General features: G+C 51.1%; 1 protein-coding gene across 1 annotated transcript; it reads right to left on the bottom strand.

The window, feature by feature from the left end:
- Window positions 1-30,206: 30,206 nt before the first annotated feature.
- Window positions 30,207-50,010, bottom strand: LOC141235842 (uncharacterized). The gene is made up of 6 exons (XM_073668193.1): window positions 49,927-50,010; window positions 36,391-36,540; window positions 35,875-36,261; window positions 35,695-35,792; window positions 35,405-35,495; window positions 30,207-32,994 (listed from the first exon to the last, which is right to left on the bottom strand). The coding sequence occupies exons 3-6, from the start codon at window positions 36,005-36,007 to the stop codon at window positions 31,118-31,120; spliced, it is 2,199 nt and encodes a 732-aa protein (XP_073524294.1). The 5' UTR covers window positions 36,008-36,261; window positions 36,391-36,540; window positions 49,927-50,010; the 3' UTR covers window positions 30,207-31,117.
- Between the last annotated feature and the right edge of the window lie 22,079 nt (window positions 50,011-72,089).

Below are 72,089 nucleotides of genomic sequence, written 5' to 3'. Positions count from 1 at the left end.
TTACCAGGTCTCTGGGTCCCTGAAAGTGATCCAGATTTAGTGGATCCGTGCGTGAGGGACCCAGACACCCCAGCACACGCCGCCGGAGATGCGGCCCCGGCTGTCGGTGCGCCGCCAGCAGAGCAGGAGGCAGCGGCAGATGTACAAGCCGCCCCCTGCACGCCAGCAGGCGCACCAGGTGCCAGGCCAGACCTCCCTTTTACAGGGGATCCAGCCTGAGCACCACCACAGATCACACCCACCGTCGGGCCGCCCTCCGCGCCATGCTCCATATCAGACACCTCCGCCCCACTGCCTCCATTACCACAAACAGAGACAGCGCTCCGCATGCCATGGCCTATGTTCTCCCCGCTCCCTCGCTGTGGACCCACAACAGAGTCCAAGCCGGGATGGGTAGCGGGTGCCGCACAACGGGACAGGGGGGCCCCAGAGAGGGGGACATACACAAATTTGTGCGCAACAGTTGTTTTTCTCTTTTTTTTTGCTTTTCTCTTCATCCCCCTCACGGGTGCCTCATCCTCGCAGATCTCATCCCCGAACGTAAGCTGACCAAAACGTACCGGGGACTCGATCTGCTGGATCTGCTGCATGATAAGGCAGCCCCCCTCACTGCTACTGCTCCCATCCTCCTCATCCTCCCCCTCGCTCCCGCTGCCCTCTGAAGGGCTAGAATCAGACGGGAGAGCCATCTGCTCAGGGGCTATCCCGCTATGCGATGCCTGGAGATCACTTACCAGGCCACCAGGCAGTGGGTAGGGTGCAGCCTCCTCCACGCATACCTCTTCCTCCTCCACCACCACCTGGCTGGGGCCCTGCGACCCCTCCAGAGCCCCACCAGTCATGGCTCTGAACCGGCTATCATTCTGCAACTTTTCCTTAAAGGGTCCGCTGCCCGCCATGATGGTGCTCCTGCGGTCCTCCAGGTCTTGTATGGCCCGCTTGATCTTCCGGACCGCGGCGGATAGCTCAGGCTTCTTACTGCCAGAGGCCCTCACGGACCTCTCCTGAGCCACCCTCAACTCCCCCCAGAGGGAACTTAGCTTTTTTGTAGCGTCCTCATATTCACAGAGGTGCGCATGTATACGGGAGGCATAGGTGACGGTTGCCTCCCTCGCCGCCTTGGTACCCCAATCAGGGGGCACCGCTGCAGCACCTCCGCTGGTACTCGACCTACCTCCGGAGGGAGGAGCCGCCGCGGTCGCAGCCTCGGGGGTCCTCCGGGTCCTCATGCTGGAACCCCTGCTGTCTTGGCCAGATCTTGTCGCCTTAGCCGGCTTGGTGTTCCTCCCACCCCCCGCCAGCTTGGACCGGGAGGTGGGAGCCGGGGGCCCAGCCCCGGAGGCCAGTCCCACTATGAGCCTTGTTTCCTGGGAAGGGGGCAGACAAAAAGTCCCAGATGGAAAAAAAAAAAAAACCTCCCTTCCCAGGAGCTCTCTCCACAGCAGCACACAGTCCAGGAAGCACACTCAGCACAGCTCGCTGCAGGCTCCACCTCCACCACTTCCTGAAAGAAGCTGCAAAAGGCTGAACTGGAGCTCTTTTATTATAAAAATATAAAACAAACCATAAAAACACACTACACAAAGAACCAAGACACAAACCCCAACGAAACACAAACAAATCCAAAATTATAATGTCCAGTATAAATTATAAAGCAAAGCAAAAATGTCCTACAATGTTCATAACATAAAGTCCATTTCCCAAAATCCCCCCAGCAAGGGAAGACCTTAAACCTTTTTTTCCAAAAATATCCCCTTCCAACATTCACTCCACATTCATACCTAAACCCCCAAAACAAAACAACAAACTGGCCCACTGCCAAAAACAAAGAAATAGGCCACCTGGCCGAAACAAAACTTAATACACAGCAAACCTTTTTTTTGTAGTTTTTTATATTATTATTTTTTTTTTTTTTTTCCCCACCACCATTTTTTAAAACACCCAAGGTCCCACGAAAGTCTGTGGCCTTATCACAGCATCTCTTTTTAGGTCCCACGAAAGTTTGTGGCCCACAAATAACGGGTCCTTTTTCCCGCATCCCGTAGGACGTCCATTCTCCCAAAAACCCCTCCCCCTCCCCCCCTGAAACCCCCCACCCAACCTACACTAAACCCCCCCGTGCGCAAATTACACATACATACAATACACAAAACTATACATGTATATACAGTACTCAACATAACCAAAGCAAACACAACATAACAATAGCACAATATAAACAAATGACCATAACCATGAACAAAAGTCAGACCCAAGTTCAGTACTTGCAAGCCCTATATTCGGGTTTCCAATACCGTAAAACAAAAAACTATAATGTGAGGGGAGCAGCCCACCACCAGGAAACTGGAGACTACCGAGGTTCTCACCCTAATCTAGCACACAAACACCCTGTCCCTCCCTATTAAAGAAAAAGAAAAACCTGTCCCTACCGCCCTACCAATCTATCCCTACCTGTCCCTACCTGTCCCTCTCTGACCGTCACTACCAACCTAATGCTAACTACCTATCCCTAAAGACTGTCCCTACCTGTCCCTCCCTGACCCTACACATCCACCTGACCCTACAAATAAATATAAAATATAGAAAGGACTAAACTAACCCTATCACTGACACACATACCCTAACTCTCCCTAGGGCACATTAAATGAGAACCCCCTCCATAGAAGGGAAGCCCTCCCTGCACCCAGCCTCTCATACTCCAGCGAGCGCACTTTTGCCAGGTCACCCAGGATGTTCCTAATCACCTCTTCCCGGGGGAGGACTTTATGCTGGGTGGACACTAAACACCGTGCATTCCACGTGTAAAACCTAGTCACTAAACTAACTAAGAAGACAGTGCCCCGATCTCGGCCACCAAGGGACCTGAATGCCCCATAGGCCCACTCCGCATAGGAAAGGCCTGCCAGCCTAGGCCAGCCAATGGAAGCACCCACCCTACTGTAGACCTCTGTATTAAAGGGACATTGAAGCAGGAAGTGCTCCATGCTTTCAAGCATGCCGCCACACTCCTCGCGGGGACAATCCCGGTCATCAGAGTTCCTGTACTTCAGGTTGCCCCTCACATACAGTCTCCCATGGAAGCAGCGCCAAGTCAAGTCCCAAAACTTCAAGGGGATCCGCTTAGAGTTTAATAACCCGAGCCCCACCTCCAGATCCCGGCTTGGGCAATCCTTGAGGGCCAGGGGCTTCTGGAAGTGGGTCAACAGAACCCTATTGTCAAGTAACCTCCTTGACAAGGTCCTGATCTCCCACACTCCCAGACCCCACCGGCGGATCGCCTTCACAACCAGGGTAGCATAAGCCGGAAGATGCCCATGAGGCGTGCGAAGGTCCTTCACCCGCCCTCCTGTCTCCCATTCCTGGAAGAAAGGCCGAAACCACCCCCTACAGGAGAATACCCACGGAGGAGCCCTCTCTAACCAGAGGTTGGCGATGTTTGCCTTAAGAAAGGTGTTTACTAGAAACACCACCGGGTTGACCATACCCAACCCTCCTAGTCTCCTCGTGCGGTACGTGACCTCCCTCTTGATCAGGTTCAGCCTATTCCCCCATAATAGTTGGAAGAACAGGCTGTAGACCCGTGTCCAAAGAGGTTCTGGCAAGATGCAGACGCTGCCCAGGTATATTAATAAAGGGAGCAAATACCCCTTGGCCAGGTTAACCCTTTCCCTCAGGGTCAAGGACCAACCCTTCCACTGATCCACCTTCTGGGCGGCAATCTTAAGTCTGCCCTCCCAGTTTTGCTGGGGATAGTCCCCCGGGCCGAAACTGATGCCTAAAATTTTTGCTGTGGCCTGAGGCCCTGGGAGGGTGTCCGGGAGATCGAAACTTGGATCTCCCCCTCCCAGCCAGAGACTCTCACACTTATCCCGGTTGATCATGGACCCAGAAGCCACCGAGTAGCGCTCAACTTCAGACATGACCCAGTCCGCCTCCTCTCTCGAGGATACAAAGAGGGAAACGTCGTCGGCGTACGCCACTACCCTCAAGGTGGCCTCTGGCTCCGCCCGGTCCATCCCGACTCCCACCAACGGTCCGCGTTCCACTCTCCTTAAAAAGGGGTCGATCGCGAACACGTATAACAGTGGGCTCAGAGGACAGCCCTGGCGGACACCAGACCTCACCTCAAAAAGGGGTCCGACCCAACCGTTCACAAGCGGAAAAGTCTCTGCCCCATTGTATAATACTCTCAACCAATCAACAAACCTCCCGGGCAGACCGTACCTCAGAAGGACGGACCAGAGGTACTCATGGTTAACCCGGTCAAAGGCCTTCGCCTGGTCTAAGGACAGCAAGTACCCCTTCCAGAGACCTGCCCTGCCCTGCTCCACTGCCTCTCGGACACCGAGCACAGCACTAAAAGTACTGCGGCCTGGAACAGAGCAGTGCTGGGCCCCCGAAAGGAGCCGGGGTGCAAACTTCACCAACCGATTGAAAAGCACCTTTGCCAGAACCTTTCAGTCCGTATTGAGAAGCGCTATGGGACGCCAATTCTCAATACGGGACGAGTCTTTACCCTTTGACAGGATAATCAGGGCGGACTTCCTCATTGAACCGGGAAGAATGTCCGAGGAGAGACATTCATTAAAAACCTCAGTCATGAGGGGGACCAAAGAGTCCCTAAAAGTCCTGTAAAACTCGGATGTTAAGCCATCCGGACCGGGCGATTTTTTGGGCCGGAGCCCATCAATGGCCCGTCTCACTTCCTCTTCCCTGATTGCTTCTGCCAAACCATGAAGAGAGGGGTCATCCCCTGGTTCAGGGATGGTTTCAGCCAGGAAAGCCGACATCTCATCCCGATCTGGATCCCTCCTTCCCAAGAGATGCGAGTAGAAGGATCTGACCACCTCCAGGATCCCTGATTTGGATCTGTTCAGGGAACCCGTACTGTCGATCAGTCCTGCTACCATCTTGCAACTCACTGACATCCTGCAGTTCCTGTAGGGGTCGGGCGAGCGGTACCTCCCGAAATCCCTCTCAAAAACTAAGGATGTGTGCCTATCATACTGGCACCCCTTGAGCAAGGCCTTCACCCTGGAGATTTCCTCACGGTCCCCTCCAGTCGAGACGAGCTGCTCGAGTTTCCTCCCCAGCTCCCGATACAGGCGGTACCTGTTCAGGCCTCTGAGGCTCGAAAGCTGACGGAAGAACCCCGCAACCCTTGTTTTGAAGATCTCCCACCACTCAGACTTACTGCTACAGAGACCCAAGAGAGGCACCTGGCTCTGAAGAAATTCCTCAAAGGATTGTCTCACATCCGCTTCTTCCAACAGGGACGAATTCAGCTTCCATAGGCCTCTCCCTATCCGGGGAGTCTCTGCAACATTCAAAGAAAAGGAAATGAAACAGTGATCGGAGAATTCCACCTCAACAGCGGACACTGCAGAAGAGACGGCTTCCTCCTTTAAAAAAAACCTATCTATCCTAGACCTACAACTACCCCTATGAAAGGTGAAACCCCCGTGACCTGGGGTGTGCCGGATGTGGACATCCACCAGGCGAGCTTCGCTTGCTATGCTGTTAAGGGTATTACTATCAAAAGCCAGCCTTCGGTCTCCGGGGCCTCCCCTATCACGGGATCTGGTTATAGTATTAAAGTCCCCACCGAAGACCACCTGCCGGCTGGTAAAAAGATAGGGCTTGATCTTCAGGAAGAGACATTTACGGTCCCACTCTGACTGTGGACCATAGATGTTAATGAGCCGGAGCTCCTGTCCCCCCATGAAGACGTCAAGGACCAAGCACCTCCCCATTTCTACCTCGATCACCCGTCTGCATTCCACCGAAGCGGCCTTAAAAAGGACCGCTACCCCGCTATACGGCTCGGCCGCAAGAGACCAGTATGAGGGCCCGCACCTCCACTCCCTCCTTGCTTTGTAAATGGCCCCCATGTCCGTTAGTCTGGTCTCCTGCAAAAATAAAATGTCAGCCTCAACTCGGTTGAAAAAATCAAAGGCCATAAATCTGGCCGCATCTGACTTTATACTGGCGACATTAATCGACGCCAGAGTCAACGGGGTAGGTTCCGCCATCATGGGTGATTGAGTTAGACGGCCTTCTTTTTAACCGCACCCCTCAATTTACCTTTTTCACCCTCAGAGGAGGAGCCAGACTCTCCCCTCCTCTTTAGTGACACCGAGGTGTCCATAGCACCCGTCACCACCTTCCCAGTCTTACCGGGTTCCTCACCCCTGGACCCCAGGGCAGTCCCCCCCCCAGAGGAAAGTGAGCCCTCCGGAGGACGGACCCCGCCGCTCCCTGAAGGCACCTCAGATGTTACCGCCGGTCCCTCACCCCCGACCTCCGACACAGCAGTCATCAAGGGCATGGAACCGGTTGGAGAGGGGGATCAGAGGGGAGCCGGTGAGCCCTTCCGTAGGCACCTTAGTGGCCAGGGGGGGGGCCTTAGATGTTTTTGCCCCTTTTCGGTTCCTCCTCCGACTCTTACTGGTCTTATTGTCACCCTTTGATTTAGGCTGCTCCACCACCTCCTCGTCCAGACTTTCATACTGGGAGGAGTCATCAGAAGCAGCCACCTCCTCCCTCTCCATCCTCCTGATCTCCTCGCTCACCGCCTCCTCCCCCAGGGCCTCAGGGGCACCGGCTGCCGCTTCCGAGGAGGGTACAGACATCACCCCAGTCGCCTGGGGCTTATCCTGCCCCCTACCCCCACGGCGCCTCACCTGATGCCACTGGTGGGCAGATGTACTGGCCACGCCTTCCTTCAGCGGCCCCTCAGCTCCTCTCCCGCCCCCACCTCCGGCTCCAGCAGAGGATGCACCGCTGGGGACCCCCCCATGGCTCTCCCCCGCCTGACCAGAGATGGTGTTAGAAAAGGAGCGGGGGCAGCGGCTGTACGGGTGACCTAGGTCACCACACAGGTGACACCTAATGTCACCACAGGCCGCGGCAAGATGACCTACCCCGCCACACAAGGCACATTTCTGCACCTTGCAGCCCGCGCTGAAGTGGCGGGGATCACCGCACCTGTGGCAGACCTTTGGTTGCCCCTGGTAGAAGATCAGGATCCTGTCCCTCCCCAGGAATGCTGAGGAGGGGATGTGGGTGACAGTACCGCCTGAGACCTTCAACCTCATCATGAAGGTCCAGCCCCCTGACCAGATGCCAAACTCGTCCCTGTTCTTTTTTGGGACGTCCGTGACCTCCCCATAGCGGGAAAGCCACGTCATAATATCGACCCCAGAGAGCGACTCGTTATTAGTTAGAACGGTCACTCTCTTTACTCCATTTTGGCGAGACACCGCCTGCACGGCAAAGTCTCGCCAGCCGGGCTCCCCCTTCACCAGTTCAAAATTCGACCAAAAAAGCTCTAGTCCCTCCGGCCGAACAAAACTGATGTCGAAAATGGGGGTACCAAAAGGATGGATCAGGGCAAAGATGTCAGTCGCCCTGAAGTTCATCTTCAGGAGGAGCTCCACGACCCTTGCTCTTGGCGGGCACGCTTCACTGCCCCTCCACCGAAGACGAACTACATTCCTCCTGGCCACCCCCTGCCCGGCTGTCGGGAGGGACCACGCTGTCTCCCCCTCCTTTTTATCTTGGAAGGCGGCCAGGCCATGTCTATCTAGCCAAAAGGCCAGGTCCACCTCTCTTCCCTCTACCTGGATCGTCCGTTCTCCCTTCTTGAGGGCCTCCAGGAAACGGCGTCGCAAGTCACCGTCCCTGAGGTCCAGAGGTGAGGAAGCCCCCCGAGAAGACCCCGAGGCCCCAGCTACTACCCCCGCAAAACTCCGGGGACCAGCAGCCAGGGGGGCAGATGGACCAGCCCCACCCCCACTCCCCCCACTAGCAACAGACACACCAGCACTCACTTCCTCCACCACAGACACATCCATACCGACAGTCACCCCACTTGCCCCACTCCCACTCACATGCACACTGGGGTCACAGTTGTTTTTTTTCTCCACACACTTTCTGCCAGCAGGTTTTCCAACAGCATTACTACTGCTGCCACCTGCTGGCAGCACCTTCCCTGCCGGGGGGTTTTGGGAGCCTGGTGCTGCAGCTATTTTTGCCGGCGCCCCTGCCCCAGATAAGCCCGTGGGCACAGAGGACACTGGCAGGCAGGCACCACCTCCATTTTTAGCCACAGCTGTGGCACTACTGCTCCCAGCAGCTGCCGGCGCTAAGCCCCGCCCCTTTTCGGATGAAGCCACGCCCACTTGTGCGGGATTTACCCGCGAGGACACGCCCCCTGCACCAGGCAGCACAGTGGGGGCCCCAGAGGCCACTCCCACTGGTGCCGTGGGTGACAGGGAGGCCACGCCCCCCGCACCAGGCAGCACAGTGGGGGCCCCAGAGGCCACTCCCACCGGTGCCGTGGATGACAGGGAGGCCACGCCCCCCACACCAGGCAGCACGGTGGGGGCCCCGGAGGCCACTCCCACCGGTGCCGTGGGTGACAGGGAGGCCACGCCCCCCGCACCAGGCAGCACAGTGGGGGCCCCAGAGGCCACTCCCACCGGTGCCGTGGGTGACAGGGAGGCCACGCCCCCCGCACCAGGCAGCACAGTGGGGGCCCCAGAGGCCACTCCCACCGGTGCCGTGGATGACAGGGAGGCCACGCCCCCCACACCAGGCAGCACAGTGGGGGCCCCAGAAGCCACTCCCAGCGGTGCCGTGGATGACAGGGAGGCCACACCCCCCACACCAGGCAGCACGGTGGGGGCCCCAGAGGCCACTCCCACTGGTGCTGTGGACGGCTGGGAGGCCACGCCCCCCGAAGCCGGCCGCGCCGAGACCCCCGAAGCCGACCCTGAACCGGGTCTACTCACAGGGGCCCCTGGACCAGCGGCACCAGCTCTCAGGGGCATAGCACCCCCTACCGTCACACCCTTTACGACAAAAAGCCTGGCCACCCCAGCTCCGGCGGCCGGCCCCAGGCTAGGCCACTCCCCCTCGGCACCCAGCAGCGGTGGAGCCCCCCGCGCTGACCCATTACTGGGCCCCTGCGCAGGGGGCCCCGACCTCGCCACGGATTTTGCCAGGGGAGCAAGCCCCACCTTTCCTTTATGAGTCGGCTCTGCCGGAGCGGCAGGCCCCGCGCCCTTCACCTTACCAGGTCTCTGGGTCCCTGAAAGTGATCCAGATTTAGTGGATCCGTGCGTGAGGGACCCAGAAACCCCAGCACACGCCGCCGGAGATGCGGCCCCGGCTGTCGGTGCGCCGCCAGCAGAGCAGGAGGCAGCGGCAGATGTACAAGCCGCCCCCTGCACGCCAGCAGGCGCACCAGGTGCCAGGCCAGACCTCCCTTTTACAGGGGATCCAGCCTGAGCACCACCATAGATCACACCCACCGTCGGGCCGCCCTCCGTGCCATGCTCCATATCAGACACCTCCGCCCCACTGCCTCCATTACCACAAACAGAGACAGCGCTCTGCGTGCCATGGCCTATGTTCTCCCCGCTCCCTCGCTGTGGACCCACAACAGAGTCCAAGCCGGGGTGGGTGGCGGGTGCCGCACAACGGGACAGGGGGGCCCCAGAGAGGGGGACAAACACAAATTTATGTGCAATAGATGTTTTCTTTTTTTTTTTTTGCTTTTCTCTTCGTCCCCCTCCCGGGTGCCTCATCCTCGCAGATCTCATCCCCGAACGTAAGCTGACCAAAACGTACCGGGGACTCGATCTGCTGGATCTGCTGCATGATAAGGCAGCCCCCCTCACTGCTGCTACTCCCATCCTCCTCATCCTCCCCCTCGCTCCCGCTGCCCTCTGAAGGGCTAGAATCAGACGGGAGAGCCATCTGCTCAGGGGCTATCCCGCTATGCGATGCCTGGAGATCACTTACCAGGCCACCAGGCGGTGGGTAGGGTGCGACCTCCTCCACGCATACCTCTTCTTCCCCCTCCTCCACCACCTGGCTGGGGCCCTGCGACCCCTCCAGAGCCCCACCGGTCATGGCTCTGAACCGGTCATCATTAAGCAGCTTCTCCATGAAGGGTCCACTGCCCGCCAGTATGGTGCTCCTGCGGTCTTCCAGGTCTTGAATGGCCCGCTTGATCTTCCGGACCGCGGCGGATAGCTCAGGCTTCTTACTGCCAGAGGCCCTCACGGACCTCTCCTGAGCCACCCTCAACTCCCCCCAGAGGGAACTTAGCTTCTTTGTGGCGTCCTCATACTCGCAGAGGTGCGCATGTATACGGGAGGCATAGGTGACGGTTGCCTCCCTCGACGCCTTGGTACCCCAATCAGGGGGCACCGCTGCAGCACCTCCGCTCGTACTCGACCTACCTCCGGAGGGAGGAGCCGCCGCGGTCGTAGCCTCGGGGGTCCTCCGGGTCCTCATGCTGGAACCCCTGCTGTCTTGGCCAGATCTTGTAGCCTTAGCCGGCTTGGTGTTCCTCCCACCCCCCGCCAGCTTGGACCGGGAGGTGGGAGCCGGGGGCCCAGCCCCGGAGGCCAGTCCCACTCTGAGCCTTGTTTCCTGGGAAGGGGGCAGACAAAAAGTCCCAGATGGAAAAAAAAACCTCCCTTCCCAGGAGCTCTCTCCAAACGCAGCCACACAGTCCAGACAGCACACGGCACACAGCTCACTGCAGGCTCCACCTCCACCACTTCCTGTAGGGAACTGCAACAGGCTGAACTGGAGCTCTTTTATTATAAAAGTACAAAAACACATATACAAAACACAAAAACCAAACCACAGATACAATTATACAACAAACAAACAACTAACAACCAACAAAACCCCAGCAAGACATAACCTAAAATCTGAAATTATATAGAGTCCAACAAAGAAATATAAGACGACACAAAGTTCAAGTCCTCCAGCAGACTCTGTAGGAGACCCCCCAGCAAGGGAAGACCCTACCATAACTCCAGGGTGCGCCCTAAAACGCACCCGACCCCCAGCATACACAACATCCATACCTGCACATTCATACCTAACCCCCTAACAAAAAAGGAAAACTAAATAACTGGCCCACTGCCAAAAACAAAGAAATAGGCCACCTGGCCGAAACAAAACTTAATGCACAGCAAACCTTTTTTTTGTAGTTTTTTATATTTTTTTTTTTTTTTTTTTTTTTTTTCTTTTCCCCCACCACCATTTTTTAACACCCAAGGTCCCACGAGAGTCTGTGGCCTTATCACAACAAGCCCCACTAAAGTTTGTGGCCATTTCTCACACAAAAAGGTCCCTTTGCCTCTTCCGGCATCCCGCAGGACGTCCACATTTTTCACAAAACCACCGCAAACCCCTCCCCCCTCCCCCCTAAAGCCCCCCACCCAACCTAAACTAACCCCCCCACACACACAATACACATACATTATTTATATACAACACAACATAACGATGTAACAACAACTAACCAAATCATCATGACATAACAACTTAACCGTAAGACTACTAAACATGAACCAAAGGATCAGACCCAAGTTCAGTGCTTGCAAGCCCTATATTCAGATTCTGAACCGTAAAACAAAAAACTACAAATGTGAGGGGAGCAGCCCACCACCAGGAAACTGGAGACTACAGAGGCTCTCACCCTGCTCTAACACACAAACAGCCTGTCCCTCCCTATTAAAGAAAAAGAAAAACCTGTCCCTACCGCCCTACCAATCTTTCCCTACCTGTCCCTACCTGTCCCTCTCTGACCCTCACTACCAACCTAATGCTAACTACCTATCCCTAAAGACTGTCCCTACCTGTCCCTCCCTGACCCTACACATCCATCTGACCCTACAAATAAATATAAAATATAGAAAGGACTAAACTAACCCTATCACAGACACACATACCCTAACTCTCCCTAGGGCACATTAAATGAGAACCCCCTCCATAGAAGGGAAGCCCTCCCTGCACCCAGCCTCTCATACTCCAGCGAGCGCACTTTTGCCAGGTCACCCAGGATGTTCCTAATCACCTCTTCCCGGGGGAGGACTTTATGCTGGGTGGACACTAAACACCGTGCGTTCCACGTGTAAAACCTAGTCACTAAACTAACTAAGAAGACAGTGCCCCGATCTCGGCCACCAAGGGATCTGAATGCCCCATAGGCCCACTCCGCATAGGAAAGGCCTGCCAGCCTAGGCCAGCCAATGGAAGCACCCACCCTACTGTAGACCTCTGTATTAAAGGGACATTGAAGCAGGAAGTGCTCCATGCTTTCAAGCATGCCGCCACACTCCTCGCGGGGACAATCCCGGTCATCAGAGTTCCTGTACTTCAGGTTGCCCCTCACATACAGTCTCCCATGGAAGCAGCGCCAAGTCAAGTCCCAAAACTTCAAGGGGATCCGCTTAGAGTTTAATAACCCGAGCCCCACCTCCAGATCCCGGCTTGGGCAATCCTTGAGGGCCAGGGGCTTCTGGAAGTGGGTCAACAGAACCCTATTGTCAAGTAACCTCCTTGACAAGGTCCTGATCTCCCACACTCCCAGACCCCACCGGCGGATCGCCTTCACAACCAGGGTAGCATAAGCCGGAAGATGCCCATGAGGCGTGCGAAGGTCCTTCACCCGCCCTCCTGTCTCCCATTCCTGGAAGAAAGGCCGAAACCACCCCCTACAGGAGAATACCCACGGAGGAGCCCTCTCTAACCAGAGGTTGGCGATGTTTGCCTTAAGAAAGGTGTTTACTAGAAACACCACCGGGTTGACCATACCCAACCCTCCTAGTCTCCTCGTGCGGTACGTGACCTCCCTCTTGATCAGGTTCAGCCTATTCCCCCATAATAGTTGGAAGAACAGGCTGTAGACCCGTGTCCAAAGAGGTTCTGGCAAGATGCAGACGCTGCCCAGGTATATTAATAAAGGGAGCAAATACCCCTTGGCCAGGTTAACCCTTTCCCTCAGGGTCAAGGACCAACCCTTCCACTGATCCACCTTCTGGGCGGCAATCTTAAGTCTGCCCTCCCAGTTTTGCTGGGGATAGTCCCCCGGGCCGAAACTGATGCCTAAAATTTTTGCTGTGGCCTGAGGCCCTGGAAGGGTGTCCGGGAGATCGAAACTTGGATCTCCCCCTCCCAGCCAGAGACTCTCACACTTATCCCGGTTGATCATGGACCCAGAAGCCACCGAGTAGCGCTCAACTTCAGACATGACCCAGTCCGCCTCCTCTCTCGAGGATACAAAGAGGGAAACGTCGTCGGCGTACGCCACTACCCTCAAGGTGGCCTCTGGCTCCGCCCGGTCCATCCCGACTCCCACCAACGGTCCGCGTTCCACTCTCCTTAAAAAGGGGTCGATCGCGAACACGTATAACAGTGGGCTCAGAGGACAGCCCTGGCGGACACCAGACCTCACCTCAAAAGGGGGTCCGACCCAACCGTTCACAAGCGGAAAAGTCTCTGCCCCATTGTATAATACTCTCAACCAATCAACAAACCTCCCGGGCAGACCGTACCTCAGAAGGACGGACCAGAGGTACTCATGGTTAACCCGGTCAAAGGCCTTCGCTTGGTCTAAGGACAGCAAGTACCCCTTCCAGAGACCTGCCCTGCCCTGCTCCACTGCCTCCCGGACACCGAGCACAGCACTAAAAGTACTGCGGCCTGGAACAGAGCAGTGCTGGGCCCCCGAAAGGAGCCGGGGTGCAAACTTCACCAACCGATTGAAAAGCACCTTTGCCAGAACCTTTCGGTCCGTATTGAGAAGCGCTATGGGACGCCAATTCTCAATACGGGACGAGTCTTTACCCTTTGACAGGATAATCAGGGCGGACTTCCTCATTGAACCGGGAAGAATGTCCGAGGAAAGACATTCATTAAAAACCTCAGTCATGAGGGGGACCAAAGAGTCCCTAAAAGTCCTGTAAAACTCGGATGTTAAGCCATCCGGACCGGGCGATTTTTTGGGCCGGAGCCCATCAACGGCCCGTCTCACTTCCTCTTCCCTGATTGCTTCTGCCAAACCATGAAGAGAGGGGTCATCCCCTGGTTCAGGGATGGTTTCAGCCAGGAAAGCCGACATCTCATCCCGATCTGGATCCCTCCTTCCCAAGAGATGCGAGTAGAAGGATCTGACCACCTCCAGGATCCCTGATTTGGATCTGTTCAGGGAACCCGTACTGTCGATCAGTCCTGTTACCATCTTGCAACTCACTGACATCCTGCAGTTCCTGTAGGGGTCGGGCGAGCGGTACCTCCCGAAATCCCTCTCAAAAACTAAGGATGTGTGCCTATCATACTGGCACCCCTTGAGCAAGGCCTTCACCCTGGAGATTTCCTCACGGTCCCCTCCAGTCGAGACGAGCTGCTCGAGTTTCCTCCCCAGCTCCCGATACAGGCGGTACCTGTTCAGGCCTCTGAGGCTCGAAAGCTGACGGAAGAACCCCGCAACCCTTGTTTTGAAGATCTCCCACCACTCAGACTTACTGCTACAGAGACCCAAGAGAGGTACCTGGCTCTGAAGAAATTCCTCAAAGGATTGTCTCACATCCGCTTCTTCCAACAGGGACGAATTCAGCTTCCATAGGCCTCTCCCTATCCGGGGAGTCTCTGCAACATTCAAAGAAAAGGAAATGAAACAGTGATCGGAGAATTCCACCTCAACAGCGGACACTGCAGAAGAGACGGCTTCCTCCTTTAAAAAAAAACCTATCTATCCTAGACCTACAACTACCCCTATGAAAGGTGAAACCCCCGTGACCTGGGGTGTGCCGGATGTGGACATCCACCAGGCGAGCTTCGCTTGCTATGCTGTTGAGGGTATTACTATCAAAAGCCAGCCTTCGGTCTCCGGGGCCTCCCCTATCACGGGGTCTAGTTATAGTATTAAAGTCCCCACCGAAGACCACCTGCCGGCTGGTAAAAAGATAGGGCTTGATCTTCAGGAAGAGACATTTACGGTCCCACTCTGACTGTGGACCATAGATGTTAATGAGCCGGAGCTCCTGTCCCCCCATGAAGACGTCAAGGACCAAGCACCTCCCCATTTCTACCTCGATCACCCGTCTGCATTCCACCGAAGCGGCCTTAAAAAGGACCGCTACCCCGCTATACGGCTCGGCCGCAAGAGACCAGTATGAGGGCCCGCACCTCCACTCCCTCCTTGCTTTGTAAATGGCCCCCATGTCTGTTAGTCTGGTCTCCTGCAAAAATAAAATGTCAGCCTCAACTCGGTTGAAAAAATCAAAGGCCATAAATCTGGCCGCATCTGACTTTATACTGGCGACATTAATCGACGCCAGAGTCAACGGGGTAGGTTCCGCCATCATGGGTGATTGAGTTAGACGGCCTTCTTTTTAACCGCACCCCTCAATTTACCTTTTTCACCCTCAGAGGAGGAGCCAGACTCTCCCCTCCTCTTTAGTGACACCGAGGTGTCCATAGCACCCGTCACCACCTTCCCAGTACCGGGTTCCTCACCCCTGGACCCCAGGGCAGTCCCCCCCCCAGAGGAAAGTGAGCCCTCCGGAGGACGGACCCCGCCGCTCCCTGAAGGCACCTCAGATGTTACTGCCGGTCCCTCACCCCCGACCTCCGACACAGCAGAGTCATCGAGGGCATGGAACCGGTTGGAGAGGGGGATCAGAGGGGAGCCGGTGAGCCCTTCCGTAGGCACCTTAGTGGCCAGGGGGGGGGCCTTAGATGTTTTTGCCCCTTTTCGTTTCCTCCTCCGACTCTTACTGGTCTTATTGTCACCTTTTGTTTTAGGCTGCTCCACCACCTCCTCGTCCAGACTTTCATACTGGGAGGAGTCATCAGAAGCAGCCACCTCCTCCCTCTCCATCCTCCTGATCTCCTCGCTCACCGCCTCCTCCCCCAGGGCCTCAGGGGCACCGGCTGCCGCTTCCGAGGAGGGTACAGACATCACCCCAGTCGCCTGGGGCTTATCCTGCCCCCTACCCCCACGGCGCCTCACCTGATGCCACTGGTGGGCAGATGTACTGGCCACGCCTTCCTTCACCGACCCCTCAGCTCCTCTCCCGCCCCCACCTCCGGCTCCAGCAGAGGATGCACCGCTGGGGACCCCCCCATGGCTCTCCCCCGCCTGACCAGAGATGGTGTTAGAAAAGGAGCGGGGGCAGCGGCTGTACGGGTGACCTAGGTCACCACACAGGTGACACCTAATGTCACCACAGGCCGCGGCAAGATGACCTACCCCGCCACACAAGGCACATTTCTGCACCTTGCAGCCCGCGCTGAAGTGGCGGGGATCACCGCACCTGTGGCAGACCTTTGGTTGCCCCTGGTAGAAGATCAGGATCCTGTCCCTCCCCAGGAATGCTGAGGAGGGGATGTGGGTGACAGTACCGCCTGAGACCTTCAACCTCATCATGAAGGTCCAGCCCCCTGACCAGATGCCAAACTCGTCCCTGTTCTTTTTTGGGACGTCCGTGACCTCCCCATAGCGGGAAAGCCACGTCATAATATCAACCCCAGAGAGTGACTCGTTATTAGTTAGAACGGTCACTCTCTTTACTCCATTTTGGCGAGACACCGCCTGCACGGCAAAGTCTCGCCAGCCGGGCTCCCCCTTCACCAGTTCAAAATTCGACCAAAAAAGCTCTAGGCCCTCCGGCCGAACAAAACTGATGTCGAAGATGGGGGTACCAAAAGGATGGATCAGGGCAAAGATGTCAGTCGCCCTGAAGTTCATCTTCAGGAGGAGCTCCACGACCCTTGCTCTTGGCGGGCACGCTTCACTGCCCCTCCACCGAAGACGAACTACATTCCTCCTGGCCACCCCCTGCCCGGCTGTCGGGAGGGACCACGCTGTCTCCCCCTCCTTTTTATCTTGGAAGGCGGCCAGGCCATGCCTATCTAGCCAAAAGGCCAGGTCCACCTCTCTTCCCTCTACCTGGATCGTCCGTTCTCCCTTCTTGAGGGCCTCCAGGAAACGGCGTCGCAAGTCACCATCCCTGAGGTCCAGAGGTGAGGAAGCCCCCCGAGAAGACCCCGAGGCCCCGGCTACTACCCCCGCAAAACTCCGGGGACCAGCAGCCGGGGGGGCAGATGGACCAGCCCCACCCCCACTCCCCCCACTAGCAACAGACACACCAGCACTCGCTTCCTCCACCACAGACACATCCATACCGACAGTGACCCCACTTGCCCCACTCCCACTCACATGCACACTGGGGTCACAGTTATTTCTTTTCTCCACACACTTTCTGCCAGCAGGTTTTCCACCAGCATTACTACTGCTGCCACCTGCTGGCAGCACCTTCCCTGCCGGGGGGTTTTGGGAGCCTGGTGCTGCAGCTATTTTTGCCGGCGCCCCTGCCCCAGATAAGCCCGTGGGCACAGAGGACACCGGCAGGCAGGCACCACCTCCATTTTTAGCCACAACTGTGGCACCACTGCTCCCAGCAGCTGCCGGCGCTAAGCCCCGCCCCTTTTCGGGTGAAGCCACGCCCACTTGTGCGGGATTTACCCGCGAGGCCACGCCCCCCGCACCAGGCAGCACGGTGGGGGCCCCAGAGGCCACTCCCACCGGTGCCGTGGATGACAGGGAGGCCACGCCCCCCACACCAGGCAGCACGGTGGGGGCCCCGGAGGCCACTCCCACCGGTGCAGTGGGTGACAGGGAGGCCACGCCCCCCGCACCAGGCAGCACAGTGGGGGCCCCAGAGGCCACTCCCACCGGTGCCGTGGATGACAGGGAGGCCACGCCCCCCACACCAGGCAGCACGGCGGGGGCCCCAGAGGCCACTCCCACCGGTGCCTTTGGTGACAGGGAGGCCACGCCCCCCGCACCAGGCAGCACGGTGGGGGCCCCAGAGGCCACTCCCACTGGCGCTGTGGACGGCTGGGAGGCCACACACCCCGAAGCCGGCCGCGCAGGGACCCCCGAAGCTGACCCGGAGCCGGGTCTACTCACAGGGGCCCCTGGACCAGCGGCACCAGCTCTCAGGGGCATAGCACCCCCTACCGTCACACCCGTTGCCACAAAAAGCCTGGCCACCCCAGCTCCGGTGGCCGGCCCCAGGCTAGGCCACTCCCCCTCGGCACCCAGCGGCGGTGGAGCCCCCCGCGCTGACCCATTACTGGGCCCCTGCGCAGGGGGCCCCGACCTCGCCACGGATTTTGCCAGGGGAGCAAGCCCCACCTTTCGTTTATGAGCCGGCTCTGCCGGAGCCGCAGGCCCCGCGCCCTTCACCTTACCAGGTCTCTGGGTCCCTGAAAGTGATCCAGATTTAGTGGATCCGTGCGTGAGGGACCCAGACACCCCAGCACACGCCGCCGGAGATGCGGCCCCGGCTGTCGGTGCACCGCCGGCAGCGCAGGAGGCAGCGGCGGATGTACACGCCGCCCCCCGCACGCCAGCAGGCGCACCAGGTGCCAGGCCAGACCCCCCTTTTACAGGGGATCCAGCCTGAGCACCTCCACTGATGACTCCCACCATCGGGCCGCCCTCCGCGCCATGCTCCATATCAGACACCTTGGACCCACTGCCTCCATTACCACAAACAGAGGCAGCGTTCTGCGTGCCATGGCCTATGTTCTCCCCGCTCCCTCGCTGTGGACCCACAACAGAGTCCAAGCCGGGGTGGGTAGCGGGTGCCGCACAACGGGACAGGGGGGCCCCAGAGAGGGGGACATACACAAATTTGTGCGCAACAGTTGTTTTTCTCTTTTTTTTTGCTTTTCTCTTCATCCCCCTCACGGGTGCCTCATCCTCGCAGATCTCATCCCCGAACGTAAGCTGACCAAAACGTATCGGGGACTCGATCTGCTGGATCTGCTGCATGATAAGGCAGCCCCCCTCACTGCTACTGCTCCCATCCTCCTCATCCTCCCCCTCGCTCCCGCTGCCCTCTGAAGGGCTAGAATCCGACGGGAGAGCCATCTGCTCAGGGGCTATCCCGCTATACGATGCCTGGAGATCACTTACCAGGCCACCAGGCGGCGGGTAGGGTGCGACCTCCTCCACGCATACCTCTTCTTCCTCCTCCTCCACCGCCTGGCCGGGGCCCTGCGACCCCTCCAGAGCCCCACCGGTCATGGCTCTGAACCGGCTATCATTCTGCAGCTTTTCCTTAAATGGTCCGCTGCCCGCCATGATGGTGTTCCTGCGGTCCTCCAGGTCCTGTATGGCCCGCTTGATCTTCCGGACCGCGGCGGATAGCTCAGGCTTCTTACTGCCAGAGGCCCTCACGGACCTCTCCTGAGCCACCCTCAACTCCCCCCAGAGGGAACTTAGCTTTTTTGTGGCGTCCTCATACTCGCAGAGGTGTGCATGTATACGGGAGGCATAGGTGACGGTTGCCTCCCTCGACGCCTTGGTACCCCAATCAGGGGGCACCGCTGCAGCACCTCCGCTCATACTCGACCCACCTCCGGAGGGAGGAGCCGCCGCGGTCATAGCCTCGGGAGTCCTCCGGGTCCTCATGCCGGACCCCTTGCTGTCTTGGCCAGATCTTGTTGCCTTAGCCGGCTTGGTGTTTCTCCCACCCCCCGCCAGCTTGGACCGGGAGGTGGGAGCCGGGGGCCCGGCCCCGGAGGCCAGTCCCACCACAAGCTTTCCTTCCTGGGAAGGGGGCAGACAAAAAGTCCCAGATGGAAAAAAAAACCTCCCTTCCCAGGAGCTCTCTCCAAACGCAGCCAAACAGTCCAGGAAGCACACTAAGCACAGCTCACTGCAGGCTCCACCTCCACCACTTCCTGAAAGAAGCTGCAACAGGCTGAACTGGAGCTCTTTTATTATAAAAGTACAAAAACACATATACAAAACACAAAAACCAAACCACAGATACAATTATACAACAAACAAACAACTAACAACCAACAAAACCCCAGCAAGACATAACCTAAAATCTGAAATTATATAGAGTCCAACAAAGAAATATAAGACGACACAAAGTTCAAGTCCTCCAGCAGACTCTGTAGGAGACCCCCCAGCAAGGGAAGACCCTACCATAACTCCAGGGTGCGCCCTAAAACGCACCCGACCCCCAGCATACACAACATCCATACCTGCACATTCATACCTAACCCCCTAACAAAAAAGGAAAACTAAATAACTGGCCCACTGCCAAAAACAAAGAAATAGGCCACCTGGCCGAAACAAAACTTAATGCACAGCAAACCTTTTTTTTGTAGTTTTTTATATATTTTTTTTTTTTTTTTTTTTTTTTTTTTTTTTTCCCCCCACCACCATTTTTTAACACCCAAGGTCCCACGAGAGTCTGTGGCCTTATCACAACAAGCCCCACTAAAGTTTGTGGCCATTTCACACACAAAAAGGTCCCTTTGCCTCTTCCGGCATCCCGCAGGACGTCCACATTTTTCACAAAACCACCGCAAACCCCTCCCCCCTCCCCCCTAAAGCCCCCCACCCAACCTAAACTAACCCCCCCACACACACAATACACATACATTATTTATATACAACACAACATAACGATGTAACAACAACTAACCAAATCATCATGACATAACAACTTAACCGATTTTTTAAGACTACTAAACATGAACCAAAGGATCAGACCCAAGTTCAGTGCTTGCAAGCCCTATATTCAGATTCTGAACCGTAAAACAAAAAACTACAAATGTGAGGGGAGCAGCCCACCACCAGGAAACTGGAGACTACAGAGGCTCTCACCCTGCTCTAACACACAAACAGCCTGTCCCTCCCTATTAAAGAAAAAGAAAAACCTGTCCCTACCGCCCTACCAATCTTTCCCTACCTGTCCCTACCTGTCCCTCTCTGACCCTCACTACCAACCTAATGCTAACTACCTATCCCTAAAGACTGTCCCTACCTGTCCCTCCCTGACCCTACACATCCATCTGACCCTACAAATAAATATAAAATATAGAAAGGACTAAACTAACCCTATCACAGACACACATACCCTAACTCTCCCTAGGGCACATTAAATGAGAACCCCCTCCATAGAAGGGAAGCCCTCCCTGCACCCAGCCTCTCATACTCCAGCGAGCGCACTTTTGCCAGGTCACCCAGGATGTTCCTAATCACCTCTTCCCGGGGGAGGACTTTATGCTGGGTGGACACTAAACACCGTGCGTTCCACGTGTAAAACCTAGTCACTAAACTAACTAAGAAGACAGTGCCCCGATCTCGGCCACCAAGGGATCTGAATGCCCCATAGGCCCACTCCGCATAGGAAAGGCCTGCCAGCCTAGGCCAGCCAATGGAAGCACCCACCCTACTGTAGACCTCTGTATTAAAGGGACATTGAAGCAGGAAGTGCTCCATGCTTTCAAGCATGCCGCCACACTCCTCGCGGGGACAATCCCGGTCATCAGAGTTCCTGTACTTCAGGTTGCCCCTCACATACAGTCTCCCATGGAAGCAGCGCCAAGTCAAGTCCCAAAACTTCAAGGGGATCCGCTTAGAGTTTAATAACCCGAGCCCCACCTCCAGATCCCGGCTTGGGCAATCCTTGAGGGCCAGGGGCTTCTGGAAGTGGGTCAACAGAACCCTATTGTCAAGTAACCTCCTTGACAAGGTCCTGATCTCCCACACTCCCAGACCCCACCGGCGGATCGCCTTCACAACCAGGGTAGCATAAGCCGGAAGATGCCCATGAGGCGTGCGAAGGTCCTTCACCCGCCCTCCTGTCTCCCATTCCTGGAAGAAAGGCCGAAACCACCCCCTACAGGAGAATACCCACGGAGGAGCCCTCTCTAACCAGAGGTTGGCGATGTTTGCCTTAAGAAAGGTGTTTACTAGAAACACCACCGGGTTGACCATACCCAACCCTCCTAGTCTCCTCGTGCGGTACGTGACCTCCCTCTTGATCAGGTTCAGCCTATTCCCCCATAATAGTTGGAAGAACAGGCTGTAGACCCGTGTCCAAAGAGGTTCTGGCAAGATGCAGACGCTGCCCAGGTATATTAATAAAGGGAGCAAATACCCCTTGGCCAGGTTAACCCTTTCCCTCAGGGTCAAGGACCAACCCTTCCACTGATCCACCTTCTGGGCGGCAATCTTAAGTCTGCCCTCCCAGTTTTGCTGGGGATAGTCCCCCGGGCCGAAACTGATGCCTAAAATTTTTGCTGTGGCCTGAGGCCCTGGAAGGGTGTCCGGGAGATCGAAACTTGGATCTCCCCCTCCCAGCCAGAGACTCTCACACTTATCCCGGTTGATCATGGACCCAGAAGCCACCGAGTAGCGCTCAACTTCAGACATGACCCAGTCCGCCTCCTCTCTCGAGGATACAAAGAGGGAAACGTCGTCGGCGTACGCCACTACCCTCAAGGTGGCCTCTGGCTCCGCCCGGTCCATCCCGACTCCCACCAACGGTCCGCGTTCCACTCTCCTTAAAAAGGGGTCGATCGCGAACACGTATAACAGTGGGCTCAGAGGACAGCCCTGGCGGACACCAGACCTCACCTCAAAAGGGGGTCCGACCCAACCGTTCACAAGCGGAAAAGTCTCTGCCCCATTGTATAATACTCTCAACCAATCAACAAACCTCCCGGGCAGACCGTACCTCAGAAGGACGGACCAGAGGTACTCATGGTTAACCCGGTCAAAGGCCTTCGCTTGGTCTAAGGACAGCAAGTACCCCTTCCAGAGACCTGCCCTGCCCCGCTCCACTGCCTCCCGGACACCGAGCACAGCACTAAAAGTACTGCGGCCTGGAACAGAGCAGTGCTGGGCCCCCGAAAGGAGCCGGGGTGCAAACTTCACCAACCGATTGAAAAGCACCTTTGCCAGAACCTTTCGGTCCGTATTGAGAAGCGCTATGGGACGCCAATTCTCAATACGGGACGAGTCTTTACCCTTTGACAGGATAATCAGGGCGGACTTCCTCATTGAACCGGGAAGAATGTCCGAGGAAAGACATTCATTAAAAACCTCAGTCATGAGGGGGACCAAAGAGTCCCTAAAAGTCCTGTAAAACTCGGATGTTAAGCCATCCGGACCGGGCGATTTTTTGGGCCGGAGCCCATCAATGGCCCGTCTCACTTCCTCTTCCCTGATTGCTTCTGCCAAACCATGAAGAGAGGGGTCATCCCCTGGTTCAGGGATGGTTTCAGCCAGGAAAGCCGACATCTCATCCCGATCTGGATCCCTCCTTCCCAAGAGATGCGAGTAGAAGGATCTGACCACCTCCAGGATCCCTGATTTGGATCTGTTCAGGGAACCCGTACTGTCGATCAGTCCTGTTACCATCTTGCAACTCACTGACATCCTGCAGTTCCTGTAGGGGTCGGGCGAGCGGTACCTCCCGAAATCCCTCTCAAAAACTAAGGATGTGTGCCTATCATACTGGCACCCCTTGAGCAAGGCCTTCACCCTGGAGATTTCCTCACGGTCCCCTCCAGTCGAGACGAGCTGCTCGAGTTTCCTCCCCAGCTCCCGATACAGGCGGTACCTGTTCAGGCCTCTGAGGCTCGAAAGCTGACGGAAGAACCCCGCAACCCTTGTTTTGAAGATCTCCCACCACTCAGACTTACTGCTACAGAGACCCAAGAGAGGCACCTGGCTCTGAAGAAATTCCTCAAAGGATTGTCTCACATCCGCTTCTTCCAACAGGGACGAATTCAGCTTCCATAGGCCTCTCCCTATCCGGGGAGTCTCTGCAACATTCAAAGAAAAGGAAATGAAACAGTGATCGGAGAATTCCACCTCAACAGCGGACACTGCAGAAGAGACGGCTTCCTCCTTTAAAAAAAACCTATCTATCCTAGACCTACAACTACCCCTATGAAAGGTGAAACCCCCGTGACCTGGGGTGTGCCGGATGTGGACATCCACCAGGCGAGCTTCGCTTGCTATGCTGTTGAGGGTATTACTATCAAAAGCCAGCCTTCGGTCTCCGGGGCCTCCCCTATCACGGGGTCTAGTTATAGTATTAAAGTCCCCACCGAAGACCACCTGCCGGCTGGTAAAAAGATAGGGCTTGATCTTCAGGAAGAGACATTTACGGTCCCACTCTGACTGTGGACCATAGATGTTAATGAGCCGGAGCTCCTGTCCCCCCATGAAGACGTCAAGGACCAAGCACCTCCCCATTTCTACCTCGATCACCCGTCTGCATTCCACCGAAGCAGCCTTAAAAAGGACCGCTACCCCGCTATACGGCTCGGCCGCAAGAGACCAGTATGAGGGCCCGCACCTCCACTCCCTCCTTGCTTTGTAAATGGCCCCCATGTCTGTTAGTCTGGTCTCCTGCAAAAATAAAATGTCAGCCTCAACTCGGTTGAAAAAATCAAAGGCCATAAATCTGGCCGCATCTGACTTTATACTGGCGACATTAATCGACGCCAGAGTCAACGGGGTAGGTTCCGCCATCATGGGTGATTGAGTTAGACGGCCTTCTTTTTAACCGCACCCCTCAATTTACCTTTTTCACCTTCAGAGGAGGAGCCAGACTCTCCCCTCCTCTTTAGTGACACCGAGGTGTCCATAGCACCCGTCACCACCCTCCCAGTACCGGGTTCCTCACCCCTGGACCCCAGGGCAGTCCCCCCCCCAGAGGAAAGTGAGCCCTCCGGAGGACGGACCCCGCCGCTCCCTGAAGGCACCTCAGATGTTACTGCCGGTCCCTCACCCCCGACCTCCGACACAGCAGAGTCATCGAGGGCATGGAACCGGTTGGAGAGGGGGATCAGAGGGGAGCCGGTGAGCCCTTCCGTAGGCACCTTAGTGGCCAGGGGGGGGGCCTTAGATGTTTTTGCCCCTTTTCGTTTCCTCCTCCGACTCTTACTGGTCTTATTGTCACCTTTTGTTTTAGGCTGCTCCACCACCTCCTCGTCCAGACTTTCATACTGGGAGGAGTCATCAGAAGCAGCCACCTCCTCCCTCTCCATCCTCCTGATCTCCTCGCTCACCGCCTCCTCCCCCAGGGCCTCAGGGGCACCGGCTGCCGCTTCCGAGGAGGGTACAGACATCACCCCAGTCGCCTGGGGCTTATCCTGCCCCCTACCCCCACGGCGCCTCACCTGATGCCACTGGTGGGCAGATGTACTGGCCACGCCTTCCTTCACCGACCCCTCAGCTCCTCTCCCGCCCCCACCTCCGGCTCCAGCAGAGGATGCACCGCTGGGGACCCCCCCATGGCTCTCCCCCGCCTGACCAGAGATGGTGTTAGAAAAGGAGCGGGGGCAGCGGCTGTACGGGTGACCTAGGTCACCACACAGGTGACACCTAATGTCACCACAGGCCGCGGCAAGATGACCTACCCCGCCACACAAGGCACATTTCTGCACCTTGCAGCCCGCGCTGAAGTGGCGGGGATCACCGCACCTGTGGCAGACCTTTGGTTGCCCCTGGTAGAAGATCAGGATCCTGTCCCTCCCCAGGAATGCTGAGGAGGGGATGTGGGTGACAGTACCGCCTGAGACCTTCAACCTCATCATGAAGGTCCAGCCCCCTGACCAGATGCCAAACTCGTCCCTGTTCTTTTTTGGGACGTCCGTGACCTCCCCATAGCGGGAAAGCCACGTCATAATATCGACCCCAGAGAGTGACTCGTTATTAGTTAGAACGGTCACTCTCTTTACTCCATTTTGGCGAGACACCGCCTGCACGGCAAAGTCTCGCCAGCCGGGCTCCCCCTTCACCAGTTCAAAATTCGACCAAAAAAGCTCTAGGCCCTCCGGCCGAACAAAACTGATGTCGAAGATGGGGGTACCAAAAGGATGGATCAGGGCAAAGATGTCAGTCGCCCTGAAGTTCATCTTCAGGAGGAGCTCCACGACCCTTGCTCTTGGCGGGCACGCTTCACTGCCCCTCCACCGAAGACGAACTACATTCCTCCTGGCCACCCCCTGCCCGGCTGTCGGGAGGGACCACGCTGTCTCCCCCTCCTTTTTATCTTGGAAGGCGGCCAGGCCATGCCTATCTAGCCAAAAGGCCAGGTCCACCTCTCTTCCCTCTACCTGGATCGTCCGTTCTCCCTTCTTGAGGGCCTCCAGGAAACGGCGTCGCAAGTCACCATCCCTGAGGTCCAGAGGTGAGGAAGCCCCCCGAGAAGACCCCGAGGCCCCGGCTACTACCCCCGCAAAACTCCGGGGACCAGCAGCCGGGGGGGCAGATGGACCAGCCCCACCCCCACTCCCCCCACTAGCAACAGACACACCAGCACTCGCTTCCTCCACCACAGACACATCCATACCGACAGTGACCCCACTTGCCCCACCCCCACTCACATGCACACTGGGGTCACAGTTATTTCTTTTCTCCACACACTTTCTGCCAGCAGGTTTTCCACCAGCATTACTACTGCTGCCACCTGCTGGCAGCACCTTCCCTGCCGGGGGGTTTTGGGAGCCTGGTGCTGCAGCTATTTTTGCCGGCGCCCCTGCCCCAGATAAGCCCGTGGGCACAGAGGACACCGGCAGGCAGGCACCACCTCCATTTTTAGCCACAACTGTGGCACCACTGCTCCCAGCAGCTGCCGGCGCTAAGCCCCGCCCCTTTTCGGGTGAAGCCACGCCCACTTGTGCGGGATTTACCCGCGAGGCCACGCCCCCCGCACCAGGCAGCACAGTGGGGGCCCCAGAGGCCACTCCCACCGGTGCCGTGGATGACAGGGAGGCCACGCCCCCCACACCAGGCAGCACGGTGGGGGCCCCGGAGGCCACTCCCACCGGTGCCGTGGGTGACAGGGAGGCCACGCCCCCCGCACCAGGCAGCACAGTGGGGGCCCCAGAGGCCACTCCCACCGGTGCCGTGGATGACAGGGAGGCCACGCCCCCCACACCAGGCAGCACGGCGGGGGCCCCAGAGGCCACTCCCACCGGTGCCTTTGGTGACAGGGAGGCCACGCCCCCCGCACCAGGCAGCACGGTGGGGGCCCCAGAGGCCACTCCCACTGGCGCTGTGGACGGCTGGGAGGCCACACCCCCCGAAGCCGGCCGCGCAGGGACCCCCGAAGCTGACCCGGAGCCGGGTCTACTCACAGGGGCCCCTGGACCAGCGGCACCAGCTCTCAGGGGCATAGCACCCCCTACCGTCACACCCGTTGCCACAAAAAGCCTGGCCACCCCAGCTCCGGTGGCCGGCCCCAGGCTAGGCCACTCCCCCTCGGCACCCAGCGGCGGTGGAGCCCCCCGCGCTGACCCATTACTGGGCCCCTGCGCAGGGGGCCCCGACCTCGCCACGGATTTTGCCAGGGGAGCAAGCCCCACCTTTCGTTTATGAGCCGGCTCTGCCGGAGCCGCAGGCCCCGCGCCCTTCACCTTACCAGGTCTCTGGGTCCCTGAAAGTGATCCAGATTTAGTGGATCCGTGCGTGAGGGACCCAGACACCCCAGCACACGCCGCCGGAGATGCGGCCCCGGCTGTCGGTGCACCGCCGGCAGCGCAGGAGGCAGCGGCGGATGTACACGCCGCCCCCCGCACGCCAGCAGGCGCACCAGGTGCCAGGCCAGACCCCCCTTTTACAGGGGATCCAGCCCGAGCACCTCCACTGATGACTCCCACCATCGGGCCGCCCTCCGCGCCATGCTCCATATCAGACACCTTGGACCCACTGCCTCCATTACCACAAACAGAGGCAGCGCTCTGCGTGCCATGGCCTATGTTCTCCCCGCTCCCTCGCTGTGGACCCACAACAGAGTCCAAGCCGGGGTGGGTAGCGGGTGCCGCACAACGGGACAGGGGGGCCCCAGAGAGGGGGACATACACAAATTTGTGTGCAACAGTTGTTTTTCTCTTTTTTTTTGCTTTTCTCTTCATCCCCCTCACGGGTGCCTCATCCTCGCAGATCTCATCCCCGAACGTAAGCTGACCAAAACGTATCGGGGACTCGATCTGCTGGATCTGCTGCATGATAAGGCAGCCCCCCTCACTGCTACTGCTCCCATCCTCCTCATCCTCCCCCTCGCTCCCGCTGCCCTCTGAAGGGCTAGAATCCGACGGGAGAGCCATCTGCTCAGGGGCTATCCCGCTATACGATGCCTGGAGATCACTTACCAGGCCACCAGGCGGTGGGTAGGGTGCGACCTCCTCCACGCATACCTCTTCTTCCTCCTCCTCCACCGCCTGGCCGGGGCCCTGCGACCCCTCCAGAGCCCCACCGGTCATGGCTCTGAACCGGCTATCATTCTGCAGCTTTTCCTTAAATGGTCCGCTGCCCGCCATGATGGTGTTCCTGCGGTCCTCCAGGTCCTGTATGGCCCGCTTGATCTTCCGGACCGCGGCGGATAGCTCAGGCTTCTTACTGCCAGAGGCCCTCACGGACCTCTCCTGAGCCACCCTCAACTCCCCCCAGAGGGAACTCAGCTTCTTTGTGGCGTCCTCATACTCGCAGAGGTGTGCATGTATACGGGAGGCATAGGTGACGGTTGCCTCCCTCGACGCCTTGGTACCCCAATCAGGGGGCACCGCTGCAGCACCTCCGCTCATACTCGACCCACCTCCGGAGGGAGGAGCCGCCGCGGTCATAGCCTCGGGGGTCCTCCGGGTCCTCATGCCGGACCCCTTGCTGTCTTGGCCAGATCTTGTTGCCTTAGCCGGCTTGGTGTTTCTCCCACCCCCCGCCAGCTTGGACCGGGAGGTGGGAGCCGGGGGCCCAGCCCCGGAGGCCAGTCCCACCACAAGCTTTCCTTCCTGGGAAGGGGGCAGACAAAAAGTCCCAGATGGAAAAAAAAAAACCTCCCTTCCCAGGAGCTCTCTCCACAGCAGCACTCAGTCCAGACAGCACACTGCACACAGCTCACTGCAGGCTCCACCTCTACCACTTCCTGTAGGGAACTGCAACAGGCTGAACTGGAATGGATCCTCTTGCTATGTGCACTGCAGTCTGCTATATACCCTGCCTGCCTAGCATGGGGGCGCTAGGTCTGATATAGACCTGATGACCCTGTGTGGCCAGCCAATCACTGTAATGCCACAACCAACATGGCTGCGGCTTTACAGTGTGTGGCAGACAATCCCTGCATGTTGATTGGCACTCTAAAGAGCGCCAAACATGCAGGGAGGGGACCCGAGCTCCCACCGAGGAACCCTGGATATACTCGGCGAGCGCCGAGCAGTGAGATGCTCGGGCGAGCAGTTGCGAGCAGTGAGATGCTCGGGCGAGCAGTTGCGAGCAGTGAGATGCTCGGGCGAGCAGTTGCGAGCATGCTGGCTCATCACTTGTTACGGTTCATTACAACATTCAACTCTAAAGCTACAGAATTACATGACTGTCTTAACAAATCAAGGCCCATCTTAATGGCTGACCCCATAATGGCAAAATATCTACCAGAGAGACAGCAAATCACCTTCAGAAAGGCAAAACATCTCCGTGATCATCTTATGAGAAGCCACTATTATCCTACCACTCCCCCTAATTTTTTTTGAAAAGACCACCTCCAGTAAATGGATGTGTACCATGTGGTTGATCTGTGGCGTGTCCTAATGTCGAACATGCTAACTCTTTCAGAGATTCCTAGGGCTCTAGGACCTATTACATCACCAAACAGATAACTTGTACCTCTAAAGCGGTGGTCTATTATGCGACATGCCGCTGTCCTAAAATCTATGGAAGGCTCACAACTAGATAACTTAAGACAAGAATATGTGAACACGTCCTAGGTATTGAAGCGGCGGTAAATGAAACCGATATTTCCGGTGACTACCTCTTGAAGCTCATCAAGAGAATGCCAAGAGTGTGCAAAGCAGTCATCAAAGCAAAAGGTGGCTACTTTGAAGAACCTAGAATATAAGACATATTTTCAGTTGTTTCACACTTTTTTTGTTAAGTATATAATTCCACATGTGTTAATTTATAGTTTTGATGCCTTCAGTGTGAATGTAAAATTTTCATAGTCATGAAAATACAGAAAATCTTTAAATGAGGTGTGTCCAAACTTTTGGTCTGCACTGTATTTACATCAGAAAAGAATCATGTTAATTTGTCTCATGCTCTTCATTAGTGCTCCTCCATTGTTTTACTATTAACTGTCTCTGTTTCTGCGATTCATATTTTTTTCCTGTATAAATTATAATTAATAACATTTTGTAATTTTTTCACTATTATATGGGACTCTGACTTGAAGTTTTTTCCTCTTGTTTCTTATGTATGGAGGAGCATGTGGGGCCCATTATACTGTATACTGGTTGGCCCACGACTTTGTCAAAGTTTTCATGTTGTGAGTTTTACATTCCTAATGTAGAATCAGTCTGGGTAAATGTACATGGACGTGGCAATAATGGAAAGCTGCTAACTGGAGTTTGCTACAAGCCTCCTAATATAGCTGAACACGTAGAGGATGAAATGCTGCAACAAGTTAAAAAGGCAACAAAAACAAGTCATGGTGAAAAGTGTTGGATCCCTTGAAATTGTTCCAGAAAATGAAGTAATTCTCCCAGAAAATTATTGCAATTACATGTTTTGTTCTACACGTTTATTTCCTTTGCGTGTATTGGAACAACACAAGAAAACAGAGAAAAAAAGGCAAATTAAACATAATCTTGCACAAAATAGGCTGGAAAAAATTGTTGGCACCTTGCCTAAATTGTGGGTAAACAACTTTGTTTCAAGTGAATGTGAAGCTTGTTCAAACGCAATTGTGGCAAGTAACAGGTGTGGGCAATATGAAAATCACAACTAAAACCAGATAAAAAAGGGAGAAGTTGATTCAATCTTTGCATTGTGTGCATATGTGTGCCACACTAAGCATGGAGAAAACAGAAAGAGGAGACGAGAACTGTCTGAGGATTTGAGAACCAAAATTGTTGAAAAATATCAACAATTTCAAGGTTATAAGTCCATCTTTAGGGATCCGCATGTTCCTTTGTCCAAGGTGCGCAGCATAATCAATAAATTTACAACCCATATAGTTAAATATGGTGGAGGTTCAAATGTGTTTTGGGGTGGTTTCGCTGCCTCTGGCACTAGGTGCCTTGACTGTGTGCAAGGCCTCATGAAATCTGAAGATTAGTAAAGGATTTTGGGTCACAATTTAGTGCCTAGTGTCAGAAAGCTGGGTTTGTGTCCTAGGTCATGGGTCTTCATACTTTACTTTCCCCTTGTTGATAGTGTGTTGCAGCCTCCCCTCTGGTTCCTCAGGAGGTATAAGAAACTCCTCAACGGCTTATTAGGGAGTTAGGTCTGTGGTGGTGTTTTTAGTTGTGCAGCTAGGGCCTTACTTGTCTGTACAGAGACTAGTTGGGTGTAGTTGTGGCATTCTCCCCTGTGTGGGTTCTCTGGTGGTTATTAAGATGCGCTTTCTGGTTAAAATATTTCCCACAATCTGAACATGAAAAAGGCTTCTCCCCTGTGTGAATTCTATGATGTTTATTAACATGTGATTTCTGTACAAAACATTTCCGGCTTCTCCCCTGTGTGGGTTCTCTGGAGCTTATCAAAATCAGATTTGTGGTTAAAACATTTTCCATATTCTGAACACAGAAAAGGCTTCACCCCTGTGTGAGTTCTCTGATGTTTGATAAGAGTTGATTTCGCAGTAAAACATTTCCCACATTCTGAACATGTAAAAGGCTTCTCCCCTGTGTGAGTTTTGTGATGTTTGATAAGAGTTGATTTCGCTGTAAAACGTTTCCCACATTCTGAACATGAAAATGGCTTCTCTCCTGTGTGAGTTCTCTGGTGTACAATAAGAGTTGATTTCTCTGTAAAACATTTTCCACATTCTGAACATGGAAAAGGCTTGTCTCCTGTGTGAGTTCTCTGATGTGTGATAAGCTTTGATTTCTTTGCAAAACATTTCCCACATTCTGAACAAGAAAATGGCTTCTCCCCTGTGTGAGTTCTCTGATGTGCAATAAGAGTTGATTTCTCTGTAAAACATTTCCCACATTCTGAACATGAAAAAGGCTTCTCACCTGTGTGAGTTTTGTGATGCTTGATAAGATTTGATTTCTCTGTAAAATATTTCCCACATTCTGAACATGAAAATGGCTTGTCCCCTGTGTGAGTTCTCTGATGTGCAATAAGAGTTGATTTCTCTGTAAAATATTTCACACATTCTGAACAAGAAACAGGCTTCTCACCTGTGTGAGTTCTCTGATGTTTGATAAGAGTTGATTTCTCTGTAAAACATTTCCCACATTCTGAACATGAAAAAGGCTTCTCCCCTGTGTGAGTTCTCTGGTGTTTGATAAGAGTTGATTTCTCTGTAAAACATTTCCCACATTCTGAACATGTAAAAGGCTTCTCACCTGTGTGAGTTTTGTGATGCTTGATAAGATTTGATTTCTCTGTAAAATATTTCCCACATTCTGAACATGAAAATGGCTTCTCCCCTGTGTGAGTTCTCTGGTGTGCAATAAGAGTTGATTTCGCTGTAAAATATTTCACACATTCTGAACATGAAAATGGCTTCTCCCCTGTGTGAGTTTTGTGATGCTTGATAAGATTTGATTTCTTTGCAAAACACTTCCCACATTCTGAACAAGAAAATGGCTTCTCCCCAGTGTGAGTTTTCTGATGTGCAATAAGAGTTGATTTCGCTGTAAAATATTTCACACATTCTGAACATGAAAATGGCTTCTCCCCTGTGTGAGTTCTCTGGTGCTTAAGAAAACTAGATTTCTGGTTAAAACATTTTCCACATTCTGAACATGGAAAAGGCTTTTCCACTGTGTGAGTTCTCTGGTGCTTAAGAAAACTAGATTTCTGGTTAAAACATTTCCCACAATCTGAACATGAAAAAGGCTTTTCCACTGTGTGAGTTCTCTGGTGTTTGATAAGAGTGGATTTCTCTGTAAAACATTTCCCACATTCTGAACAGGAAAATGATTTCTCTCCTGTGTGAGTTACCTCATGCCTAAAAAGATCTGATTTCTGATTAAAACATTTCCCACACTTGGAGCAAGAAAATCTATTCTTCACTGTGTGAATTTTTTGATGTTTAAGAAAAGACTTTTTGAGAGGAAAACTATTTCCATATTCTGAATGTGAAAATGGCTTTTTTGCTTTAGTATCAGTTTGTTTTTTAATGCTTATTTTGTGACTATGATTTTCCTTAGTACTCGGTAATGAATCAGAAGACAGGACCTGTTTCAAAGGATCAGATGACAGATCTTTGCTGTGAAGGGATGATGGGATATCTGGGGAAATGTCATTCACTTCAATTGTATCCTGTGGGATCTGAAAACTGTCTGATTTGAAAATTGAAGATGTCAGCTGTCCCTCTGATCTCCGGGTACAGTCATCTGCCAAGAATAAAACCAATTATTATTTTTTAATAAAAAATCCTTGAATTTTATATTTTTGAACATTTCTACTTAAACTGTCAGTAAATAAAGGCAAGTTCTATAAAAAAAAAAATCACTTATTCACCAGGACCATCTAATAGAAAACCTCATAGGATGAACCAGTAGAGCGTCGTGTTCAGCTGTTTGTTCATTCTGCCTCCCAAATATGGAGTAAAAGGCGCAGGCTCTGTCCAGCCACTAAGATTAGGGTGAATGGGACCAGTAGTACCATCCAGTCTGGCAGTATGGGTGTGTGTGCTGTCCAGCTGGAGTAATCTGCTCCCTACTTCAGCCATTTGGAAAGCACCGCACCCTACTAAAGCTGGAAGCATATTGCCGGAAGCTGCCAGATCCAGCCTTGTTCTCCTCTGGTTCAGGCCTCTGTGCTCAGCTCCCGGCTTGTGTATTTGTTTCCTGGTGTGACCTCGGCCCGTTTACTGACTACTCGTGTCTTCTGATCTTGTATTTTCTCTGCCCTCCAGGTTCTGATCCGGCTACCTGACTATTCTTCTTCCCATCTCACTCCACAGAACAGCAGGTAACACCGTGGTCCAAACCTAGGGGTCTCTGTGTAAGTCCAGATCCATATAGAGGGGTTAAAGGGTGATGAGCAAAGTAATTTGTGAAATCTGTAAATGGAGTAGATAGTGACAAGTCAGTTTGTGGTGGCCATCTTTTGAGCTGCCAGGTGACCATGAACAGTGCCCCCAATACATTGCGTCTGCGAACTATTCCAGGAAAATCTGCATTCCTAATAGCTAAATGGCGCTCCTTCCCTTCTTACCCTGCCATGTGCCCAGACAGCAGTGTACAACCGTATATAGGGGATTGTCAGATTCAAGAGAAGTTGGAAAATAATTTGTAAGGTCCATTTGTTTCCTATTATCCTTTGTGAAGAATTCCAAAATTATCACCACATAAAGTGACAAAACGTCAGATTTGAAAAATGGGGCCTGATTAGGAACAAAAAACTGTCTGCGGGAAGGGGTTAAATCAGAGGATTACTGAAGTCAAAAACTGTGAGTATAGACAATAAAACATCTACTGAAATGATCAAACTCAACAGTCTCCATCAAAGAAAAATGAGTAACTAGTGGAGAAACCTCTCTGGGGTAATTAGAGTCTGGGGCTCGGTGGCTCTTGGCAATCTAAACTATTGTAAGGGACAATATTTTCTATCACATGAGTGTCAAGAAGAAATATTAGACATTTAAAGTGAAGTTTTTTACAATACTGCAGAGCTGAGGGGTCTTAAATTTAGATCTCTGGCATTTGGAAGAGGCAATGGAGATCTTTTTGAAAGACTACCAGGGTGTTAAAGACTCACATAAGTGAGGCCAGCCGATCCCACCACAATCAGACTATCATACAGAATGAACTTGTAAAAAAAAGAATATATAAACATGTAACATCCCCAACAACAACGTATGTATGAAGGGAGAAATCCAACACTAAACCGGAGATGCACTCATTTATGGTGGACCATTGGAGGTATGATGAGTCCAGACCAGAAGAGTAGAGAAAGTATTAGTGCCCCCATTTCAGGAGAGATTGTGCAGGAATCTGAATTCTTTAGGATTGAAAACATAATGGAATTTATGATGTGGAGTGAATCCATGAAACCAGGGCTCGAGCCATGCCACCACATCTCCTGCCGGTGTGATTAGATGTATATTACAGCCATCAGCCACGCACAGCTTAGAGACATATCACCGCACAGGTGTAATGGTATTTATGTAGTTTATCAAGATCCTGTTTGAAGTTAGTTGGTTTAAAAAGAAATTGAAAAGTCAGGATAAAGGGAAACTCCGTTGTTATTGTACAGAAATTCACACTTGGCCCTCACTGCACATTTAATGTTGTCGATCATAAAAGAGAAGTTTGGCCAGAAAGACTGGACCTGGTCTTGTAGGCACCATACGAGCACATTCAGCAGCACAGAAGGGAGAGAAGGTAGATTCATCCAATAAGATATCAGGGATCTAGGAAGCCAACAGCATCATTACCCTCCGCTTTCTCTTACAGGTCCATCAGAATATTTTTCTTCAAGTGATTTTCTCACTTGTCAGCACTTTCTACGTACGCTGTCATTTGGCTTTGTAGTTTACAGATCGGGGCAGGTAACGGTCAGCATCTACTAATCCCAGGGGGTAGGTGGATCCTCCAGGTTGTAAGTTCTATAGAAAAGGTCTTTCACAATTACACAAAGTAAATTGAATATTTTCGGATGGAGAAAAATGTTGTGGTCTAGTGGGAAAATGGTGATCACACGATTGTGATACGGCCGGACTACACGACTGATAAAGCAGCCACAGCCGGTGAGTGAGAAGAATCTGTGACTTCTCAGAGTTTAGTGGTCACTACTCACCTGGGTAGTCATATGTAGGAATCTGCTCCTTACACCGCTCATCACCCCTCACATATGTCTCTGTAGTATTAATATGGATCAGATCTTCACCCTGAAACAAATATTATAAAAGTCACAGACAGATGGAGAAGTCCCATCTATGATCAGCTCTAATCCTGCCATCTCCACCGTTCTCATTACACAAGTATAAACCATAATAATACTGGTGGATAAAACAAGACTGAGCACAAGACCTTCACAGCCGTCTACACATCATAGGGGAGATCTCATGACACCATCTCTCCATCTACCTGATGATCCTGAGGAACATTGGGGTCTTCTTGTTTACGGTCCTGTGGAAGAAGAGGACGGGGACATCTCTCTGGTGTTGTCCTCTTACTGGATAGATCTGGAGGAAACACATACAGGACTGAATTCATTCTTTACATAGAGATAATTATAGGTCGTGTGTATTTAGTCCGGTCTATTACCTAGTGATGTGAGGGGCTGGGGAACCTCCATCATGACGTCCTTGTACAGATCTTTGTGTCCTTCTAAATACTCCCACTCCTCCATGGAGAAATAGACGGCGACATCCTGACACCTTATAGGAACCCGACACATACAATGATACCGTCATCCCCCCGATCCCTCCATAGCGTTACTGTATAATGTCCCAGCATTCCCAGCAGTGTCACCTCTCCAGTCAGCAGCTCAATCATCTTGTAGGTGAGTTCTAGGATCTTCTGGTCATTGATGTCCTCAAGCATCAGGGGGTGAGGTGGAAGCCCTGTGATTGGGCTCAGGGGTCTTCCCCATCCCTCAGACACAGGGTCCTGACGGCGTTCACTAGAGGTCTTCTTCACTACTGTGTAATCCTGGTTATGGAGAGACTCATTAATAAATCTCTCTACAGACATTTCCAGAGTCCTCACTTCTCCAGTTCTGTCCATCTGTTATTCCCATAGATAAGAATGATGTAATGTGACGTCATCAGAATCTCTCACCTCTCCAGTAAGCCGGAAGAGGATCTCTAGGGTGAGGTGTAATATCCTCTCCACCATCTTGTCTCTGTCCATATGCATCTTTGACGGGTAAATCAGGAAAATTCTCTTCTATGGAAGATCTTCACTGAGAGGATTCGGTATTGTAGAGACCTGAATGAGAAGAAGATGAGCCAATGTAACATCATAAAAATTCTGTGTAATAATACAATTACTTTAGATAATAAGGGAAACATATGAGGAGATTTATTATTTTACAGTATGTAGCTTTCTTCTTTATAACTACTAATAAAACCTATATATTTTATGCTATAGACAACAAGCAGTTTCTTCCTCGGAGTCGGCAGCTGAATACGTTTCACATAGACTCATCTTCCATAACGCTAATTCTCGTCTCATTTACCGACACTGGAATACTGCAGGAGATATTCATTACACGTGACATTAGAAATAACTACTTCATGATGAGGATGAAATCTTCATATTCTACCACAGCTCTTGAAACATATTTGGCCAGAGTCCGTCACTGACTACATCACCACTGGCCGTCTGTATGAATGTTTCCCATCTTCCCCGGACTGTAATCTTCTATCACGTTAGATCTCATGTCTGATTTACACACAGAAATTTGAGACTTTTATAAAAGCTTTTTTATTTGCACAAACATCGCAGACAGAAATTATTTGATGCCAAAGTCTCCATGTACAGTGTTTTATGGGGTTTATTTCTGCCCTTATATTACAAGAAAAAAACAGAAAAAAAAGATATTAACATGTTTCAAAAGAAAATTGGCACCAACAATTCCTGTAAAAAGAAAAAAACATGCAAAAAGCATAGGATACATTTTGTTATTTTTCAATATGTTAAACATTTGTTTTAACCCCTTTCCGACGACATCAGTAATAGTACGTAGCTGTGACCTGGGACTTATGGACCAGCTATGTACTTTTAAGCATAATGCGATCGCGCCCGCACACAAGCGGTGCAGGGCAATCGCTGCCGGGTGTCAGCTGATTGTCACAGCTGACACCCGGTGATATATGCAGGGAGCAGTCCCGCACCGCTCCCAGCACATTAACTCCCACACTGCTGCAATCGAAATTGATCGCAGCATTGCAGGGGCAAGGAGGGAGGTAAGTGCTGGTACTCACCTCCTCTGTGGCCCCCAGCGATGTCTGCGGTGGCTCCCGGATGTTGTCATGATGACCCGATGTCGCCATGACAGCATCCGGGTCACCAGGAAGTTACGTTGGTCATACGCAGTGCTGACAGGCTGCATGACATAGGGAGCTGCTGCTCTCTATGCTATACAGTCGATCAGGCTGCAAAAAGTGAAAGTCCCATAGTGGGACAATGTGTAAAAGTAAAAAAAAGGGTAGGAAAGTGAAAATATAAAAAAAAAATGAAAAAAATAATCCCCAAAAAATAAAAATATATTGTACCCATAATATTTATTTATTATGAAAAAAAAACAATAAAAGTACACATATTTGGTATCACCGCATCCGGAACGACCTGACCTATAAAACTGTCCCACTAGTTAACCCATTTAGTGAACACGGTAAAAAAAAATAAAAATGAAGCAACGTCATCTTGTCCCGCAAAAAACAAGCCCCATCATCCGAAAAAATAAAAAAGTTATAGCTCTCAGAATAAAGCGATACAAAAAAAATATTTTTTCTAGAAAATAGTTTTAATTGTGTAAAAGCGCCAAAACATAAAAAAAATAAAAATGTGATACCGCTGTAAACTTACTGACCCGTAGAATAAAGCTGCCTTATCAATTTTACCAAATGCGGCGCGGCATAAAAAAAAAACAATTCCGGAATTGCTGTTTTTTGTTTATTCTGCCTCCCAAGAATCGGAATAGAAAGCGATCAAAAAATTCCACATGCCCGAAAATGGTACCAATAAAAACGCCAACTTGTCCCACAAAAAACAAGCTGTCACATAACTCTGTCGGCCAAAATATCGAAAAATTACAGCTCTCAAAATATGGAGATGCAAACACTAGTCTTTGCAAAAAAAAGCGTCTTTTAGTGTGTGACAGCTGTCTATCATAAAAACCCGATATGAATCTGGTATCGCTGTAATCACACCAACCCAAAGAATAAAGTCATCTAATCAGTTATACCGCACGAGGAACGGCGTAAAAAAATAAACTCTAGAGTTAGGATTGTGCTAGGGTTAGGGCTGTATTAGGGTTGGGATTTTTTCAAAGGTAAAGAAAAAAAAATGATGATGATAGGGCGACCAATGTTGAGCGCAAGTGCTCGCTACTTGAGTTTGCATCAGGTGCTCGGGAATGCACTGAGTATCGCGGGTGCTCGAGTGACATGCTCGAGTCTCTGCTCCATATGTTTCGCAGCCCAAAAAAACGTTGCTGGGATCGCCTGCCATGCACGAGCGATCCACGCATGTTTTTTTGGGTTTCTAACAACCGTGAAACATGCGGGGCAGGGACTTGAGCACCCGCGATACATGGTGCATACCCGAGTACCCGATGCAAACTTAAGTAGCGAGCACTTGCGCTCAAGACTAATGACAACTTATTCAATATGATGACCTAATGTTATCAAATTCTGTGTCGTACCTCTGGGTTCAAAATGTACACTATACCCCTTGATAAAATCTTTGAGGGGTCTAGTTTTCAACATGGAGTCAATTGTGGAGGGTTTCCACTATTTAGGCACATCAGGGGCTCCCGAAATACGACATGGCGTCCGCTGTAGATTCCAGACAATTTTGTGTTCAAAAAGTCACACAGTGCTCCTTCCCTTCTGAACCCCGACGTGCGCCCAAACACTGTATTCTCCCCACATATGGGGTATTGGCATACTCAGAAGAAATTGAAAACAGTTTTTAGGTTCCATTTTGTCCTCTTACCCTTTTGAAAATTAAAAATTTGGGGCTAAACGATCATTTTTGTGGAAAAAGTTACATTTTTTTATTTTCACGGCTCCATGTTATAAACTTCTGTGAAGCACCTGGGGGTTCAAGGTGCTCAGCACACATCTTGGTAAGTTCCCTGAGGAAACACAGTGGTGTAGATAGAAATCACAGGTCCCACAGCAATAGCTGTAATTGGCCCCCCCAACCTCAAAAGGAAAATATATACATGTACTGTATATTTGTATTTGGCAGTGTCATAGCTCCTGACTCTGCACATCTCATGCTGTCGTTGTACTTGGCAGGCCTGGGCCAGATGGTATGGAGATGAATAAGAGAAGCCAAAGTCCAAAAATAAACTTTTCTTTATTTAACAAGACGTTGATGAGAAGTATATACATCAGATAGCAGGCACAACACTTTATGAATGCGTCTTCTGCACTATGCAGAGTCAAGAATTTTCCGGTTACATGTAGTGGCACATAAGTTTTGTTACAAGCTAGAACAGTCCATAAAATCATTATTGAGCAAGATGTGCACACGATCAGGAGCCGCTGTGGGTTTGACGCTGCGTGCCGCTGTGGGTTTGACACAGTGGCCAGATGTTACAGCATAGTGGATGGGATTTGTAGAAATCCCATGTCCACTATGCGTCTCCGTGCACCTGCAGATCACCCGCGGACACTGACATGCGGCGCATCTTTCCAGACCACAGCATGTCAATTTCTCTTGCGGAGTCGCTAGTCTCTGCAAGAGAAATTAGATCACTACAATGGATTGAATGCGGCGAATCCGAATGGTTCATTGAACACATGCGGATTCACCTGCGTTCATATAATGCATGCGCAAATTCATGTGAGGCTATGTGCCCACGATGCAGAAAATTTCTGCATCTCCCTGGCAGAAAAAACGCATGCAGATTGTGCATGCGTTTTTCCTGCCAAATACATGCAGATGTGAACAGTTCTTCACTTGCATTTCCGCATGCGGGTTGACAAGCGCTTTCCAAGCGATTTTAGCATCACCTGGAAAGTGCTTGACAACATGGTCACACTATATAAATCCATGCAACCGACATGGATTTATATAGTGTGCCCGTAAAGAATGTTACCTTCTGATGACCCCCGGAGTCTTGCTTCGCTCCGTTCTGGCAGCCGGGAGATCGCTGTGCACTGCACTAGGACCTGCCGTCACATAACTATGACGTCAGCGCAGGTCCTACAGTCCTTCGCGATCTGCCGGCAAAGGAGGACGAGTGCAGCGCGGGCCGCCAGAAGGTGAATATAATCTTTATTTTTTATTTTATTCTTTTTTTTACCGGTTCTATGGTACCCGGGTCTGGAGGAGAGTCTCCTCTCCTCCAGACCTGGGTACCATCTGCTCATCGAACCGTGTGATATCCGCTTGTGTAGATGCAGTGGTGCGGATGTCACGCGGTCCAATGCAAGTCAATGGCGGCGATTACACTACGTGTCCGCAAAATTAATGGACATGCTGCTGATTTTTGAGCGCAGCATAAACGCTGCGGAAAAATCCGCAGCATGGGCATTGAAATTGCGGCTTGTCATTGGGGACCATGAGGGGCGGATTACCAAGCGTTTTTTAAGCGTTTACGCTGCGGAAATTCCACTGCACAAACGCTTGCAAAACGCATAGTGGGCACACAGCCTGAAAAACGCTTCAAATCCGCTTGTCCCTGGCAAGAAAAACGCATGTACAATCCGCATGTACAATCTGCATGAGTTTTTTCTGCCAGGGAGATGCAGAAACGCTCAGGAAAAAATCCGGAGCATTTCTGCATCGTGGGCACTTAGCCTAATACTATCAAAGTTCATGTGATGAGGGCCACACACTTCTTGCTGAGGCACTGCATCTTCAGCTCTCCATAGGAGAACTCGTGTCCTAGTTTGAAAACACTGTAGCCTCCTGTCTACTATAGACAATTGTTTCCTTAAATTCTATTTGTCTAAGATAAGGAATCCTTACTTAACTTAATCCCGTTTAATTAGGACTTCTGCTCCCCCTTGGCAAAGTTCCCAACCGTTTAAGTAGGCCTCCTGGCCTGAGCTAAATACCTCGCCCTGCTCTTTGTCTCCGCTATGCTCCCTGCCTGTAATCAGGATTCCCACTGCCATTATATCTTAGCTTTCCTTCAGAACATGCTATCTCATGTCTCCTTCCTGGCACACAACACCATATCAATTCAAGTCTGCAACCAGATAGACCAAAAGTCCGTATTTCTCACTTACTTATCTTTATGTGACTCATCACCAGGAAATTGTTCTCCTGTGTACCCATGTAGCTCAGTATGAGGGCTCCCACACAGTATGATGGCCTCCCCCACAGACCCTCACAATATGATGGCACCCACAGATCCCCCACAGCATGATGACCAACACTGTATGATGGCACCCACAGCCCCCCCAATATGATGCCCCCACAGCCCCTCACACAGTATTACGGCCACCACAGCCTGCTACACAAAATGAGGACCCCCACTCAGTATGGAAGCCCTTACAGTCCATCACAGCCCCCCCCCTGCTCCGGTCTGTGCAGTGTGAGTACTGAGGCTCCATACTACAGGTGGGATGTAGTGATGCCATAGAGCCTGTGTGCACGGAGTCTCAGAATCACAGACGAAGGCTGAAGGTTGGATCAAACAATTCACTTATTGAGAATCTCTATAAGCTAGAAGAAAAAATCCACTAAATAAATGATATTTACTGACCGAGGTGGACTAACTATGCTAAAAAGTAACTTTTATTAGAATGTATTAAAAATATACATATCTCCACCGTATTTAACATGCAGTCTATCCAATCTGAACCTTATAGATGGGTGAGATTTGGATACTGTAATGCACACGCCCGGGCTGAGCGGCGTGTGCGTGTGATAGTAGGGATTCCACTGGACCGTGCCGGAGAGTGAATGCCTGGAGGGGCGTAACTAGGTATTCACCCGATCCGACCAGGGTCACACGACGGCATACGACGCCAGTGCCCCAAGGAGGAACCGAGCAGAGGGACCAGGTGCTACTCCAGGACAGACCCCGGACACGGCTGTTGACCCACACAGGGGAATACAGGAACAGACTGGTTAGGCTGGCACACAGACTGGTGGGAATAGGCAGGCACGACTGGTATGCAGGCAGGCGGGTATGCAGGCAGGGGGGTACAGGCAAGCACGGCTAGAGTGTAGACAGGGAGGCACTAGCAGGTAGGAACACAGGCGGGACAGAACCCAGTACACACTGGGACTCAGGAACAGAACCACAGATGTGGCGGACAAACACAGCAGAGTGAGGCCGCCCAGAGAGGTGAGCGAGAGCAGGGCAGGACAAGACCGCCTGGAGCGGTGAGCAAGAGTAGAGCAGGACAAGGCCACCTGGAGCGGTGAGCAAAGGGTCAGAGCTGAGCGAGACTGCCGGAGCAGTGAGCAAGGAGTCAGAGCAGGACGAGACCGCCTGGAGCAGTGAGCAAAGGAGTCAGAGCGGAGCGAGACTGCCGGAGCAGTGAGCAAAGGAGTCAGAGCGGAACGAGACTGCCGGAGCAGTGAGCAAAGGAAGAGAGCAGAACGAGACAGCCGGAGCAGTGAGAAAGAGGGAGCAGAGCGAGACTGCAGGAGCAGTGAGGTAAAGGAAGAGAGCAGAACGAGACTGCCGGAGCAGTGAGGAAGAGGGAGCAGAGCGAGACTGCAGGAGCAGTGAGGTAAAGGAAGAGAGCAGAACGAGACTGCCAGAGCAGTGAGAAAGAGGGAGCAGAGCGGGCTAGAACCGCCAGAGCGGTGAGCAAAGGAGTCAGAGCAGGCTAGAACCGCCGGAGCGGTGAGCAAAGGAGTCAGAGCAGGCTAGAACCGCCGGAGCGGTGAGCAAAGGAGTCAGAGCAGGCTAGAACCGCTGGAGCGGTGAGCAAGGGAGTCAGAGCAAGCTAGAACCGCCGGAGCGGTGAGCAAAGGAGTCAGAGCAGGCTAGAACCGCCGGAGCGGTGAGCAAGGGAGTCAGAGCAAGCTAGAACCGCCGGAGCGGTGAGCAAGGCAGAGCAGGGGGGACAGGGCTCTGTTCACACGGAACAGACAGGAAGGGAAAGGCAGAGCCAGATACCCACAGGGTACTTGCAGTGAAGTAGCGAGTGGACCACAAACTCACAAACGGGAGTACAGAGACAACAAGCAGGAGCTAGGTACGAGTTCAGACTCTGCAGAAAAAGGAAAGGAACGGACATAGAGGCAAAACAGGTAAAGGAAAGGAGAGAGTTCAGACTGGAACTGAGTGTACGGAAGAGACCGACACTGCAGCGGGATACAGGAGCGGGTCTGGGAATACGGCCCCCAGAGGGGCGGGACGAACAGGCAAGGAGCGTGTACAGACAGGACAGACAAGATACAGGAGCGGGTCTAGGTAATCGGCCCCTAGAAGGCAGGAGGAACAGGCTAGGAGCGTGTTCAGACAGGACAGACAAGATACAGGAGCGGGTCTAGGTAATCGGCCCCTAGAAGGCGGGAGGAACAGGCTAGGAGCGTGTTCAGACAGGCCTGGAAATACAGCCTCCAGGATAGGCAGACAAGAGAACACAGAACGGGACCTGGCACCTTCAGAGTGCAAGCACACACTGAATGAAACACAATGCTCAGGCAGGGATTGATTGGGGCAGCTGGGTTATATACCAGGTGACAGACAGCAATAGGCTGAGGACGCACAAGGGGTGTGGCCCACAGCAGGTACAAAAAGCAGGAAGTGATCGGGCGCCGCCCTTAAGCAGCAGAAACAGACACAAACAGACAGCATGGAGGAAAGCCAGAGAGACATTCTGGACTGGAGATCAAGTGCGCGCTCTTGCACAGTGGGAGATGGGCCACTATGCAAGGTCGCCGCCAGGTATGTTACAGATACTAATAATAAAAATAATAAATGGTATATTATTATTCTATAGGCGAGTATTGCCGTGCTTTATTAGCTCCATCCCAGAACATTGGTAATCAGAGATCGTTCAAACTTGTGCACATTAATCAATTAGAAACAATTCCAACGTGCATATTCATCTTCACGGCACATGGAAACATTCCCCATATACATACAGTACAGACCAAAAGTTTGGACACACCTTCTCATTTAAAGATTTTTCTGTATTTTCTTGACTATGAAAATTGTACATTCACACTGAAGGCATCAAAACTATGAATTAACACATGTGGAATTATATACTTAACAAAAAAGTGTGAAACAACTGAAAATATGTCTTATATTCTAGGTTCTTCAAAGTAGCCACCTTTTGCTTTGATGACTGCTTTGCACACTCTTGGCATTCTCTTGATGAGCTTCAAGAGGTAGTCACCGGAAATGGTTTTCCAACAATCTTGAAGGAGTACCCAGAGATGCTTAGCACTTGTTGGCCCTTTTGCCTTCACTCTGCAGTCCAGCTCACCCCAAACCATCACGATTGGGTTCAGGTCTGGTGACTGTGGAGGCCAGGTCATCTGGCGTAGCACCCCATCACTCACCTACTTGGTCAAATAGCCCTTACACAGTCTGGAGGTGTGTTTGGGGTCATTGTGCTGTTGAAAAATAAATGATGGTCCAACTAAACGCAAACCGGAGGGAATAGCATGCCGCTGCAAGATGCTGTGGTAGCCATGCTGGTTCAGTATGCCTTCAATTTTGAATAAATCCCCAACAGTGTCACCAGCAAAGCCCCCCCCACACCATCACACCTCTTCTCCATGCTTCACGGTCGGAACCAGGCATGTAGGGTCCATCCGTTCACCTTTTCTGCGTCGCACAAAGACTCGGTGGTAGGAACCAAAGTTCTCAAATTTGGGCTCATCAGACCAAAGCACAGATTTCCACTGATCTAATGTCCATTCCTTGTGTTATTTAGCCCAAACAAGTCTCTTCTGCTTGTTGCCTGTCCTAAGCAGTGGTTTCCTAGCAGCTATTTTACCATGAAGGCCTGCTGCACAAAGTCTCCTCTTAACAGTTGTTGTAGAGATGTGTCTGCTGCTAGAACGCTGTGTGGCATTGACCTGGTCTCTAATCTGAGCTGCTGTTAACCTGTGATTTCTGAGGCTGGTGACTCGGATAAACTTATCGTCAGAAGCAGAGGTGACTCTTGGTCTTCCTTTCCTGGGGCGGTCCTCATGTGAGCCAGTTTCTTTGTAGCGCTTGATGGTTTTTGCAACTGCACTTGGGGACACTTTCAAAGTTTTCCCAATTTTTCGGACTGACTGATCTTCACTTCTTACAGTAATGATGGCCACTCGTTTTTCTTTACTTAGCTGCTTTTTTCTTGCCATAATACAAATTCTAACAGTCTATTCAGTAGGACTATCAGCTGTGTATCCACCAGACTTCTGCACAACACAACTGATGGTCCCAACCCCATTTATAAGGCAAGAAATCCCACTTATTAAACCTGACAGGGCACATCTGTGAAGTGAAAACCATTTCCGTTGACTACCTCTTGAAGCTCATCAAGAGAATGCCAAGAGTGTGCAAAGCAGTCATCAAAGCAAAAGGTGGCTACTTTGAAGAACCTAGAATATAAGACATATTTTCAGTTGTTTCACACTTTTTTGTTAAGTATATAATTCCACATGTGTTAATTCATAGTTTTGATGCCTTCAGTGTGAAAGTACAATTTTCATAGTCAAGAAAATACAGAAAAATCTTTAAATGAGGTGTGTCCAAACTTTTGGTCTGTACTGTATATCCCACAATCATCCCTTATTATTGCACTTTGCCCTCAATTCCAGCCCTGAACACTCAGCGAGCGCCAGTCACTATTCATGTGGATGACGAGTTCTTGTTGATCTATTGCTACTTGTCCCTTCAATAGATTTCATTATAAATGTTTATTACCTACAGAGGCTCAATAATCCCCACAGAAGGGTTAACCCCTAATACAGAAATTCCTCACACGGCTGATACCTTGTGCTGCTCTCCTTGTAGCTCCCGGTATATTCAGTCGTTTTGTTACTCAGCTGCATCCGCCAATCACAGTTACTGAGATGCAGATATCTCCTGCTGAGATCCAGGCGATCACTGTGTCCCCCCATATTGTACTACAGTATTCACATTGAGGTATTCGGGGGTCTTTATTACTGAGATGCAGATATCTCCTGCTGAGCTGCAGGTGATCACTGTGTCCCCCCATATTGTACTACAGTATTCACATTGAGGTATTCGGAGGTCTTTATTACTGAGATGCAGATATCTCCTGCTGAGCTCCAGGCGATCACTGTGTCCCCCCATATTGTACTATAGTATTCACATTGAGGTATCCGGGGGTCTATGTTACTGAGATGCAGATATCCCCTGCTGAGCTCCAGGCGATCACTGTGTCCCCCCATATTGTACTACAGTATTCACATTGAGGTATTCGGGGGTCTTTATTACTGAGATGCAGATATCTCCTGCTGATCTCCAGGCGATCACTGTGTCCCCCCATATTGTACTACAGTATTCACATTGAGGTATCCGGGGGTCTATGTTACTGAGATGCAGATATCTCCTGCTGAGATCCAGGCGATCACTGTGTCCCCCCATATTGTACTACAGTATTCACATTGAGGTATTCGGGGGTCTTTATTACTGAGATGCAGATATCTCCTGCTGAGCTGCAGGTGATCACTGTGTCCCCCCATATTGTACTACAGTATTCACATTGAGGTATTCGGGGGTCTTTATTACTGAGATGCAGATATCTCCTGCTGAGCTCCAGGCGATCACTGTGTCCCCCCATATTGTACTACAGTATTCACATTGAGGTATCCGGGAGTCTATGTTACTGAGATGCAGATATCCCCTGCTGAGCTCCAGGCGATCACTGTGTCCCCCCATATTGTACTACAGTATTCACATTGAGGTATTCGGTGGTCTTTATTACTGAGATGCAGATATCTCCTGCTGAGCTCCAGGCGATCACTGTGTCCCCCCATATTGTACTACAGTATTCACATTGAGGTATCCGGCGGTCTATGTTACTGAGATGCAGATATCCCCTGCTGAGCTCCAGGCGATCTCTGTGTCCCCCCATATTGTACTACAGTATTCACATTGAGGTATTCAGGGGTCTTTATTACTGAGATGCAGATATCTCCTGCTGAGCTCCAGGCGATCACTGTGTCCCCCCATATTGTACTACAGTATTCACATTGAGGTATCCGGGGGTCTATGTTACTGAGATGCAGATATGCCCTGCTGAGCTCCAGGCGATCACTGTGTCCCCCCATATTGTACTACAGTATTCACATTGAGGTATCCGGGGGTCTATGCTACTGAGATGCAGATACAGTGGTGGCCAAAAGTATTGGCACCCCTGCAATTCTGTCAGATAATACTCAGTTTCTTCCTGAAAATGATTGCAATCACAAATTCTTTGGTTTTATTATCTTCATTTAATTTGCTTGCAAGGAAAAAACACAAAAGAGAATGAAGCAAAAATCAAATCATTGATCATTTCACACAAAACTCCAAAAATGGGCCAGACAAAAGTATTGGCACCCTCAGCCTAATACTTGGCTGCACAACCTTTAGCCAAAATAACTGCGAACAACTGCTTCCGGTAACCATCAATGAGTTTCTTACAATGCTCTGCTGGAATTGTAGACCATTCTTCTTTGGCAAACTGCTACAGGTCCCTGATATTTGAAGGGTGCCTTCTCCAAACTGCCATTTTGAGATCTCTCCACAGGTGTTCTATGGGATTCAGGTCTGGACTCATTGCTGGCCACCTTAGAAGTCTCCAGTGCTTTCTCTAAAACCATTTTATTGTGCTTTTGGAAGTGTGTTTTGGGTCATTGTCCTGCTGGAAGACCCATGACCTCTGAGGGAGACCCAGCTTTCTCACACTGGTCCCTACATTATGCTGCAAAATTTGTTGGTAGTCTTCAGACTTCATAATGCCGTGCACACGGTCAAGCAGTCCAGTGCCAGAGGCAGCAAAGCAACCCCAAAACATCAGGGAACCTCCGCCATGTTTGACTGTAGGGACCGTGTTCTTTTCTTTGAATGCCTCTTTTTTTTTCCTGTACACTCTATGTTGATGCTTTTTCCCAAAAAGCTCTACTTTTGTCTCATCTGACCAGAGAACATTCTTCCAAAACGTTTTAGGCTTTCTCAGGTAAGTTTTGGCAAACTCCAGCCTGGCTTTTTTATGTCTCGGGGTAAGAAGTGGGGTCTTCCTGGGTATCCTACCATACAGTCCCTTTTCATTCAGATGCCGACGGATAGTACGGGTTGACAATGTTGTACCCTCGGACTGCAGGGCAGCTTGAACTTGTTTGGATGTTAGTCGAGGTTCTTTATCCACCATCCGCACAATCTTGCGTTGAAATCTCTCGTCAATTTTTCTTTTCCGTCCACATCTAGGGTGGTTAGCCACAGTGCCATGGGCTTTAAACTTCTTGATGACACTGCGGACAGAAGACACAGGAAGATTCAGGTCTTTGGAGATGGACTTGTAGCCTTGAGATTGCTCATGCTTCCTCACAATTTGGTTTCTCAAGTCCTCAGACAGTTTTTGGTCTTCTTTCTTTTCTCCATGCTCAATGTGGTACACACAAGGACACAGGACAGAGGTTGAGGCAACTTTAATCCATGTTAACTGGCTGCAAGTGTGATTTAGTTATTGCCAACACCTGTTAGGTGCCACAGGTAAGTTACAGGTGCTGTTAATTACACGAATTAGAGAAGCATCACATGATTTTTCAAACAGTGCCAATACTTTTGTCCACCCCCTTTTTTAGGTTTGGTGTGGAATTATATCCAATTTGGCTTTAGGACAATTCTTTTTGTGTTTTTTCATTGAAGACAAATTAAATGAAGAGAATAATACCAAAGAATTTGTGACTGCAATCATTTTCAGGAAGAAACTGAGTATTATCTGACAGAATTACAGGGGTGCCAATACTTTTGGCCACCACTGTATCTCCTGCTGAGCTCCAGGCGATCACTGTGTCCCCCCATATTGTACTACAGTATTCACATTGAGGTATCCGGGGGTCTATGTTACCGAGATGCAGATATCCCCTGCTGAGCTCCAGGCGATCACTGTGTCCCCCCATATTGTACTACAGTATTCACATTGAGGTATCCGAGGGTCTATGTTACTGAGATGCAGATATCCCCTGCTGAGCTCCAGGCGATCACTGTGTCCCCCCATATTGTACTACAGTAATCACATTGAGGTATCCGGGGGTCTATGTTACTGAGCTCGCTGACCTGTGCTCAGTCACCTCAGCGTGTTTCACCCACGGGCACATCATGAGGTTTATGTTATTACTCATATGTCAATTAGCTGCTATAACATTATTCATTCAGTACCGAGCTCTGACTCCCTACGATGTGAGGGGCGCAGGGCGGCTCTGAGGCCGGGCATTTATAGAGAAACCCCCCACCTCCTCTCTGTGAGGGGCATTCACTCCGGCCTCAGGTACTGCCCTACGTGTCTACGGTTTATAGGCTGCAGATGACGGATTCACCCCTGTCCTTCATCCTGCAGTCGTCAGAAGGGACCTAATGTGGACAGGAACCAGTGAAGCCACATTCTGTCCACAGCTGTTACCTCACTGTTCACACCACACAGAGACCCCCAAAGAGCCTCCTTGCTGAAGGGGTTAATGCCCCCTGCGCCCAGTAATGGGGTCTCCACATACCTCCACCTGCAGAGCCGCCACCACATATATGGCTGTTGTGTGCGCACAGGACCTGTGATGAGGTCACAGGAGGGGAGGAGTCAGGGGTCACATGATCAGGGGCCTCGGTGGATGCAGGACTCTGCTGTGCTGGTTGTCATGGTGCTGGATGAGCTGAAGTTTATGTGTGGGGTCAGGAGAGGTTTATAGTGTGGATGTAGCAGAGCCGCGTGTGTACGAGGTGTACGGAGCAGAGCCGCGCGTGTACGAGGTGTACGGAGCGGACCCGTGTGTGTACGAGGTGTACGGAGCGGAGCCGTGTGTGTACGAGGTGTACGGAGCGGAGCCGTGCGTGTACGAGGTGTACGGAGCAGAGCCGTGTGTGTACGAGGTGTACGGAGCAGAGCCGTGTGTGTACGAGGTGTACGGAGCGGAGCCGTGTGTGTACGAGGTGTACGGAGCAGAGCCGCGCGTGTACGAGGTGTACGGAGCAGAGCCGTGTGTGTACGAGGTGTACGGAGCAGAGCCGTGTGTGTACGAGGTGTACGGAGCAGAGCCGTGTGTGTACGAGGTGTACGGAGCAGAGCCGCGTGTGTATGAGGCGTACGAAGCAGAGCCGCGCGTGTACGAGATGTACGGAGCGGAGCCGCGCGTGTACGAGGTGTACGGAGCGGAGCCGTGCGTGTACGAGGTGTACGGAGCGGAGGTGTGCGTGTACGAGGTGTACGGAGCGGAGCCGTGCGTGTACGAGGTGTACGGAGCGGAGCCGCGCGTGTACGAGGTGTACGGAGCGGAGCCGCGCGTGTACGAGGTGTACGGAGCGGAGCCGCGCGTGTACGAGGTGTACGGAGCGGAGCCGCGCGTGTACGAGGTGTACGGAGCGGAGCCGTGCGTGTACGAGGTGTACGGAGCGGAGCCGCGTGTGTACGAGGTGAACGGAGCGGAGCCGCGCGTGTACGAGGTTTACGGAGCAGAGCCGCGTGTGTACGAGGTGTACGGAGCAGAGCCGCGTGTGTACGAGGTGTACGGAGCAGAGCCGCGCGTGTACGAGGTGTACGGAGCGGACCCGTGTGTGTACGAGGTGTACGGAGCAGAGCCGTGCGTGTACGAGGTGTACGGAGCGGAGCCGTGTGTGTACGAGGTGTACGGAGCAGAGCCGCGCGTGTACGAGGTGTACGGAGCAGAGCCGCGCGTGTACGAGGTGTACGGAGCAGAGCCGCGCGTGTACGAGGTGTACGGAGCAGAGCCGCGCGTGTACGAGGTGTACGGAGCAGAGCCGCGCGTGTACGAGGTGTACGGAGCAGAGCCGCGTGTGTACGAGGTGTACGGAGCAGAGCCGCGTGTGTATGAGGCGTACGGAGCAGAGCCGCGCGTGTACGAGATGTACGGAGCGGAGCCGCGCGTGTACGAGGTGTACGGAGCGGAGCCGTGCGTGTACGAGGTGTACGGAGCGGAGGTGTGCGTGTACGAGGTGTACGGAGCGGAGCCGTGCGTGTACGAGGTGTACGGAGCGGAGCCGCGCGTGTACGAGGTGTACGGAGCGGAGCCGCGCGTGTACGAGGTGTACGGAGCGGAGCCGTGCGTGTACGAGGTGTACGGAGCGGAGCCGCGCGTGTACGAGGTGTACGGAGCGGAGCCGTGCGTGTACGAGGTGTACGGAGCGGAGCCGCGCGTGTACGAGGTGAACGGAGCGGAGCCGCGCGTGTACGAGGTTTACGGAGCAGAGCCGCGCGTGTACGAGGCGTACGGAGCAGAGCCGCGCGTGTACGAGGTGTACGGAGCAGAGCCGCGCGTGTACGAGGTGTACGGAGCAGAGCCGCGCGTGTACGAGGTGTACGGAGCAGAGCCGCGCGTGTACGAGGTGTACGGAGCAGAGCCGCGCGTGTACGAGGTGTACGGAGCGGAGCCGTGCGTGTACGAGGTGTACGGAGCGGAGGTGTGCGTGTACGAGGTGTACGGAGCGGAGCCGCGCGTGTACGAGGCGTACGGAGCGGAGCCGCGCGTGTACGAGGCGTACGGAGCGGAGCCGCGCGTGTGCGAGGCGTACGGAGCGGAGCCGCGCGTGTACGAGGCGTACGGAGTGGAGCCGCGCGTGTACGAAGTGTACGGAGCAGAGCCGCGCGTGTACGAGGTGTGCGGAGCCGTGCGTGTACGAGGTGTATGGAGCGGAGCCGCGCGTGTACGAGGTGTACGGAGCAGAGCCGCGTGTGTACGAGGTGTACGGAGCGGAGCCGCATGTGTACGAGGTGTACGGAGCGGAGCCGTGTGTACGAGGTGTACGGAGCGGAGCCGCGTGTGTACGAGGTGTACGGAGCAGAGCCGCGTGTGTACGAGGTGTACGGAGCGGATCCGCGTGTATGTACGAGGCGTACGGAGCAGAGCCGCGCGTGTACGAGGCGTACGGAGCGGAGCCGCGCGTGTACGAGGCGTACGGAGCGGAGCCGCGCGTGTACGAGGCGTACGGAGCGGAGCCGCGCGTGTACGAGGCGTACGGAGCGGAGCCGCGCGTGTACGAGGCGTACGGAGCCGCGCGTGTACGAGGTGTACGGAGCCGCGCGTGTACGAGGTGTACGGAGCGGAGCCGCGCGTGTACGAGGTGTACGGAGAGGAGCCGCGCGTGTTCGAGGTGTACGGAGCGGAGCCGCGCGTGTACGAGGTGTACGGAGCGGAGCCGCGCGTGTACGAGGCGTACGGAGCAGAGCCGCGCGTGTACGAGGTGTACGGAGCAGAGCCGCGTGTGTACGAGGTGTACGGAGCGGAGCCGCGTGTGTACGAGGTGTACGGAGCGGAGCCGTGTGTACGAGGTGTACGGAGCGGAGCCGCATGTGTACGAGGTGTACGGAGCGGAGCCGTGTGTACGAGGTGTACGGAGCGGAGCCGCGTGTGTACGGAGCAGAGCTGCGTGTGTACGAGGTGTACGGAGCGGAGCCGCGTGTATGTACGAGGCGTACGGAGCAGAGCCGCGCGTGTACGAGGCGTACGGAGCAGAGCCGCGCGTGTACGAGGCATACGGAGCGGAGCCGCGCGTGTACGAGGCGTACGGAGCGGAGCCGCGCGTGTACGAGGTTTACGGAGCAGAGCCGCGTGTGTACGAGGTGCACGGAGCGGAGCCGCGTGTGTACGAGGTGTACGGAGCGGAGCCGCGTGTGTACGAGGTGTACGGAGCGGAGCCGCGTGTGTACGAGGTGTACGGAGCGGAGCCGCGTGTGTACGAGGTGTACGGAGCGGAGCCGCGTGTGTGTACGAGGTGTACGGAGCGGAGCCGCACGTGTACGAGGCGTACGGAGCGGAGCCGCGCGTGTACGAGGCGTACGGAGCGGAGCCGCGCGTGTACGAGGCGTACGGAGCGGAGCCGCGCGTGTACGAGGCGTACGGAGCGGAGCCGCGCGTGTACGAGGCGTACGGAGCGGAGCCGCGCGTGTACGAGGCGTACGGAGCGGAGCCGCGCGTGTACGAGGTGTACGGAGCGGAGCCGCGTGTGTGTACGAGTTGTACGGAGCGGAGCCGCACGTGTACGAGGCGTACGGAGCGGAGCCGCACGTGTACGAGGCGTACGGAGCGGAGCCGCGCGTGTACGAGGCGTACGGAGCGGAGCCGCGCGTGTACGAGGCGTACGGAGCGGAGCCGCGCGTGTACGAGGCGTACGGAGCGGAGCCGCGCTTGTACGAGGCGTACGGAGCGGAGCCGCGCGTGTACGAGGCGTACGGAGCGGAGCCGCGCGTGTACGAGGCGTACGGAGCGGAGCCGCGCTTGTACGAGGCGTACGGAGCGGAGCCGCGCGTGTTCGAGGCGTACGGAGCGGAGCCGCGCGTGTGCGAGGCGTACGGAGCGGGGCCGCGCGTGTGCGAGGCGTACGGAGCGGAGCCGCGCGTGTGCGAGGCGTACGGAGCGGAGCCGCGCGTGTACAAGGCGTACGGAGCAGAGCCGCGCGTGTACGAAGTGTACGGAGCAGAGCCGCGCGTGTACGAGGTGTGCGGAGCCGTGCGTGTACGAGGTGTATGGAGCGGAGCCGCGCGTGTACGAGGTGTACGGAGCAGAGCCGCGTGTGTACGAGGTGTACGGAGCGGAGCCGCGTGTGTACGAGGTGTACGGAGCGGAGCCGTGTGTACGAGGTGTACGGAGCGGAGCCGCGTGTGTACGAGGTGTACGGAGCGGAGCCGTGTGTACGAGGTGTACGGAGCGGAGCCGCGTGTGTACGAGGTGTACGGAGCAGAGCCGCGTGTGTACGAGGTGTACGGAGCGGAGCCGCGTGTATGTACGAGGCGTACGGAGCAGAGCCGCGCGTGTACGATGCGTACGGAGCGGAGCCGCGCGTGTACGAGGCGTACGGAGCGGAGCCGCGCGTGTACGAGGCGTACGGAGCGGAGCCGCGCGTGTACGAGGTGTACGGAGCCGCGCGTGTACGAGGCGTACGGAGCGGAGCCACGCGTGTACGAGGTGTACGGAGCGGAGCCGCGCGTGTACGAGGTGTACGGAGAGGAGCCGCGCGTGTACGAGGTGTACGGAGCGGAGCCGCGCGTGTACGAGGCGTACTGAGCAGAGCCGCGCGTGTACGAAGTGTACGGAGCAGAGCCGCGCGTGTACGAGGTGTGCGGAGCCGTGCGTGTACGAGGTGTATGGAGCGGAGCCGCGCGTGTACGAGGTGTACAGAGCAGAGCCGCGTGTGTACGAGGTGTACGGAGCGGAGCCGCGTGTGTACGAGGTGTACGGAGCGGAGCCGTGTGTACGAGGTGTACGGAGCGGAGCCGCATGTGTACGAGGTGTACGGAGCGGAGCCGTGTGTACGAGGTGTACGGAGCGGAGCCGCGTGTGTACGAGGTGTACGGAGCAGAGCCGCGTGTGTACGAGGTGTACGGAGCGGAGCCGCGTGTATGTACGAGGCGTACGGAGCAGAGCCGCGCGTGTACGAGGCGTACGGAGCAGAGCCGCGCGTGTACGAGGCATACGGAGCGGAGCCGCGCGTGTACGAGGCGTACGGAGCGGAGCCGCGCGTGTACGAGTTGTACGGAGCCGCGCGTGTACGAGGCGTACGGAGCGGAGCCGCGCGTGTACGAGGTGTACGGAGCGGAGCCGCGCGTGTACGAGGTGTACGGAGAGGAGCCGCGCGTGTTCGAGGTGTACGGAGCGGAGCCGCACGTGTGCGAGGTGTACGGAGCGGAGCCGCACGTTTGCGAGGTGTACGGAGCGGAGCCGCGTGTGTACGAGGTGTACGGAGCAGGGCCGCGCGTGTACGAGGCGTACGGAGCGGAGCCGCGCGTGTACGAGGCGTACGGAGCGGAGCCGCGCGTGTACGAGGCGTACGGAGCAGAGCCGCGCGTGTACGAGGCGTACGGAGCGGAGCCGCGCGTGTACGAGGCGTACGGAGCGGAGCCGCGCGTGTACGAGGCGTACGGAGCGGAGCCGCGCGTGTACGAGGCGTACGGAGCGGAGCCGCGCGTGTACGAGGCGTACGGAGCGGAGCCGCGCGTGTACGAGGCGTACGGAGCGGAGCCGCGCGTGTACGAGGCGTACGGAGCGGAGCCACGCGTGTACGAGGTGTACGGAGCGGAGCCATGTATGTACGAGGTGTACGGAGCAGAGCCGTGCGTGTCTATCTAAGGTCCATTTTGGATAATTTCTACATGTTAGTCTAGAATTAATGGTGGTACATTCTTTTGAGAAGGAGATGGAGTCACTACAATTCCTCCGAGCTCTAGTAATTTCTCCTACTGGAATGGCTTTTAGGACATGGGAAGGGGGAAAACTGCGCGCATGTAATATTGTGGGTTTCCTGAACGTTTTAGAAGTGATCAGTTCATTATTTCTAAATCCAAAAAAGTAATAGAGTTACGGTTGATGGTGTATGTAAATCGTAAATTAAATACATTATTGTTCAAGTACGATATAAATTCTGGAATGTCATCCATGTTGCCCCCCCAAACCATTAAAATAATTCTAGACTATCATGTAGAAATTATCCAAAATGAACCTTAGATAGAGCAAGAAAAATAGTAGCTAGTAAATCTAGAAGCAATCTCATTACTAAAAGGAACCACCACAATAGCACCAGCTCTAATATTCCAACATTAGTTCTCACCTACAATACTCACTTTTCTGCAATATCTAATATAGTAAAACGCAACATAGATATTCTGAGAGAGGATTCAGTCATGGGTGCAATATTAGGACGGAATTAGGGTCGTTCCACGTAGAGCACCAACAATAGGCAACAAAATCTCTCCAAGCTTATACAGAGCAAAGTCCATCAAAACGACTGGTAACTGGCTACCAACTAGTGGCTACCATAAGTGCAGATTACCAACTGCAAATCATCTCTGGTTTCATCAAAAAAATTATCATTTACGGATAAAAATAAATCTAAAGTCTATCCAATAAAAGGGTTTCTGAATTGTAACACTGATTATGTTATTTATATGATTGAGTGCACTATTTGTAATCTAAAATATATCGGATCAATTACTAGGAAATGTAAAGTACGCCTGAGGGAACATTTATATGATATTTCCCATCGATCTAATCGTAGTATGTCTGCTGCTTCCAGACATTTTATTAATTGTCATAATAAATGCACTAAAGGCCTATTACCTTCTGCCATAGAACATGTTCCCCGCCACATCCGTGGCAGAGACAGACAAAATACTCTCAGAAATAGGGAGGCGTTTTGGATTTTTGTACTGGATACTAGAATTCCCTCAGGCTTAAACTATAGAAAAGAGTTTATGTTACATTATTGTCTCATTCTTGCTTTTAACATTCCCGTTGTTTTTTTAATTCACTGCTTTTACAATTCTTTTTGCTATCTTGGGTTGTTACACACCTGCAGCACCTTTTCTTGATTAGTGCCGGCATAAGAAGGGATCCTCCCCTTATGTCTGACACTTATTCATGCCAAGTTTAAGAGCGGTCTTCGCTCGAAACGCGTCTGGTAGCGCACTCCTCCTTGGTGCCCCTGTGTTTCGCTTTCAGTATTGTTTTTCTACCAGCTGGAGTTACATTATTGCCATTTGGCTATTTTTTAAAAAAATTCTAAATAAAAGAGATTTGTTTTTACTATTGGAGTCTGTGGAGCTGGATCATCGTCTTTCCTATTACCTATATAACCATGTGTGTCTGCTGTATACTGCTCTTATGCATGGTTGCCCTGAGGAAGGAGCCGGTGTGACTCTGAAACGCGTGGACAATAAATCATCAGACTATATCCAAGTGTGGATGTCATTCTTCCCGCAGACTGCTTCCATTTCCCCTGGTAATCTCATTCCTGATATTTCTATGGAAGCTGCCGTATCTGGTTTTTCAGTGCTTGTGTCTCACACAACCTTGTAAGATGAGCATATCTTACTTGTACTTGTTCTGATTATATTTTCATAAGACCCAATTGCACTCTTGTTTTTCATGAAGAGAAAGGATCCGCACAAGCCTCAGACACAGAAGATCTGGGGCCAGGTCTCCAAGATGTTTGGAACAATCGAGTTCCTTCATAAACTTTGTACAAGTGACAAGTACCTAGAAAAATTGAAGTCTTGAAGGTAAAGGGCTGTCACCGAATACTGATAGGATTTACATTTCTCTTTTGTTCACTCACTGTGCATTTGGTAACTGATAAAAATAAAGAATTATTGCTTCTATTTTTGAACGTATTCTAACTTTGTAACATTTTTTCCACACCTGCCTAAAACGTATGCACAGTATTGTAGACGGTAGAAAATAAAATCTGCCAGGCAGGGTCCTGTACAGAAGCAGAGAATGCACAGTATTATAAGGTGAATTCTAACCTTAGATTGATAACTCAGAGAGATTGGGCGAGTAAGGAGCAGATGGGAAGCAAGAGAGGGGTCTGCAGCACTGAGGAGAAGCAAGTGCTGCTGGAAGATATAGTGATAGCAGTGCAAGAAGAGAACTGCCCATTCAGTTATTGGACACTGGATGCTCAGACAGGCAGATATAGATAAAAAGAGGCAGAAAGGTACAAGGAAGAAACTTTATGTTGGGCTTAGTCTATATATTAACAATAAGTATGAATTTACTGTGCTTTATGAAAAATAATGTGATTCTGGGAATAAACCTTTAAGATGAAACACACTTTGGAACAAAATACTTACAAGATCATTCATTCAATATTTTATATACTTTTAAAGGGAATTTCTTGTCCGTAGCTTCAACACAGACTGCAACTCAGTGCTCTGCGTGCAACGACTATTGTTTAATATTAATTAATCTTCTTCTATGCAATGTGTAAACCTTTTGTCCACTTAATATTTTATTTGTAATTAATGAAATGACTTGGTGCCACCTCCGTCACATGGATGACGGTCTGTAGATGCCGTTCTCCCGAGTGCGATTTACATGTGGGGTCGGCACCACTACGCTTTAGGTGATTGAAGATGTTTGTCTCAGCTCAACAAGTCAAGAACAGAGATCATATTGTTCCCAAATGAAGTCAGTGAGGCAGGTCAAACAATACACAGATACCTGGATACTTATAGAAGAGCTGTCCACACAATGAAACCCCCATCTATCCATCCTGGGGTCCCAACTTGTCACTGCAGAAAAGTTTAGATCCCTGTAGGTTACAGGTTATGGGCACAGATTTTGTGATGAGAACGAGCCTGGTTTCAATATGTGGAATAGGGATAGAACTGTTTCCCTTATATGGAGGAATTAGCTTCTGTTTCTTTGGGTTTTTGCCTTTCTTTATATTAAGACGTTAGGTCATAGGTTTATCTTAACGGAATTATAACTACCTTCAGCTTTGAGGACTGAAAACTATGTAACTATGTGAATACCAGGGATCCATCTGACTCTGCATCTTGGTCTAGTAATCATCGATTGGATTGAGGCTTAAAGTGTTCGCCAAACTTCCCGAATAATTCATTGAACGTAACGGACCCCATTGGATTCAATAGAAGGCAATACCAAACGCATATACAACTCCTTCAAAGGGGCCCAAAAGCTGCCAAAACAGATCAAAGTTGGTGCAGACACGAGGAAAGTGGCATCACTTGACCACAAATACAAGTAGTACAATTATTATTATTACAGCGTCATTTATTTCATGGCGCTTTACATGTGAAAAGGGGTCCCCGACTGGTACAGGAGAAGAGAGGACCCTGCCCGTGAGGGCTCACAATCTACAGGGGAGGGGTGAGGAAACAGTCAGTGAGGGTATAGCTAATCATGCAGCAGTATGGTGAAGCGAGGGTTACTGTAGGTTGTACACTTGTCGGAAGAGGTGGGTTTTCAGGTTCCTTTTGAAGGTTTCCAGGTTAGGGGTAGATGTGTTGGGGTAGATAGTTCCACAGTAGGGGAGATAGTTCCACAGTAGGGGAAGATGCACAGGAGATATCTTGTATGCGATTGTGGCAAGAAGAGATAAGAGGGAAGTAGAGAAGGAGATCTTGTGAGGATCGGAGGTTGCGTGCAGGTAGGTACAGGAAGACTAGGTCACAGATGTATGGAGGAGAAAGATTTGGACTTTAGGGCTTTGAACTGGAGTCTCTGGGTAATGCGGAGCCAGCGCAGGGATAGTCAGAGGGTTGAAGCCGGGGAATAGCGGGTGACAGGTGGATTAGTCGGCCAGCAGAGTTTAGGATAGATTGGAGGGGTGCGAGAGTGGTAGAAGGGAGGTCATAGAGCAGGAGGTTGCAATAGGTGATGAGGGCGTGCACTAGTGTTTTTGTAGATTAATGGTTGAGGAATGTGTGGATCCTGGAGATATTTTGGAGTTGGAGTCCACAGCAAGTGGAAAGGACTTGGATCTAATGTTTGAAGGAGAGATCAGAGTCCAGGGTTACCCAAAGACAGCGGTACTGGGGAGAGAGGACAGCCATTGAATTTGATGGATAAGTCAGTTGGGGGGATGAATGAGATGGTGGCCAAAGGTGTAGATGGAGAAAAGCAGGAGTCCTAGACCTGAACCTGGAAAAAAAAAAAAAAACTCTTTAAATCTCTTAGTTTGCGAGTGTGAACGAGCTGAGTGTGACCGGAGCATAAGTGCGAACGAAAGTAAGTGTGTGACTTGTTTTTCAGTGACTTTGGATTCAGGGAGTTTGGAAGGGAGGACTTTGAACTGAATTGCTGTCTGTATTTAATTAATTCTTAACTTTTCTTTTTACTTAACATTCTGTCTATTGCAATCCCCATTAGGAAATGAGCTCCATTATTGACAATGCTATCCAGTGTACATCTAGCCACATGTATGCATTCCTTGAACAGCCGGTCGGGGTTGCTTACTGCTGCGCGAGATGTGTGCACGTTGTGCGTTTGGAAGCCCAGGTACTGGATCTAAATGAGCAGCTGGCAACACTGAGATCCATTGACAATATGGAAAGGAGTCTGCTGCTCACTGAGCAGCTGCTCACTGGGGTAGATGTGGGGGAGGGTGGTAGTAGGGTGCTGCAGGACAGTGAGGCCGCTAGTTGGGTGACAGTTAGAAGGGGGGTAGAGGGAAGAGTGCCAGGGAGGCTAGTCCTGATCTGGCACACCCCAATAAGTTTGCAAAGTTGGCAGATGAGGGGAGTGACGGTACAGGGGTAGCACTGCTGCAGCTAGGCATGTCCCCTGAAAGCCGAAGGAGTGTCAGCTCCAGTAAAGAGGGAAATGGGAGAGCAGGGCAGGCCAGGCAGGTGCTGGTAGTGGGGGACTCAGTTATTAGGGGAACAGATAGGGCAATCTGTCACAAAGACAGGGATCGTCGAACAGTGTGCTGCCTACCTGGCGCTTCAGTCCAGCACATTGCTGACCGGGTTGACAGATTACTGGGAGGGGCTGGTGAGGACTCAGCGGTCATGGTGCACATTGGCACAAATGACAAAGTTAGAGGTAGGTGGAAGGTCCTTAAAGATGATTTCAGGGAATTAGGCTGCAAGCTGAAAGCAAGGACCTCAAGGTGGTATTCTCTGAAATACTACCGGTACCACGCCAGAGAGGCAACGGGAGATTAGGGAGATAAATAAGTGGCTCAAGAACTGGTGTAGGAAGGAGGGATTTGGGTTCCTGGAGAACTGGGCTGACTTCTCAGTTGGCTACAGACTCTACGCTAGGGGCCGGCTGCACCTCAATGGGGAGGGTGCAGCTGTGCTGGGGGAGAAAATGGCTAGAAGGTTGGAGGAGTGTTTAATCTAGGGATTGGGGGGGAGGGTATTCATTTTATATGTGGGGAAGATAGTGCAGATAGTGACCTGGGCACAATTAAAGAAATTGGGGGTGGGGTTAGAACAGTCAATAAAGTAAGAAGGAATAGAGGTACAGAGAGATACATAAAATGCATGTACACTAATGCTAGAAGCCTCACCAACAAAATGGAGGAGTTAGAATTAATTTTGTTGGAAAATAATTATGACATGGTAGGGATATCTGAGACGTGGCTGGGCAGTTAATTTACAGGGCTATAGTCTGTTCAGAAATGACCGTACAAACAAGCGCTGGGGGGGGTGTGTGTTTATATGTAAAATCATCCTTAAAACCCGTTTTGCGGGAGGATTTATGTGAATATAATGAAAATGTAGAGTCCCTGTGGGTGGAGATAAGGGGAGGGGGAAAAAATAATAAATTACTGATAGGGGTTTGTTGTAAGTCTCCAAAAATAATGGAAGTAGCAGAGAATATCCTCGTAAAGCAAATAGATGAAGCAGCGACTCAAGGAGAAGTCATTATTATGGGAGACTTCAAGTATCCTGAAATACATTGGGGGACAGAAACCTGTAGTTCAAGCAAGGGTAATAGGTTTTTGACAACTATGAGAGACAATTACCTTTCACAACTGGTTCAGGACCCAACAAGAAGGGGGGCACTGCTAGACCTAATATTAACCAATAGGCCAGACCGCATATCAAATATACGAGTTGGGGGTCACTTGGGTAATAGTGATCACAATATAATACGTTTTCATGTAGCCTTTAATAAGATGTGTAGTAGAAGGGTTACAAGGACACTAAACTTCAGGAAGGCAAATTTCCAACGGTTGAGAGATGATCTTAGTGCAATAAACTGGGACGATATCCTGAGACATAAAGCTACACAAAGCAAATGGGAGACATTTATTAAAATCCTGAATAGGACCTGTGCACAATATATACCCTTTGGGTATAAACATGCTAGAAATAGGAGGAAACCACTATGGCTAAATAGAGCTGTAAGGGGCGCAATAAGTGACAAAAAGAAAGCATTTAGGGAACTAAAGCAAGTAGGTAGTGATGAGGCATTAAATAAATATAGAAAATTAAATAAATTCTGTAAAAACCAAATCAAGGCAGCAAAGATTGAGGCAGAGAGAATCATTGCCAGAGAAAGTAAAAATAACCCCAAAATATTCTTTAACTACATAAATAGTAAAAAACTAAAAAATGATAGTGTTGGCCCCCTTAAAAATAGTCTGGGTGAAATGGTGGATGAGGATAAGGAAAAAGCCAATATGCTAAATGATTTTCTTTCAACCGTATTTACACAAGAAAATCACATGACAGAAAACATGATCAGTAGTGTTGAGCGATACCTTCCGATATCAGGAAATATCGTATCGGATTGGATCGGGCCGATACCCAAAAAGTATCGGATATCGCCGATTCCGATACCGGAAACCAATGCAAGTCAATGGGACACAAATATCGGAATGAAAATAAACCCTTTCTTTCCTTGTAGGTTAATTCTACATGAAGTAAAACAACTAAGAATAATGTAGAATGACATGAAAAGCCGGCAATTCATCAGCGGCATTCACCGGTACCCGACAATTTACAACAGAAAGAATAGAGCATCACACATAGATTAGATAGATAGAAACATGTCAGTCACATATATATGAAGTACAGTGACAGTGTTGCTTACTGTACTTGTCATTTAGTGTAAAGGATTTATTAAAAAAAATATTAGTGTTTTCGTGCACCGTCTCTTTAAAAAAGCCGGCCGGCAATTCAGCATCTGTACCCGACAATTTATAACAGACAGAATAGAGCTTCACACATAGATTAGATAGATAGAAACATGTCAGCCACATATATAAGAAGTACAGTGACAGTGTTGCTTACTGTACTTGTCATTTAGTGTAAAGGATTTATTTAAAAAAATAATAGTGTTTTCATGCACCGTCTCTTTAAGAAAGCCGGCCGGCAATTCAGCATCTGTACCCGACAATTTAGAATAGAAAGAATAGAGAATCACACATAGATTAGATAGATAGAAACATGTCAGTCACATATATATGAAGTACAGTGACAGTGTTGGTTACTGTACTTGTCATTTAGTGTTAAAATAAAGGATTTATTTAAAAAAAAATTGGCGTGGGGTTCCCCTTAATTTTAGGCTCTAGCGGAGGTTAAGCAGACGGCTGGGGCAGATGTTTGAAGCCTGGGAAGGGGGTAATACCCACGGAGCTTCCCAGGCTACTAATATCAGCCCCCAGCTGAATACCTAGCTAGGGGAACCCCCAAAAAAAATAACGTGGGGTCCCCCCTAATTTAATAGCTAGCACAGGCTAGGCAGACAGCTGGGGGCTGATATTAATAGTCCAGGAAGGGTGCCATGAATATTGGCCCCCTCCCAGGCTAGAAACACCAGCCGTCAGCCGCCCCAGAAATGGCGCATCCATAGGATGCGCCAATTCTGGCACTTAGCCTCGCTCTTCCACGCTGCCCTGGTGCGGTGGCAGGGGGTAATAGGGTTGGGGTTGATGTCAGCTTATAATGCCAGCTGACATCAAGCCCAGGTTAGTAATGGAGAGGCGTCTATAAGACACCCCCATTACTAACCCCATAGTCAAAGTTAAAAGAAAACACAAACACCCAGAATAAAGTCCTTTAATTGAAATAAAGACACAATTCTTTATTGTTCTAAATTAAACCATACTTACCATCACGCCCATTCCAGCTGAAGCCAACGATCTCCTGCAATAAAAGTAAAATAATAAAGCAACCTCATCCTTACCTTTCCATGGTTCCCACGACAGCTTCAGCTCTGCTACATCGAGATGACAGGCTGGACCGCAGCAGAACGCTGCCATCCAGCCTGTCATCCCGCAGACACTGAGAAGCGCAGGCATGCTTGCGCTCCTCAGTGTCTCTCTGTGACGTCATCCACTGAAAATTGCAGTCCGCAGCCGCCCCGGAAAATGGCGCGTTCATAGAAGCTGGATGCTGTACCTGGCTGGCATACAAAAATATGGCGAAGCCCACGTCAAAAGTTTTGGGAAAAATTAATTAAAAAATAAATAATAATTTAGGGACTGCATCTTTATTAACTCCTCAAATGTCATTTAGTGTTAAAATAATGGATTTATTTAAAAAAAAAATGGCGTGGGATCCCCCATAATTTTAGTCTCTAGCGGAGGTTAAGCAGACGGCTGGGGCAGATGTTTGAAGCCTGGGAAGGGAGTAAAACCCACGGAGCTTCCCAGGCTACTAATATCAGCCCCCAGCTGAATACCTAGCCTTTACTAGCTATTAAAATGGGGGACCCCCCCCAAAAAAATGACGTGGGGTCCCCCCTATTTTAATAGCTAGCAAAGGCTAGGCAGACAGCTGGGGGCTGATATTAATAGCCCAGGAAGGGTGCCATGAATATTGGCCCCCTCCCAGGCTAGAAACACCAGCTGTCAGCCGCCCCAGAAATGGCGCATCCATAGGATGCGCCAACTCTGGCACTTAGCCTCGCTCTTCCACGCTGCCCTGGTGCGGTGGCAGGGGGTAATAGTGGTGGGGTTCATGTCAGCGCCAGCTGCCATGAAGCCCAGGTTAGTAATGATGGGCGTCTATAAGACACCCCCATTACTAACCTACAAAGTGTTAAAAAGAAAAAACACACTACACCCAGAAAAAAATAATTTATTTGAAATAAAACACACAATTTTATTTAATTCTTAGTTTACTAAAAATAATAGTTACCTGTCCACGTTCCTGCGCTGATCTCCCATGCACAGCTGTCACATCTGGAGATGGTGACAGCTGTGCATGGCTGCTGTAAGCTCACGCTGCCGGGAACACGTCCGCTCCCGGCAGCGGGAGCCACTGACTGAGGTCACCGGAGTGCATTCAGGCAGCGCAGCTCCGGAGACCTCCTTTACGGCACTGCTGTACCGTGGGAATTTCTCACGATACAGCAGGGCCGTAAAGGAGCTAACCGGAGCAGCGCTGCCTGAACTCCGGTGAACCCTTACGGCCCCGTCATTCTAGCGGCGGCAGCGGTTCAGAGCGGTCACATTCTATGTGGCTGCTCTGAACTGGAGATCTTCGTGGGACACTCGTGGACTGCTACGGAGGGGTAAGGATAAGGTTGTGGTTTATTATTTTATATTTTATTACAGGAGATCGATGGCTTCGGGGAATTAGGTGTCTAGGTGAGTATAGGTGTAGTTTTTTATTTTTTACTTTATTTTAGGTGGCGATCGGCGGGGACAGGTAATGTATGAACTAATTTCTTTTAGGTAACCACTGGCCACCAATGACATGTATTTAACATTTATTGGGGACACAGTAGGGCAATTTAAATAGCAGGATCAGTCTGATGGGAACTACTGCTCCCATCGAGCTGATCCTGCTGGCAGGAGTGGACGGGGGACAGACATAGGCCGATGGGAGTAGTAGTGTCACATCAGCCTATGTCTGCCTGCACGCACACACACCGCACACACCCGCACACATTGCACAGACACCGCGCACACCCGCACAAACATCGCGCACACACCCCGCACACACCCGCACACACCGCGCACACACACCCCGCACACACACCCCGCACACACACTAATCATGACGGGTCTGGGAGGTGAGGCTGACCTGTGCGGCCGTGGGAAAGTTCATGTGAGTTCATGCAGTCAAGCATGAACTCACATGAACCCTCTGAGGGCAACGCGGCGACTTCAAATGAACAGCTGATCGGCATCACCTGATACCTCAGCTGTTCATTTGAAATAACCGGCGGGAAAGCGCAGCACAGAACGGGAAAGCCGGCGGTGAAGTCTTTTCACTGCCGGCTTCCCCGCCCGGGTCCTTCACTCCCCGCTCCTTGGAGCTGCGCTCCCCGCCCGGTCCTAACTTACGATCGGGATGGGAGGTGGCGAGGGGAGCGGAGGATCGGGGTGGGAGGCTGCGGGGAAGCAGTATGGGGCTGTGTGATTGTTTAAAAGCCGGCGGCTTTATACCGCCCGCCGGCTTTTAAACAATCAGGAGAATTCTCCCCCGCTGGGATGGCATTCTGATGACAGGCTGGATCGCGCTGCCATCCAACTTGTCATCCTTCACAGACACTGCAGAGCGCAGGCATTATGGGAACTTCCGATTCCGGTATCCGATATTGTAAAAGTATCGGAATTAAGTATCGGAATTCCGATACCGCGAATATCGGCCGATACCCGATATTACAGTATCGGAATGCTCAACACTAATGATCAGTGATAACAAAAATTCTCCATTAAATGTCACTTGCTTAACCCAGCAGGAAGTACGGCGGCGTCTAAAAATCACTAAAGTTGACAAATCCCCGGGCCCGGATGGGATACACCCACGAGTACTGCAGGAATTAAGAAATGTCATAGATAGACCATTATTTTTAATCTTTAAAGATTCAATAATAACAGGGTCTGTACCACAGGACTGGCGTATCGCAAATGTGGTGCCAATATTCAAAAAGGGGACAAAAACTGAACTTGGCAATTATAGACCAGTAAGCTTAACCTCTTCTGTGGGTAAAATCCTAGAGGGTTTCCTAAGAGATGCTATACTATAGTATCTGAAGAGGAATAACCTCATGACCCAATATCAACATGGGTTTACGAGGGACCGTTCCTGTCAAACTAATCTGATCAGTTTTTATGAGGAGGCAAGTTGTAGACTGGACCAAGGAAATGCAGTGGATGTTGTGTATATGGACTTTTCAAAAGCTTTTGATACGGTTCCACACAAAAGGTTGATACATAAAATGAGAACAATGGGGATAGGGGAAAATTTATGTATGTGGGTTAAGAATTGGCTCAGTGATAGGAAACAAAGGGTGGTTATTAATGGAAAACACTCAGACTGGGTCTCAGTTAACAGTGGGGTACCACAGGGGTCAGTATTGGGCCCCCTTCTTTTTAACATATTTATTAATGACCTTGTAGGGGGCATACAGAGTAATATTTCAATATTTGCAGATGACACTAAACTCTGCAGGGTAATCAATACAGGGGAGGACAATTTTATATTACAGGAGGATCTATGTAAACTAGAAGCTTGGGCTGATAAATGGCAAATGAGCTTTAATGGGGATAAATGTAAGGTAATGCACTTGGGCAGAGGAAATAAAATGTATAATTATATGCTTAATTGTAAAACACTGGGCAAAACTGTAACTGAAAAAGACCTGGGTGTATTGGTGGACGACAAGCTCACGTTTAGTGGCCAGTGTCAGGCAGCTGCTGCAAAGGCAAATAAAATAATGGGATGCATTAAAAGAGGCATAGATGCTGATGAGGAGAAGATAATTTTACCTCTATACAAGTCATTAGTGTGACCACACTTAGAATACTGTGTACAGTTTTGGTTTCCGGTGTATAAGAAAGACATAGCTGAACTAGAGCGGGTGCAGAGAAGAGCGACCAAGGTTATTAGAGGACAGGGGGGTCTGCAATACCAAGACAGGTTATTAGAGGACTGGCGGGTCTGCAATACCAAGACAGGTTATTACACTTGGGGTTATTTAGTGTGGAAAAAAGAAGGCTTAGGGGTGATCTTATTACTATGTACAAGTATATGAGGGGACAGTACAAAGACCTTTCTACTGATCTTTTTACTCTGAGGCCAGAGACGGGGACAAGGGGGCATCTTCTACGTCTGGAGGAAAGAAGGTTTAATCATAATCACAGACGCGGATTCTTTACTGTAAGAGCAGTGAGACTAGTCTGATTGTCGTATGAAGTCAGGAAAGAATTTTTTCCCCCAATGTGGAGCTTAGTGTTTGCCACATGTTTTTTTTTTGCCTTCCTCTGGATCAACATGTTAGGCTATGGGTTGAACTAGATGGACTTAGTCTTCCTTCAACCTTAAAAACTATGTTACTATGTTACTATTAGTTTTATCTACCATAAACACTTTACCTCTGTTCCACATTAATACTTTTATATCGGTTCCTCCTTTCTTTCATGGTACAAAAGACCACACTTTATTAAGTCTGACTAGATTATATTGATTTTATTATGTTTTTGTTTTGTTATTATAAGTTTAACCATATGTTAAGATACTTACAATGATTACAACCCCTGGCAAAAATTATGGAATCACTGGGCTCGGAGGATGTTCATTCAGTTTTTTAATGTTGTTGAAAAAAAGCAGATCATAGACATGACACAAAACTAAAGTCATTTCAAATGGCAACTTTAGGACTTTAACCCCTTAACCCCCGAGGGTGGTTTGCACGTTAATGACCAAGTCAATTTTTACAATTCTGACCACTGTCACTTTATGAGGTAATTACTCTGGAACGCTTCAACGGATCCCCCTGATTCTGAGACTGTTTTTTCGTGACATATTGTACTTCATGATTGTGGTAAAATTTCTTCGATATCACTTGCGTTTATTTGTGAAAAAAATGGAAATTTGGCAAAAATTTTGAAAATTTTGCAATTTTCAAAATTTGAATTTTTATGCCCTTAAATCAGAGAGATATGTCACACAAAAGAGTTAATAAATAACATTTCCCACATGTCTACTTTACATCAGCACAATTTTGGAACCAAAAGTTTTTTTTGTTAGGGAGCTATAAGGGTTAAAAGTTGACCAGCGATTTCTCATTTTTCCAACAAAATTTACAAAACCATTTTTTTAGGGACCACATCACATTTGAAGTCACTTTGAGGGGTCTTTATGACAGAAAATACCCAAAAGTGACACCATTCTAAAAACTTCACCCCTTAAGGTGCTCAAAACCACATTCAATAAGTTTATTAACCCTTCAGGTGCTTCACAGGAATTTTTGGAATGTGGAAGAAAAAAATGAACATTTAACTTTTTTCACAAAAATGTTACTTTAGACCCAATTTTTTTATTTTCACAGGGGTAACAAGAAAAAATGGACCCCAAAATTTCTTGTGCAATTTCCCCTGGGCACGCAGATATCCCATATGTGGGGAAAAACCACTGTTTGGGCGCACGGCAGGGCTCGGAAGGGAAGGAGCGCCATTTGACTTTTTGATTGTAAAATTTGCTTGAATAATTAGCGGATGCCATGTTGCGTTTGGAGAGCCCCAGATGTGCCTAAACATTGGAGCTCCCCCACAAGTGACCCCATTTTGGAAACTAGACCCCCCAAGGCACCTATCTAGATGCATAGTGAGCACTTGGAACCCCAAGGTGCTTCACAAATTGATTCGTAAAAATGAAAAAGTGTTTTTTTTTTCACTTTTTCATTTTTACGAATCAATTTGTGAAGCACCTGGGGGTTCCAAGTGCTCACTATGCATCTAGATAGGTGCATTGGGGGGTCTAGTTTCCAAAATGGGGTCATTTGTGGGGGAGCTCCAATGTTTGGGCACTCAGGGACTCTCCAAATGCAACATGGTGTCCACTAACAAATTGAATGGAAAATCGGCTCAAATTGTTATCGGACACCATGTTGCGTTTGGAGAGCCCCTGTGTGCCCAAACATTGGAGCTCCCCCACAAGTGACCCCATTTTGGAAACTAGACCCCCCCAAGGCACCTATCTAGATGCATAGTGAGCACTTGGAACCCCCAGGTGCTTCACAAATTGATTCGTAAAAGTGAAAAAGTGTTTTTTTTTTCACTTTTTCATTTTTACGAATCAATTTGTGAAGCACCTAGGGGTTCCAAGTGCTCACTATGCATCTAGATAGGTGCCTTGGGGGGTCTAGTTTCCAAAATGGGGTCACTTGTGGGGGAGCTCCAATGTTTGGGCACACAGGGACTCTCCAAATGCAACATGGTATCCGCTAACAAATTGAATGGAAAATCGGCTCAAATTGTTAGCGGACACCATGTTGCGTTTGGAGAGCCCCTGAGTGCCCAAACATTGGAGCTCCCCCACAAGTGACCCCATTTTGGAAACTAGACCCCCCAAGGCACCTATCTAGATGCATAGTGAGCAGTTGGAACCCCCAGGTGCTTCACAAATTGATTCATAAAAATGAAAAAGTGAAAAAAAAACACTTTTTCATTTTTATGAATCAATTTGTGAAGCACCTGGGGGTTCCAAGTGCTCACTATGCATCTATATAGGTGCCTTGGGGGGTCTAGTTTCCAAAATGGGGTCAATTGTGGGGGAGCTCCAATGTTTGGGCATACAGGGGCTCTCCAAACGCAACATGGTGTCCGCTAACAATTTGAGCCGACAATTTGTTAGCGGACACCATGTTGCATTTGGAGTGTCTCTGTGTGCCCAAACATTGAAGCTCCCCCACAAGTGACCCCATTTTGGAAACTAGACCCCCCAAGGCACCTATCTAGATGCATAGTGAGCACTTGGAACCCCCAGGTGCTTCACAAATTGATTCGTAAAAGTGAAAAAGTGTTTTTTTTTTCACTTTTTCATTTTTACGAATCAATTTGTGAAGCACCTAGGGGTTCCAAGTGCTCACTATGCATCTAGATAGGTGCCTTTGGGGGTCTAGTTTCCAAAATGGGGTCACTTGTGGGGGAGCTCCAATGTTTGGGCACACAGGGACTCTCCAAATGCAACATGGTATCCGCTAACAAATTGAATGGATAATCGGCTCAAATTCTTAGCGGACACCATGTTGCGTTTGGAGAGCCCCTGTGTGCCCAAACATTGGAGCTCCCCCACAAGTGACCCCATTTTGGAAACTAGACCCCCCAAGGCACCTGTCTAGATGCATAGTGAGCACTTGGAACCCCCAGGTGCTTCACAAATTGATTTGTAAAAATGAAAAAGTGAAAAAAAAAACACTTTTTCATTTTTATGAATCAATGTGTGAAGCACCTTGGGGTTCCAACTTCTCACTATGCATCTAGATAGGTGCCTTGGGGGGTATAGTTTCCAAAATGGGGTCAATTGTGGGGGAGCTCCAATGTTTGGGCATACAGGGGCTCTCCAAACGCAACATGGTGTCCGCTAACAATTTGAGCCGACAATTTGTTAGCGGACACCATGTTGCATTTGGAGTGTCTCTGTGTGCCCAAACATTGAAGCTCCCCCACAAGTGACCCCATTTTGGAAACTAGACCCCCCAAGGCACCTATCTAGATGCATAGTGAGCAGTTGGAACCCCCAGGTGCTTCACAAATTGATTTGTAAAAATGAAAAAGTGAAAAAAAAAACACTTTTTCATTTTTATGAATCAATGTGTGAAGCACCTTGGGGTTCCAACTTCTCACTATGCATCTAGATAGGTGCCTTGGGGGGTATAGTTTCCAAAATGGGGTCACTTGTGGGGGAGCTCCAATGTTTGGGCACACAGGGGCTCTCCAAACGCAACATGGTGTCCGCTAACAATTTGAGCCGACAATTTGTTAGCGGACACCATGTTGCATTTGGAGAGTCCCTGTGTGCCCAAACATTGGAGCTCCCCCACAAGTGACCCCATTTTGGAGACTAGACCCCCCAAGGCACCTATCTAGATGCATAGTGAGCACTTGGAACCCCCAGGTGCTTCACAAATTGATTTGTAAAAATGAAAAATTGAAAAACAAAAACACTTTTTCATTTATATGAATCAATTTGTGAAGCACCTGGGGGTTCCAAGTGCTCACTATGCATCTAGATAGGTGCCTTGGGGGGGTCTAGCTTCCAAAATGGGGTCACTTGTGGGGGAGCTCCAATGTTTGGGCACACAAGGACTCTCCAAATGCAACATGGTATCCGCTAACAAATTGAATGGAAAATGGGCTCAAATTGTTAGCGGACACCATGTTGCGTTTGGAGAGCCCTTGTGTGCCCAAACATTGCAGCTCCCCCACAAGTGACCCCATTTTGGAAACTAGACCCCCCAAGGCACCTATCTAGATGCATAGTGAGCACTTGGAACCCCCAGGTGCTTCACAAATTGATTCATAAAAATGAAAAAGTGAAAAAAAAAACACTTTTTCATTTTTATGAATCAATTTGTGAAGCACCTGGGGGTTCCAACTGCTCACTATGCATCTAGATAGGTGCCTTGGGGGGTCTAGTTTCCAAAATGCGGTCAATTGTGGGGGAGCTCCAATGTTTGGGCACACAGGGGCTCTCCAAACGCAACATGGTGTCCGC

This window comes from Phyllobates terribilis, unplaced genomic scaffold (assembly GCF_046119375.1).
Source record: "Phyllobates terribilis strain yellow unplaced genomic scaffold, ASM4611937v1 Scaffold_691__1_contigs__length_813055, whole genome shotgun sequence".
Taxonomy (NCBI): Eukaryota; Metazoa; Chordata; class Amphibia; order Anura; family Dendrobatidae; genus Phyllobates; species Phyllobates terribilis.
Note: the sequence above shows the minus strand (reverse complement) of the source record. Positions and strands in the feature narration are given on the sequence as shown.

Excerpts from the sequence above, each read along its gene's own strand:
- LOC141235842 (XM_073668193.1), bottom strand. The coding sequence starts at position 36,007 with ATGTGTCGGGTTCCTATAAGGTGTCAGGATGTCGCCGTCTATTTCTCC. Across the intron at positions 35,793-35,874 it reads CCAGCCCCTCACATCACTAG|ATCTATCCAGTAAGAGGACA; the intron begins GTAATAGACCGG and ends TGTTTCCTCCAG. Across the intron at positions 32,995-35,404 it reads TCCTACATATGACTACCCAG|ATGACTGTACCCGGAGATCA; the intron begins GTGAGTAGTGAC and ends TATTCTTGGCAG.